Source organism: Rhinatrema bivittatum, chromosome 1 (genome assembly GCF_901001135.1).
Source record: "Rhinatrema bivittatum chromosome 1, aRhiBiv1.1, whole genome shotgun sequence".
Classification (NCBI taxonomy): domain Eukaryota; kingdom Metazoa; phylum Chordata; class Amphibia; order Gymnophiona; family Rhinatrematidae; genus Rhinatrema; species Rhinatrema bivittatum.
In genome coordinates, this window is record NC_042615.1 from 643,982,645 (window position 1) to 644,054,733 (window position 72,089).

Below are 72,089 nucleotides of genomic sequence, written 5' to 3' on the forward strand. Positions count from 1 at the left end.
ACCTGAATAAAATCCCCCAGTTTATGTAGATGCACCGCTTCCCATGTTGACTTTAATGGGAAACAAATGAACCAATGACACAAAAAACATTATTTTGTTTGAAATAAAGAAAATTGATTATGGAGGCATAATAAATGAATTAACAAACCAAAACAATTTTTTCTATGCATGTTCCAAGTGCAAAGCACTCACATACAAGTGAACACATGTTGATACATAATTCAGCTACTGTGAGGCTTGCCTAGTTAGTTAGATAAACTTATCCAGCTAGCTTAGTTTATGTATTCAGTAGGGATGTGCAGAGCAAAATTTTATGTTCATATTTTTTATGTCCGAAAGGGGGTCCCACTTGCGGCCAATATGGACATAAAAAAAATCCAATGAGTTGGGTATATGTACATATGTGCAAAAAAAAAATTTAAACCCCCTCACCCTCCTTAATCCCCCCCCCAGACTTACCACAACTCCCTGGTGATCGAGCAAGGAGTGAGGACGTCATTTCTGCAATCCTTGGCGAGAAGCATGTGACGTCGGTGGCACGTCGAGTGACGCGGCGTCACGTGATTCCCGGCTCGTTCGCGCCGGACGGCTCGTTCGGCCCAAAAAGAACTTTTGGCCAGCTTGGGGGGGCCTCCTGACCCCCCCAAGCTGGCCAAAAGTTCTTTTTGGGCCGAATGAGCCGTCCGGCGCGAACGAGCCGGGAATCACGTGACGCCGACGTCACGTGATTCCCGGCAAGTTCGCGCCGGACGGCTCGTTCGGCCCAAAAAGAACTTTTGGCCAGCTTGGGGGGGCCTCCTGACCCCCTCAAGCTGGCCAAAAGTTCTTTTTGGGCCGAACGAGCCGTCCGGCGCGAACTTGCCGGGAATCACGTGACGTCGCGTCTGAGTGACGCGGCGCCACGTGATTTTGGCCAGCTTGGGGGGGTCAGGAGGCCCCCCCAAGCTGGCCAAAAGTTCTTTTTGGGCCGAACGAGCCGTCCGGCGCTAACGAGCCGGGAATCACGTGACGCCGGCGTCACTCGACGTGCCGCCGACGTCACATGCTTCTCGCCAAGGATTGCAGAAATGGCGTCCTCACTCCTCGCTCCATCACCAGGGAGTTGTGGTAAGTCGGGGGGGGGATTAAGGAGGGTGAGGGGGTTTATATTTTTATTTTGGCTCAACAATCGCGATTTCCCACATATCGAACATATCTATGTTCGATATGTGGGAAATCCGATCGTTTATGTCGAATCAATTTTTTAAGTAAAAAAAAAATATGAGTTGCGTTTTACTAATGCGGTCAATCCGAATGCACACCCCTAGTATTCAGTGGCACAGCCATGCCGCTGAATATGTTTGGCTATCTTAAATTTTGCCAGATAAGTTTATCTGGCTAACTTCAGGACAACCCTATGGGCCTCCCAGTGTTATCTAGATAAGTTATCTGATTAACTCAACTCCTCCCAGTTACACCGCTGGAACACTCCTAACTTATCTGGCTATATTTTAGCCAGATAAGTGGCTGAATATGCCACATTTGCCATTTAGATGAATAAATTTTGTATAATCCATCTAAATGACTTGCGAATATAGACCTCATGGATTCCTAAATGAAATCCTTGTCTATAATTTCCCTAACTTTATTCAGATAACTTGTTTGCTTGCCTGCTTTCTGAATATGAACTAGGGGTGTGCATTCGGATTGACCGCATTAGTAAAACGCAACTCATATTTTTTTTTTACTTAAAAAATTGATTCGACATAAACGATCGGATTTCCCACATATCGAACATAGATATGTTCGATATGTGGGAAATCGCGATTGTTGAGCCAAAATAAAAATATAAACCCCCTCACCCTCCTTAATCCCCCCCCGACTTACCACAACTCCCTGGTGATGGAGCGAGGAGTGAGGACGCCATTTCTGCAATCCTTGGCGAGAAGCATGTGACGTCGGCGGCCCCCCCAAGCTGGCCAAAAGTTCTTTTTGGGCCGAACGAGCCGTCCGGCGCGAACGAGCCGGGAATCACGTGACGCCGCGTCACTCGACGTGCCACCGACGTCACATGCTTCTCGCCAAGGATTGCAGAAATGACGTCCTCACTCCTCGCTCGATCACCAGGGAGTTGTGGTAAGTCTGGGGGGGGGATTAAGGAGGGTGAGGGGGTTTAAATTTTTTTTTTGCACATATGTACATATACCCAACTCATTGGATTTTTTTTATGTCCATATTGGCCGCAAGTGGGACCCCCTTTCGGACATAAAAAATATGAACATAAAATTTTGCTCTGCACATCCCTAATATGAACCTCTTTCTAACTTAGGCCTAGATTCATCAAAATGCTATAAATAAAGTAGAAAGGGTGTGGTTAGCATAATTTTCTGTGTACCACACCACATAGGCAATTTACATGTGGTGTGTTGCTTCGGCGTGTTGTGCATTGCGTCAGTGCATCACACATCAATTTACACGGTGCACATTGATTTGTGCGTGGTCTATTATTTTGCTAGTTTATATATACTGGCTTCCTGCAGTTGCCTCTTCTTTGCTGTAATGATTATTGTACAATAGGATAAGATGCTATTACTGTATATTTAATGTTGTCATTTGTAACAATTTATATACAGGTCTACACTCAATGTGCCATTCATTTCATTTACAATGTCATGTGCAATTAAATATCCTGCCCTTGCAGAATGTGATTTCCAAAGATGTTGACTTACTTTCAGTCTGTTGACATTTGTTGTGTGATAAAGTGATCACAGGTTTGAAAGAACACGTTCTATTTGTCTGTTTTTATTGTGTGCTTTTTTTCTTGAGTTGACTAGTTCAAGGGTTTGAGATCCACATGACCTTGCATGCTAGAGTACCATTGGCCATTCCGAGTACATACATTTCTGGCAGGCAAGACCATATGGACTATAGCCTATATGCAAAAGATGACTATATGCTTTCAAGGAAGACAGGGAGAGCTAATCAGGACACTCCTTACTGTGGAGCTTCAATATTGGCTCCAGTTGCCTTCTCCAAAGAGCATACTCTAAGCCAGGGGTGGGCAAGTCCGGTCCTCGAGGGCTGCAAACCAGTCGGGTTTTCAGGATACCCCTAATGAATATGCATGAAATAGATTTGCATACAACTGAGGCAGTGTGTATGCAGGTCTCTCTCATGCATATTCATTAAGGATATCCTGAAAACCCAACTGGTTTGCAGCCCTCAAGGACCGGAATTGCCCACCCCTGCTATAAGCTAACTGTTAGGTACATGGGCATGTATGTGAGATGGGCACTAGCAAGCTAGTGTTTCCCTCCATAGGTAGTCCAGTGGAAAAGGTGTAGAATTGTTTGCCTAGAGGTACAGTAGCTATGTCTTCAGTCTTTAGGGGGCCAATAAGTTGTCTAGTTATGTGAAGGTTATAGTGCACCTATTTCAAACCATTGGCCTGTAACACTGTGATGATATATCACCTCTGACCAAACAATGACCCTTCTCTATGGCTCTGGCACCGAATGATAACATGACATAAGTCTTCAGTCAGAGAGCTACTTGAAAGCCCTAGGTGCATTTTATCTCTAGGGAGCATAACTATGCAGCTGCAGGTATCTGGGGCATAGAATACATATGTGGATATGTATAATATCTGTTCACTAAGACTGATAGTGAACAGAAATTATACAGATCCAAACTCCAGGCCAGTCTGTGAAGGTTTGCCTGCTCCCAAGCAACTACTGGCTTTCTAGCTGTCTGCTTTTGGGCTGTTGGATTTCTTTAACCTACACAACTGACTCACTCCTCCTCAGTTGTAAAACAGCTGTTGACATGGTGTTAGAACAGCCTGCAGGAAGACAGAGGTGCATAATACACAGGTTGTGTAGAGGACAAGTGATGAATGGAAAATTGGCTACTAAGCCTGTCCCCTAAAATCCATTGCAGAAATAAGAACATTCCATACTGGGTCAGATCAAGGGTCCATGAAGCCCAGCAACCTGTTTCCAATTGTGACCTCCTGCAATGCTCATGATGTAAGGGTTGAATTTCTAATGCTGGTGGTTCTATGATATATTCGAGTCTGATGTTGTTGTATGTGACATTATTGTTGTTTTGGTTTTTGATAAAATTTTATGGATGTTCCATTGTAAATCACTTTGGCCTCAACTTTGTTGTGTTTAGCGATTAATAAATTTTAATAAATGAAATGAAATGGCCAATCCAGGCTATAAGGCCACCACTTCTATGCATGCACACTAAACATATCGAGATACATATGGCAGTATCTTTGTAGGTGTAACCTGCCAGTGTCTACATCTGGCAGAGTAAGTCTCAAATGATATCAACTGGTGTGGCAGCCTCTACGTAGAGGCCCAGGATCTTTTCTATAGAAAGGAGTGTAAGTAGGCCACAGTCTTGAAAAAGGGAACATCTATTAGGAGTGGTAGCAGGCCTCAAGCAAACACCGCCCCCCCCAAAAAAAAAAAAAAAAAAAAAAAAAGAAAACAGCAACTCTCTATGGCAGCTGAAGCTCTTGGAACCCTTCACACCCCCAAATAAAAAGACAATTAGGCACACTCCAAGTATTAGGTGGAAAAGCATTAGGGTCTGCATTCTGGAAGCTATATATTATAGTCAGATATCTACTCATCCAGAAATGTGACACACTATATCTGAGGTCTGACTCTGTCAAGTTTCACATCTACCACTATCAACACAAGGAATAATAATGTGAGCCATAGCTGGAATTCTCTTTGAGTAAGCATGAGGCCACTTTTTTCCCATAAAATGCAATAGTATCTCTGAGGCACCTGTTGTAAACAGTGGAAGCACAAGATCACTTGTGTTGAAAGACAGTCTGTGCAAAATGGATGCACATACACTGCCTGCTCTAGGGTATGCATAGGATATGGAGGGAACAATGAGGCCAATGTTACTCTCAGACACAGATGTAGACCAAGGCTAACACATCACTTACCCAGAGGTACACAGTCAAACATATGTGTTGGCCCTTTTTTATGGACAGACTACCTCCAGCAGTTTGTGCACCTACACATGGGCAATGAATATGTTCCTGGCATGTCTGTAATCCTCCATTATTGATGTCTATGGCTGACTGGTCCTTAAGTGATAATGAGGGAGTCAGAGTCTGAACAACGCATAGAAGATTTGGTACACCTGCCAACATGACAGACATCTGTGAGAAGCATATATGATAACCACTTTCTCAAAGGTAATGACATGGGTCTGTCAAGCCTTAAGATGGCAGGAAATGCTTGTCTTGCAAGAGATCAACACAGAAAGTGCATAAGCCATCATGCCAACCACATGACACCTCTGGGAGCAGTTGCCCCATTCATTTGGCACAGGGACAGGTTTGCAAAAGAGGCAGGTTGTCGGCTCTTGAGGTCATCAGCTGACAACACCTTCTGTAGCCTTTATGCTATACACAGAGATGATGATTGAGAGTGTCTCAGCACATCTGCCCTGCTGTAAAAGTGGCAAGCAGTACATGAGACACAGCCTATAGGACGGCAACTCTTCCAGCTTGGCCACAAGTCATGGCAGCCATGTGGACCCTCAAGGGTCTTCAACCATAAAACACTGGCAAGGCAGTGACTCACCTTCAAAACTGACCAGTCTGAAAGCTGTTCACACCAGGAGTCCTCAGCCTATGTGCTTTAAGGGTGACCACAGATAGCATAAGGATTGTAACTTATACTATCTATTGTAATCATCAAATTACTCTGCATATATTTTAGGTACATACATACATACAGCAGCAGCACCATATGACTAGCCCTAAGCTAGACCAGCCAAGGGCCTTGTAGCACTGTGAAATCTCCACATTTGATAAAGGCTACCTGTGATAAGTCAGGCAAGACAAATAGCTTATAACATACCTTTGCATTGGGTTCAATGATGTGAACCTTTTCTTAGGAAACGTGGGTTCTCTTAGAGTCATTAGAAACTATACTGTGATGTTGACATTTCTGAGGTGACTTGCAATTACAAGTGAAGGCATGAAAACATCTGATTCCCAATCCTGCCTTCACACAATCTGACCAGCATCCTTGTGTAACCTCCCTGAGAATCTAAGCTAACCAACATGTCATCCCAAAGGCCAAGGCCCTCATCATCTGTACATGCCAGTTGACATTTTGCCTAAGTAGCTGTAGCAGAGTGCAACTGTGGATGGCTGCATGCAACCAGAAAGAGGTATGCTAGCTTGGAATGATCTGTGAGCATTGTGGGAATGCCACAATTTTGCATAGCCACTTTCTAAAGACTGGAACTGAAGGCCTGCTAGGTAAGCACTATGATGTCAGTACTGGTTCTGAAACTGTTGAGGCAATGCTGTCAGCAGTGTCTTTGCAGGTCCATATGACACAAAGCATTTCAAGTACAGGTGCATTTCTTCACATGCACATGGTTGTCAGCTATGGTATGAGGCTGTAAAATGGCAACACTGTGGTTGATACCTTAAACTATTTACCTTAGCTTTAGGCTATGCCTTTAAGCTTCAGAGCTACTTGTAATTTATATGATTTTTCTAGAGCTGTTGCTCTCCATGTTCAAGGCCCAACTGTAGTTCCATCACACCTATGTCACTATCTTACCCACATGTGAGACTTAGGACTGGGTCCTAGAGGTAGGTATGCCAAGCAAAAGAGCCGCAAGCTAGGCAAAACTATGTACACTGTGCTGGCAGTTCTACACCAACTCTCTTGCGACACATGCCTCTTTTAGACTCACTATCAGTCAGAAAATATTAGGCCAGTCACATGTATTTGGTGTTATCTTTACATTGACTATAATATTTCAAGTACAGTCTACTGCTCCATTGTCAAGATGAAGCCTAAGTAGGCTTAAGTGGTTTCTGTTAAACACTGACCCAAACAGAGGAGCAGTGAGTAAAAGAAAGATGATAGAGAAGAGAGCAGCTGCAAATACCTACTGGCCTCCCTTCCATGGAAGGGGAAGGGGTAGTTGAGACCTAACAGGCAAAGTAGTGTTCTATGAGACTTTGATGAAGCTGCCTGCCACTCAGTGTGGTCTCCTCAGCTTGTGCTGGTGCACATAGAGGATCTGGGGGTAGATCCAGAAGTATCGCCATTGGTATGCCATGATGTAGAGCAAGATTATGGAATACACAGCATAGCAGCATTATATTTTCTACTTTGGGTGAGGCATACAATAAAGCTCCACCCGTTTTTCCAAACAGTGAAATCTACTTCTGAGAACTCTGAAGGCGCATTCTATGACAAAGCAGGAGGAACATAAGGCCTCATTGTACCTCATTGTACCTGCGTGTTGGAAATAGCAGCGGGAGTGAGAAGCCACATCTTGCAACCATATCCCAAATCTCTTGTGACAAAGACAAAATGGGGGCATCATTCTCACCACAGTTACTTTGAGATCTGGCTGCCAAAACACAGCTAACTTCTAGTTTAGGTTACCTTAAAAGCCTATTTTCTAAACTTAAAAGCCTATTTCCCTACTTTAGGTGCATGCCACCTTTTTATTTGACACTATATGACCAGTATAGCAATGGCTGAATCTAAGTCAGAGATTCCCGATTAGTAAACTGCTGTCGGGAATTCCACCAAATGTGTGACAGCCCCTCACAACCAAACTAAGGCTACTCGTTCGTAGCAGTCATCAAACGCTGAAGTAGTAGATCAGAGCTGCCACACCTGTCCCAGTAGAAAAACCTCAACCTCGTGGTCTGAATGTGCAAGTCCCTGGCACAGGAATATGTTTGGCCCCAAAATACACAGGCTGCTGCTTCTTGTTTATCTGTGTGATGGGCAAGACAAACTGGGCCTGACATTCTGATTGACCCATCACTAATAGAGCACACCTGATCAGTGAGTACCAGTAGTGTGGACACTTAAAGGTTGTGATTAACCAGTGAGATTTCAACTGCTCCAAATGAGAGGAATGCAAAAGGCCATTGTTTAAAGTGAACCTGTAGAAAGTGTGTAGTTCCTGCACACACCAAACTTTATGGCAAGTGTATTGTTTGACCTCACAAGTTAGCAGGCCTCTGAAGCATGGAGAGAGAAATCCAGGCCCTGATGCAATAGTGTGCAGTCCTAACTCTACAAGCCACTTGTCATGTCAGCGATGTTGTTACATCTTCCAAAGCCCCCCCCCCCCCCCATGTTCATGCCATTTGCTGCAAACACATAGCAAGAGATGGAATAGAGAAAGAAGCATCTCACTTACCTATGAGCCAACCGTCACTGAAGAAGCCATCCTCAACATTTCCATACAGGCCTGATTTCCTAAGTATAAAGGATCATGCGCGGCTCCCATATATGTGGCTACTAGGGATGTGAATCGTGTCCTCGATCGTCTTAACGATCGATTTCGGCTGGGAGGGGGAGGGAATCGTATTGTTGCCGTTTGGGGGGGTAAAATATCGTGAAAAATCGTGAAAATCGTTAAAAAATCGAAAAATCGAAAAATCGAAAAACCGGCACATTAAAACCCCCTAAAACCCACCCCCGACCCTTTAAATTAAATCCCCCACCCCCAAATAACTTAAATAACCTGCGGGTCCAGCGGCGGTCCGGAACGGCAGCGGTCCGGAACGGGCTCCTGCTCCTGCATCTTGTCGTCTTCGGCCGGCGCCATTTTCCAAAATGGCGCCGAAAAATGGCGGCGGCCATAGACGAAAAAGATTGGACGGCAGGAGGTCCTTCCGGACCCCCGCTGGACTTTTGGCAAGTCTCGTGGGGGTCAGGAGGCCCCCCACAAGCTGGCCAAAAGTTCCTGGAGGTCCAGCGGGGGTCAGGGAGCGATTTCCCGCCGCGAATCGTTTCGTACGGAAAATGGCGCCGGCCATACGCGTATGGCCGGCGCCATTTTCCGTACGGAAAATGGCGCCGGCAGGAGATCGACTGCAGGAGGTCGTTCAGCGAGGGTTCCGGCGCCTCGCTGAACGACCTCCTGCAGTCGATCTCCTGCCGGCGCCATTTTCCGTACGAAAACGATTCGCGGCGGGAAATCGCTCCCTGACCCCCGCTGGACCTCCAGGAACTTTTGGCCAGCTTGTGGGGGGCCTCCTGACCCCCACGAGACTTGCCAAAAGTCCAGCAGGGGTCCGGAAGGACCTCCTGCCGTCCAATCTTTTTCGTCTATGGCCGCCGCCATTTTTCGGCGCCATTTTGGAAAATGGCGCCGGCCGAAGACGACAAGATGCAGGAGCAGGAGCCCGTTCCGGACCGCTGCCGTTCCGGACCGCCGCTGGACCCGCAGGTTATTTAAGTTATTTGGGGGGGGTTCGGGAGGGTGGGGGATTTAATTTAAAGGGTCGGGGGTGGGTTTTAGGGGGTTTTAGTGTGCCGGCTCACGATTCTAACGATTTATAACGATAAATCGTTAGAATCTGTATTGTATTGTGTTCCATAACGGTTTAAGACGATATTAAAATTATCGGACGATAATTTTAATCGTCCTAAAACGATTCACATCCCTAGTGGCTACCATGTCAAGGATGTACATTCAAGAGTAACAGACCACTTGCATGTTGAGGGAGTAAAAGAGCTTTCAATCTCTTCCCTGTCACAGTGTGGGATGATGGCTATGTGAGTGCAGTCGATAGTTCCCAGAACATTGGGAAAGTTAGCTATGGCATAAAAGCCTCTCTTCAATTCCATCAAATCCTGCCAGCGTGACTACTTACAGGTACCAATAGAAAAGATCATATCACATCAATACTAAAGGAACTCCATTGGTTACCGATTAAACAACGAATACAGTTCAAAACCCTCTGTATTCTTCATAAAGCAGTACACGAGGAGAAGGTGGAATAGCTGAATGCCGCAATACGGGTACATATACTCCAAAGAAACTTAAGATCTGCCAATAAAGGCCTATTATCTATTCCTTCGATGATTTCGGTGAAATTAACGTCAGTGAGAGAAAGAGCTTTGTCACTTGCCGCCCCAAAACTCTGGAATAAATTACCAGTTTAAATACAATTAGAAACAAACATAATAACGTTCATACAAAAAGTCAAGGCATGGCTCTTTCAACAAATATTTAATGAAGGCAACAGTAACCTGTGAAACAAGCACTATATGGTGATAAGTGATAAGAGAGGATGAGAAAAAACAGAGTGCTGAATGTTTTAGTATTATATGTTTTCTGTTTAGGCCTTTTATAAAAAAATATTTTAACAAAGCAGATAATTTTAGAATGTGTTTTTATATTGTCTGTACTGGTCTTTTTGTTTTATTTTATATTATAAAACAATGTAAACTGGTATGACGGTTTTTCCAATACCGATATAGAAATTTTTACTAAATAAATAAATAAAATGTATTGATTCATGCAATCAGATACAGCTATTATGATCTGGTCCAGACAGTAGGAAAATGTGGTTTGGGACATTGCCCCATGACCCCTACTGTCGTTTGGAAGGAGCTGGTTGCCATGAAATGCAGAGTGGCCAATAGTTTGGTGAGGCCTGGGACAGCATGGGACCTTTCCGTGACAGGATCCAGATCCCCTTGGATTTCTACATATAATTCCAGGATAGACTGATAGCTGAGGCAATACCTGCCAACCACATAATCCTCTGGCATGCTCAGCAATGAGGCTCATGGAGGAAAGATGTGTTTCTTGTATCTCCTCCACTGTGCCCGCACTGCCCTGGGCCATGACCCTCTCCCTATGGGGGCAGTGGCTCAGGCTCCAGTGCAGGGACTTCCCTAGGAGGGGCTGGCACTTCCCTTGTCTGTTCTTGTGGTTGTTGTTCTTCTTGTTGTTTCCTGCGGTGATCTCTTGAAGCTTCCAGTATCCTCCAACAAGTAAACTTGCCAGAAACACTATGGATTTAGTTAGAGAGGCCAGGTAAGCAAAAGTAGTTTTATTGGCCAGGAGGGCCTGGTAGGTGTGTCTGATAGAAGATCTCTTTTTATCGAGCTTAATAATAGCCGTGATAATAGCCATGATCCGCAATAATGGTCGTGGGTGTGCGATACAAACTTTTTCCCCCTTGTACCGCAAAAAAAAAGGTGTAGTTATTTCTGACATTAAATCCCATGTTAGTGTGTGTTACTCTATCACAGAATGTGGAAGGACTCCTTAATGTGCATTAACTCCTTCCACATGCATACTAAATTTAAAATTTGCATGCTAGCTTGCATTGTGCTATTTATCGTGTGCGCAATGCGCGTTTGACCCCATTTAACACGTATTTGGGCCATAACACACTTTGTTGAATAACCCAGTTAGCTGAATAATGCTGCTCTGCCCCAGAATGCCCCTGGGCTGTCGCTGACATGGCCGGATAAGTTTTCAGCTGGCTAAAACCATAGCCAGTTATATCAGGGGTTCAGATCCCAACATTTGTCCAGATATGTGCCAATCATAATAAAGTTATGAGCTTAATTTTATATGGATATTCAGTGGTATTTATGCACATAAGTCTGCCGGTGAATATCACTGGTTTCCCTACCAGTTTTCAGGGATCCCTGTTCAGCCTGCTTTATAGAATATCTGCAATGAATATGCATGGTATGTATTTGCATACACTGCCTCAGTTGTGTGCAAATATATTTCATGTAATTCCATTGTTAATATCAAGAATTCTACAATGACTGGGGTTTCCTGAGGATAATTTGAAGCCACAGCTATAGAAATAATTATGCTCAAAAATGTATCTGGTAGACCTGTGAGCTATACTGTAGTGAACTTATTTCAGTCCCAAGTAGCAGTAAATATATTTGGGTTTGAGGGCTGCTGGTGGTTAATAAGATAAATATACAAAAAGGGTAAATAACTACAACTCTCTATCCACTTGTCGTATAATTACATATAATATAGAGAGCCCAACAATAATACGTGGAATACACAAATTTTATTTAAAGATATCACACAAATATACCTATATAGACAATAAAACTAAACTAGCACACTCACACATTCATACCCACAAATTAAAAAATATGTTGTATTGAGATACAATATATAACTTTGTTTATGTTACCAATTAAGTTTACAAATAAGATTTCAATTAAAACTCAATAAATTATTATAAACTTTAAATTGGAATTGTGTACTGTTTGTGTCCGACAAAAGCAGATGCAAGATCTCTTCGTTTCACCCCCGTCTATTGGACGGGGGTGAAACGAAGTGGATCTCTTCGTTTCACCCCCGTCTATTGGACGGGGGTGAAACGAAGTGGATCTCTTCGTTTCACCCCCGTCTATTGGACGGGGGTGAAACGAAGAGATCTTGCATCTGCTTTTGTCGGACACAAACAGTACACAATTCCAATTTAAAGTTTATAATAATTTATTGAGTTTTAATTGAAATCTTATTTGTAAACTTAATTGGTAACATAAACAAAGTTATATATTGTATCTCAATACAACATATTTTTTAATTTGTGGGTATGAATGTGTGAGTGTGCTAGTTTAGTTTTATTGTCTATATAGGTATATTTGTGTGATATCTTTAAATAAAATTTGTGTATTCCACGTATTATTGTTGGGCTCTCTATATTATATGTAATTATACGACAGGTGGTTAATAAGAGGCATGTATCTGTGTGGATGAATATGTATTTGTACTTCTTTTTTGGAGGACAACATGGATAGTGTTTGTTCTTACAACAGCCATTCCCTTCTCTTGTGTGCTTCAAATATTTTTTTTCAAGCTGTAATGAATATTTTAATTTTCAAACAAAAATAATTCAAATATCTGTTCTTATGACATTGCTATTTAGATTTTTTTTCTCCCAATATTCATCCATCAACAAACAAATTGGAAAACTCGAACCCTGAACATTATATATTCTGGTCATGATCCTGACCAGAATCTGAGTCAGATCTCAATCAAGTAGTCTACCTCAATTTTAGACCAAGTTATTGCGTTTAATAAAATGAAACTATAACAATTCCTATGTGTTACCTAGTTTATTTTAAACACTAGTTTTGAAATATTGTCCATGTTTTGGACTAGGGAAAAGGAAACTGGTGAGTGATATAATTCTAGGAAGCTGTGATAGCACAAACAAGTGTATTTAGAAGAGAGAGAGACACACGTTCATCAAGGTAACAAAAATGGTTCCAAAGCACTTTCTCACCAGAATCTCATCTAGTCAGAATAGCTGCTAAGTGGATTTTTATGTTTCAACAAATAAACTAGAACTAAAATTATATAGCCAAGGAAAATTTCACCCATTTTCCATGATCTTTATTTATTTCTTGCCTCTTGAGCAAAAGCAGCTAAAGGATGTGTGATAAGATTTTTCCAATTTAGTTGAAAAGGTTATGATTTGCAGTATACAGAAAATAAACATTTTCTTTTCCATCTTGTCTGAAAAAAATTGTTACCAAAGTTATGTCAGCAGCAATTCTGAGCCTTGTATAGTTTATAGGGCAGCCAAAAACATTTCTCTATAAAATTACTTGAGATTGGGATGCAAAAAATGGCAAACAAATTGTAATAAGAAGGAAACAAAAATAGTTTATTTATCATATTATGTCATGGAACATGCGGTAGATAGTGAAAGGTATACAAAGGGTACTATTGCACAGTAGCAGGAATTATCTCTGTTTTACTAGGATGAAACAGGGACAATAAATTTTCTTCAATCTCAATGGACCCCTAAAATAGCCCTCCAAAATGTTATACTTCCAAAAGGATTTTAAAATATAATGAACTGTCCATTTCCATGTTTATTTAATTGATACAATGCCTCATATATGTCCAAGAATGGAAACATTAAACATAAATTAATTTGGCATTCTTACTGTAGCTGATGTAATGTTTGTTCTTCAAGCAGTAGAACGAGTCACTCAGGGTTTCCTTTTCACATGGAGATGTGGCGATTAACTTTATAGAAAGCATTTTATTCCATGGACTGTCCAACTATATTTTGCTTTGCAATGGAATATTTCTTTCATTACAGACAGTTTGTTACTGAAAAAATGTCAAATTCTACTTGGTAAAGTTTAAGCCACATTTATTGCGGTACCTTCCAAAGACTTGTGTGTGCTTTTTTGCACGTAAAACTAGCATATTTGCATGTATGTAGCCTTTGTGCCAGGTACATGAATTTCACAAGGACGGGAGTATGCGCATACTTGCGATGCCTCAGGTACAAGTGTACTTGTAATAACAAAGTGTTTCGAGAGCATTCTGGGGCAGGGTAAGGCATTTTATAAGCAGAGTACGCATATATGTAATCAAAATTGCATACAATCTTTTACACCTGCTATTTAATTGGTGGAATTCAAACCTCACTTTTATTTTGGGACCTGGTACCTGGAGTGTGTTTAGTGCTGGAGAATGGAGATCGGTGGGAGATGTTGGGGAATATTTGCAGTTAGTTTTGTTTAAATAATTTTTCCTGTTTGTTATTATACTTTAGTGCACAGTTTGTTACTCTCTCTGTTTGTCAGTCAGCATGCCTGAGCGTAAATCTGCCTTCTCAGTTTGGGTGTCTGTGTGCCTCAGAGTGCATTTTCCAGCATTTGGAGAGTGTGTATGGCTGGTGTTTGTATTGGTTTGTGTCTACTGTTAGTGTGTTGGGCAAGGGTATACTGGTGGTGGATATGAGCGAATTGGTGTTGGGTTAAAGTGCTGCAATGTGTGCTATAAAAGTGTGGATTTTGTGGAATCTGCATCAGTGGAGGGAGAAAACCAGAGGAAAAGAAGGTACTCCATGGAGAGAATATATAAGCCCAGGACATAGTTTTTGGGCCAGTCTGAAAAGCAAGTGATTTACAAGTTCAAGTTTAACAAGAAAACAAGATGTTGAAGGAGCCTCTGCAGCCTTTCCAGGCCACCTCAAAGTGACTATTGACCTGCCTTATTTTTTATACTGGTGCCTTCCAGACCCCCTCTTATGGTCACAGCAGGATTATCCCAGTGATCATTTTACTGTATATTGCAGTTTATGAGTGCTTTTCTCAAAACAAAAAAATGTTTTGGTTCCTGCTGATAGATACCACCACCAAAAACCTTGCATGATTTTATGACATTACTCATTTCCCCATCAGTTTTGGGGACAATTGATTGCACACACATAGCAATCAGATAATCTGCTGCAATTGAAGCCAGCTATAGAAATTGCAATGACTTTCTCTCCTTCAACATGCAAGTGGTCTGCAATGCCACAGGTCTCATCACTGATGTCTTATCTAGATTTTCTGCTCCTGCCACAATGCCTACATTCTGTCACAGTCAGGCATTCATGACTGCTTCAGGCATGGTGACATCACTGAGGGATGGCTTCGAGGTATGCATGCAGTTTACATGACCACCAGTCTCTACTTAACCATTATTCTAGTATTTTCATTCAGCTTCAACCAGGTCTTGTAGCTCTGCACAAGAGGCCCACTCATGTCTCACCAAGGGTCATTAATGGTGCACTCCACATTGCCTCTCTAATACTCTTTTTCCCTGCCTTATCTCTCACAGATGATAGAGGATGTCCCCTCAAAACCTGGCTTATGATCTCCCTATTATGATCCTATTGTGTGACAGATGAGTGCTCCAGTGAGGTACAGAGGCAGACCATGGTTCTAATTATGAGGACATTTGCCCTCTCAAAACTTGCTTTAGATGCCTAGACAAATAAGAGGGATGATGTTTTATTAGCCTGCTGTATGCTCCAAAATCTAGGCAAATCTAGGCAAAATCTAGGCAAAAACTGTGGCATATCTCCTCTTGAGAGAGAAAGCCCACAGATTGTGACACTGAAAAGGATAATCAGGAGGAAGCAGAACTAGAAGGGACACTTAAAGATATACAACTCCATGTTTGCATGCACTGCCTTCATTATATGCAAATCTATCCCATGCATATTAATTGTGGATATCTTGAAAACCTGACCTGTTTGTGACTCTCAAGGACCAGTGCTAGCCACCCCTAGCCATCCTATTAGGTCCATCCAGTCTGCCCAAATCCATTCTCAGTGTAACACTACAGATCCCAGTTGATCTCTGGCTCATTTTGATTGATGCTTTATATTTCTTGATGTTATTGCTTGATGTTTAGTGAGGAATGATATTTGTTTTTCCATTCCATGCAGTCTGGCTTGTATTGATTTCAAGTTCAGTCTTTTTCTGCATGTAAAATTACATTTTCATAATGCATATAAAAACTGCAAAACTGCAAAATAAATATTTTAAATTGTAATCTTTATTATCTCTTCATTTTATATTTGGTGAGGGTCTGTCTATGTTCTACATGTATGACTAAGGTGAGGTATTCTACTAAGCAGACTTCTGTGGTGGCCCCCAACTGATTTGCATGGATGGAATGGGTGTCTACAGCTTTGTTTATTCACGCTTGGACTAGAGTATGCTCTATTTCTTAGTTATTTAGGAAAAATGTGAAATGTATTTTGTAGATATTTGGGCTTAATTCTGCCGGGTTTCAGAGTTGACTTGGTATGTTGATGCATGTGCTGCAGAGAAAGTGCACAAGGGAATACGATATCTCTTGGGCTGGTTTTGAAAAAATCCCCTGGGCTGATATTTTCCTGCAATCCACCTCTGGTGAAGGGCAACTTGAATCTGAATAGAAATCAATGGAAATTCTACTAATCTAAGCAAAAGCTTTGTTAATAATCTTTGGAGAAACTAGATAAGTGGATATCTGACCCTTAATGAGGTCACCGATACTGTTTAACTCTTTAAGCAAGTCATTAGTGAGAGCCTGAATAGATGAAACAAAACCATCTTCCTCATTGACCTCCATAGGCGCACATGTGTGCCTCCAGCAAGCTATTTAAAGGGCCCAGAGAACCCTGGGCCGGCCCCATTGATGACATCACTGCAGGGAGGGATATTTAAACCCTTTCCTGCTCCCCACTCATCAAGTTAGCAAGGACTTCCTTCCTGCTGAATTCCATTCTACTTGGAGACGCTTGTTATCGTTTTGAGGTGTTGAAGTGGATTCTTGGGTACTGTGGTGATGGACACTCCCACAGGGAGGAGCCACATGAGGAACCACAGTACTAGGCTAGACTCTATACATGCAGACACAGAGAATTTGTATTTATTATACAGCTTGATGATACTGCCGGGTTGGACAGCAGTAAAGGCAACCCAGTAGAAACAGTCCAGGGGTCCTCGGCAGAGGAGACCAGTCCCACACTTGAGTAGAAGAAAGGCAGCGCAGGGTAGCAGAGGCAGGACCCAGATGTTTACTCCAAGCGCTGAAGCTGAAGGTGGAACAGACTGAGAGAGTTAGTACTCACTGCGTAGTTAGCTGTATTGAAGAAGATCCTGGCAGGCAGAAGCAGATCAGGGGTAAGCACCAGAGTAGGGAGCACAGGCCCTTGAGGAGTGAGTACCCGGTTTCCCAGATAGGTACCTGGAAGAGAGAAGAAGGGCCCCCAAGGAGTGGGTACCCAGGTTAGCAATGAATTACCCCGAAGGACAGAGAGAGAGCTTCCAGCGGCTTCTGGAAAGCGGCAAAGAGGCTTAGACTAGAGCAATTCCAATCCTTGCTAACTCAGTTTGTTAGCAATTGAGTACACCTCACCTCCACTTGGGACCTTGTAGGGATGCCACCCAGGCCTTGCCTCAATGCTTGGCAAAGAAGAAGACACCTTTGCGTCAGCAGACGGTAGAGACCATAACCCTTAGCCATACTTCAGTTTTGCCCTTGTTCCTGTTGACCGCCACCCTGGATCTACCCTCCACTTCTGTTTCCACTCAAGCCCTAGTGAACTCTGGCACCGGGGGGGCTTTATTCATCAAGACCTCATCAATAAGTATCAACATCCCACATCTCCGGTGACTCCTCCTGTGCTTCTCTCTTCGATACATGGGAACTCCCTTCCCGGGGAGGTTTCACGAGCCACACGACCTCTGTTTTTGAGGGTGGGACCTGATCATTCCGAGACCATTTCATTTTACATCCTTCCTAAGGCCTTGAGCCCGGTAATTCTGGGGTTATCTTGGCTGCAGAAACACCAGCCACATTTCAACTGGTCTTCGTCGGACCGAATCCAGTGGGGGCCACGGTGTTCAGAGACCTGTATAGAACCCATAAGGCCGTCTCGACCCCTAACCATGGCTACCGCCCTACCCACATCCCTTCTGCCTGGCAAAGAATCGCAAGGAACTCAGACTAGGTTTGGTTCACTCCGTAAAGACATCTTGAGGTCTGTTTTCGACCAGATGAAAGAGCAGCTGGTGCATAAGACGTCTGAACATGAAGTCCTTGTGAAGACGCACAAGCAAGTTACAGAAGGTTTTATACCTGTACTGTCTTACAAGGAACAGGAGATTCAGAGCTTACATGCTCTTTTGCAGAAGGAAGACACAGGAGAATACCCTTCTATGTTTCACTCAACTTCCTTCGGCCCCTAAGTCTCCTCTCAGGATATTCTTGAGACGGTCATGCCATGGTACTCCACTGAAGGTTGGATCTCAAATTCATGACACTTGCAGGAGGACTGGAGCCTGGGCAGCTCTAAAACCCCTGGAAGGGGCCTTGAGGAGGGGGTACTGTTACATCGGTCAGTCGCAGACATGGCAACTGACCATGCTCACCTGTCCTCTGGACCATCTTCCAGCTTTACCGCGGGCTACTGGGGCTATCCGCAGCATGCTGTTCCTCTTTGGGGCCTACCCCGCGGGCGAGAGGCCTCAATCCGCGGCGGAGATGCTGCCACCATGCTAAGCCATGTCCCTTGGACCTCCAGCAAGCTAAAGGACACAGGGTGGGAACCCTGGGCCAGCCCCGTTGATGATGTCACTGCAGGAAGGGATATTTAAACCCCCTTCCTGCTCCCCACTTGTCCAGTTAGCAAGGTCTTCCTTCCTGCTGAATTCCACTCAATTTGGAGATGCTTCGCTACTCTGAACCTGTTCCTGAACTCCAGGACTTGGACACTAGAGGTACCCACTCCTCGGGGGCTTTGTCGTGTTCTGGCTATCTGCTCCTTGGAGGGCCTTCCTGCCTGGAGAATCCATCTATCTTCTTTTGGAACTCAGCCTTGTTCAGCCTTGTGAGTACGCTTCTCGCTTTTGTCCGTCTTCCTGACGGAACCTCCAGTGTACCCCGTGCCTCGGCCCACTACCGTGCTCATCTCAGCAAACCATCTTCTACACTACGGAGTGAGTACCTTCATCTACCCAGCTCTGCTGACCTTCTTCACCTCTCCTACCAACAACTGTGCTTATTCTTGGCATACCCCGCACTGCGGGCCACTACTGGATCTACCTTGCAAGGAGTACCATCTGGAGGAGGAGTTCCCTGGTGTACCCTGCTCCGCGGGCCACTACCAGGGATATCATCACTGGGCAACCTTACTGCTCTGAACTTTGTATTACTTCCCATTCGGTGGGCACTTCACCTAAGTTCTAGTATAATAAAGTCTCATTATTTTGGTGTCCTTCTCTGCTGAGATCAAGCCTATCGTGGTGAGTCCCCACAGGGCTCCTCCCTGTGGGTGGAGTCAGCTCTCACTGCAATCCTGGGTTCACAACCGTACCAGAACATAACACAGTCCTCAGGTCCAGCACCTCTTCTTTGAAAAGTTCCAGTGCAGCTTTCCTGACATTCTAAAATTGTCATTAACTTTTTTTCTCTGAGTAACTCCTTGTTCTGCTGACTTCATAGATCAAAATAAGTTCAGAGCTGAACAAAATCTTCATGAACTTTGCCTATTCAACATTTTTACCTCCTTTGTTTCAATGTTATTACTTAAAATATATTTTTGACAGTGTTATGGATTCTTAGAGCTCATTTTATTAACCTAACAGAAAGTTTGCTTTAACTAACATTAGTTTTACTCTGCCAGCCTGATCACTGGTTGCCAGCCAAGCCATTCCAGTGTTTCCCAGGTAACAGCTTCTGAATCACACTTGTGATGAGGTACTGGCACTAGTTTCCTGGGGGAATATCTGGATTGGATTGCTTAGAATCCAGCAGAATAAAGTCAATTAACAAAAAAACCCAAAAACTTTCAAAAATGTTTGCAATGTATATCTTAATTGATCACCTCATGTAAATTGACATCTGACACTATTTTCAGTCAATTTACTCCACTTATTAACACCAAGATCACACACTGACACAGAAGCTTGTTTTTTTTTTTTAATCTGTGCTATCCTCAAGTAAAATAAGCATGCAATAATTTATACAGCCCCTGCACTGGTGCCCCATACCATAACTAATTTATTAAGTGTGTATTTTTTTTTTTAACTTTTAAAATGCTCCATGGAAAATGAGGGTTTTACCACTTTAAAAGTGGATTTGTTAACCACATCAGGAGAAATCTTTAAATCTCCAAGGGCCACCCACCTGCACCCTATACTTATTTATTTTAATTTTGAGTGATTTTAAGAGTTTTGAGATTTAATTACATTGGGGTCACCGGGATGCACCTGGAGCTTTGACACTTTTGTGCAGTTCTCCCCTGCTCCTTCCCCACCTGACATCGGGTCTTTTTATGTTTTATTTTTCTTTTGTTTATTTTTTTTTAACTTTTATTCTCTCATGAGCAGTGCTGCAGTCCCGGAAGTAACATCACATTGACATCACCACCAGATAAGGCCTGCACTTCCCTTCATCTCCAGGAGTTTGTCTAAGGCTCCAGATGCTGGTGTCAGCTAGTTTTAATTACAGCCATGGCAGCACACATGATCTCAGGCTGCTGTTTGTCATTAGGAACGGCATCGGCAGCAGCAGGGATATCCCGCTTGTTCCTTCTTCCTCCCACCTGTAGTGCCTGCCCTGCCAGGAGCTGTAGAAGAAATAGAAAATGAAAGTGCTCTCACAGCCCAGTCCCAGAAGATCACAGCTTTTTCCTCCTTCCTGTCAGTGCAACAAGAAGAAATTAGGCAGTTTTCCCAAGGGTACTCTCTCACAACAAGCTATTTTATTTTAAATAAAGAAATGATGGCCTAGCAGCAGACAGCCAGCCCAGGACAGATACCTGCCACCCGAACCTGCCCTGCCTTCAGCAGCCAGGCAGCCTAAGCCATTTCCAGCCAGGTAATCTTGTTTTGTTTTAGCTTTAATACTTTTATTATTTTTCTTCCCTTCCATCTGTCTTATTGTCAATCCATCACTTTCCACTGCTTCTTTTTCTTGATTAGATTGCAAGCTTTATTGATCAAGGGCTGGCTCTTATATGCCTTTTGTACATTGCTGTATACCTTGAGTAGTACTATAGAAGTGTTAAATAGTAGTAGTAATAGTTACAGTAATAGCAATGATGAGTTAGAACTGAATAGTGTTGCTGGATTTTGGGAAGAAGCTAAAACTTTAATCATTTGAACAAGTATACGGTATGATTGTAACGTGAATATATAAAGGATTAGATGCTAATCAGTTATATAATGTGATTTCTTGTTTGAGGGTTTTTGTTATGGTGATATTAATCATCTGGGTCAAGCAAATTCTGTATTGTGGGATTCTGTGTTTTATGTAATATGTATTGCTTTTAGGTCATACAAAGAATTATCTATTTTACTATGAATGTCGCATTTTTATCTACAGGGCCAGTAACCTTTAAACAGACATGTGGACTCACATGTGCATGCGTTTACCAGCTCATGCCCATGCCCATGCCCATGGATATGGCTATTTTATAACATGAACACATGTATATGTGCTCATGTTATAAAATAGGCTTCAGTGCACGCATGCATGTGTGTGCACAGGTTTAAATGGGTTCAAGCATGTGCAATTTAATAGACTCCCTTTTCCCCTATTAGCCACGACCCTTACAACTCTGCTGACATGTCTATATTTTTTGATTTATGACTTACATGCCATCCATAGCAGAAGTAAAGTTACGTGGCAGGGGACGCTGGAGCATGCTTGTGCGCATAAGTATTTCATTGAGAAAGCCAGGAACGCTCAAGCCCAGGCCTGACCACAGCCCGCCCCATCCCTTTTTTTGAAAAATATTTTTGTGCTTGCAGCAGGAGATACATACGTATCTAGGCAGCTTTTAAAATGTACTTGCTGTGCGCCGGCCTGACATATTTGCGTATCTCTTGGTTTTGGCGCACACTGGGCTTTTAAAATTCAGCTTTAAGAATTTTAGATAGTATTTTATTTATTTAACAAATGTGTATGGGATCAGAAGGCTACTGCTCCACCTTCTCAACCATAAGAACATAAGAAAATGCCATACTGGGTCAGACCAAGGGTCCATCAAGCCCAGCATCCTGTTTCCAACAGTGGCCAATCCAGGCCATAAGAACCTGGCAAGTACCCAAAAACTAAGTCTACTTCTCTTTTTTCACCTTGTTTAAAAAAATCCCTTTTGTGCTTTGTATGAAGGTTCTTAGTCCTTATCCTATGTTTCTCATTATCACCATTGAAACTTGTTCTGGCCCCAGGTCTCTCTGGAGAAAGAATAGCCTTCTCTCCTCCTCTCCCATTGCCACGTCTGCCTCTTGATACTAGTGACATGATGTAAGTTATAAAAACAATAAATCATTAGTGGGTAGGGGCTTTAGTGTTACGGCGTTTTCTACACCCTAGTGTGGACACACACATACAGCAGACCAGTCACTTTTATCACAAAAATTAAACTGATGATAGTTGACTATGTACAACTAAGAAAATAAGTCAAGCTAAGTGCAAGAACACACACACGATACTCGATACACTCTCACACTGATTCTTTAACACAGAGAAAGCAAGAAATTGCTTCTAAATCACAGCAGTGCACATGCTGCAAGAAACAGATGATCTCCCTGTATCTTCCTGCAGCCAGGAGCGTAGTGTCTGCTGAAATGGAAGTCTTAACCTGATGAGACACACTTTAAGCCTCTCACAGAGATTAGTGACTATCTCCTACTGTTAGGTAGCACCCCAAATTATAGCTAGACATAGTCAGTGGGTGATTCTTACAGCACCCTTTACTTTCTACTTTAAACTATCTTTTTTTCTATTCTTTACTTTTACTCTAAGTTTTGGAGCAAGGGTCTTTAGAATCCAACAGAGGGATGAATGAGAATAAAATGGCGACTACTGCTCAAAGTGCTCCTAGTTTAATTTTCACTTAAAAAGATGATGAAGTCATGTCTTGTAGCTGTCAGCTTGGATAGGATGGGTTAAAATGCTGAAACATGATTGGTCCTTCTAATTCCTCATTCCATCCCCAACTGGCTTTGCTTTTTGGCTTAGTATTTGCTTCACTTATAGACTTTAAAGGGGCCAAACCAAACGTGCCCCAAAGGGGACTGCAGCGAATCATTTCAGTTGACCTCAACCAAATCGAAAATTGACTCATTCTTTGCATTTTTCTATTTGGATTGAAACAAATGCACATCTCTAGTGAGGATTAAACTGTGGGAAGACAGTTTTGTCTTTTTATTGCTCTAACATTCTGGCCTATAAATGACTTTTTAAATCAGAAAAAGGGATAATCAGGATCATGAATAGGGTAAGTTAATGCATTCCATGGCTTGGAATGCAATGGGCCTGTAATTCTTCATTTTTATCCTCTAATTCACTTCTTTATAATTTAATTTATGTATCACTAATTTAAATTTTGATCTCTCAAAGAACCCTTGCTCTGGATTTGAATAGCAAATATTTGTATTCACCAGCAATCCCATTTAGCTATTCAGTTGTTGCTTTATAGCAGTGAAATGTGCATGGCCAGCTCTATGACAAATGTCACCCTGAGCAAAAACTGTCAATGGTGACCCTCTTCTCCTTCCATCCATTCTTCCCCCTCTCTCTTCCTCTGGCAAGGCACTCTCTTCATCTTCTCTACTGTTATCCATTGATCCAGGTTTGCACTTTTCCTCCCCCCCCCCCCCCCCCCCCATATTCCCTCCCCTTCTCATACTCATCCTCTTGTATCTCCATGCTATCATGGTCACTTTTATGACTATTTTATAGGCTTTATATAACAAAAATAGACCAATTTATATGAATATGGAATTCAGATATACCTCCCAAATATGATTTTTTAAACTTTCTTTTAATTGAGATATAAAACATATACAACAGCAGAAATACATACTTATACCTTCACAGGTAAAGTTCAAGATACATAATATACTCATTCTGGATTCAATTCAGCAACAAAAACTTTCCAGTTCTAAGTACTTTGAAAGTAACACACAACCCATCAAAAATCACATTCCAAACTTAGGCCTGGATTTATCAAAATGCACTAAATATCACATGTAATAGGAAAAGGGGTGTGTTTTATGGTACTAGGCAGTTTATTGCAATTTGTGCAAATACCTACTTGAAGCGCTATCTTAGCACAAATTGCAATAACTTTTTCACACTTTGCAATAAGTGCCAGAATTGTTTCCTACATACAAACACCGGGGGGACCATGTTTAGTAGTTTTAAGCTCCTGGAGAGCCAGCCTAGCTGTCAGGGCCCTTCTATGAGAGAGAGAGAGAGAGAGAGAGAGAGAGAGAGAGAGATTTGATGACCTTCGGAGTGAGGAAACTCACCCAAAAATGAGATTTGTGCACTGGTCTCTCAACCTAGCTTGATGTTACCCAGGTAGAGAGTCCAACAAGCTAGGTTGAGAGACCATTGCACAAATCTCATCTTTGAGTGACCCTCACTCAGAGGGTCATCACATCTTCACAAGAGAGCACTGTTCTGTTCGTACGTCTCACTTTGAATGTCAAAGTGGCCCCTAACCCCTCCACTAATACCTAAACCTCACCTCGAGTTACTAGGTGGGCCTCCCATAGAGATATAAATACCTATCTAGGGTGAGGGCATCATGGCTAGGTTCTCTCTCTCTCTCTCTCTGGATAGTAAGCATGGTCCCCCAGTGGTTGTATGTAGGAAATACCACATTCACAGCACTTATCTCAAAGTGCAAAAAAGTTATCACAATTTGCAGTAACTTAGCTCTTCGCATAGGTATTAGCACAAACTGCCTATTACCATAAAAGATGCCCCTTTTTCTATCACAGGCGATATTTACTAGAGATGTGAATCGGAACCGGCAATCTTTAAAAATGGCGCCGGTCATCCAGTGCTCCTACCATGTGACAGGGGCCGGCCAATGGCACGAATACCCTGTCACATGGTAAGGGCAAAGGGCCATCGGCGCCATTTTGATTAGTGGCAGCCAACAGCCCAAGAGCGGGAGATGGCTCCTGGGACCCCCACTGGACCACCAAGTACTTGTAAAAAGTTTTCGGGGGGTTCAGGAGGGTGGGGAAAGCTAAGGGAACAATTTTAAAGGGTCGGGTGGGTTTAGGGATTGTTTTGGTGGGCCGTTTTTCCCGCCCTCCCCAAAAACGATAAGAGAACCCCAGGAACAAAATAGTGGGGTTCTCTTATCGGGAGCCCCCGATTTCTGACGATTTTGAAAATATCGTCTGATATTTTCAATCGTCTGAAGCCCAATTCACATCCCTAATATTTACTGGATTTTGATAAATCCAGGCCAATGTTTGGTACATCTAGACCAAGGTAGGGAAAAATATTCTCTCTTTTGGATTGTTCTAGTTTTTAAACCAAACTTATCTGCACCAAGGGATAGCAGAATCACCATTAAAGTTCTGTCAATTTAGTAGCTAATTTTATAGAAGGGATGTACTGTCCTTTGAAAATGACATGAAATCATCAAAAACATAGGCTGTTTCATTTCATATCAGCTCCCATGCCTGCTGATGTCAGGTGTCTATGAGTGAAGAGCTGAAATGTGAGGTTGATTGAGGGGAGTGCTGCTGTCAGAGATGTGGGTGTGAAGTTTGACTGTACAATTTTGGTCTGGAGAATGGCATAAGAACTGCAGATTCAAGATAGATGCAAGGATATGAGCATCTGGGCTGCCTGTGCCTAGAAAGCCTGGGACATGTTTTGCATAGCCTGAGATAACAGGAAAGTGAAACTGGCTTATAACTGGATCTAAACCAGTGATGGACAACCTAGATTGGTGAATAGGCCACGTAAGTGACCATATTTTATGTCAGTGGACCACAAGATTGAAATTGGGCATGTGCACTATGCATGACCCCATGAATCAGATTTAATGAATTTATTGCAAACCATATATTTCATGAGGTTATATAAATTGCTTATCCATGAATGTATTAATAGAATTTCATCAACGTCAAATAGCAAGAAAAAACAAAAGAAAGATTTATTTAAACTCTCCTTAAAATGCAAATTAAAAATATTCATATATGCTTTCTTTTCAGTAAAGTATATAATACTACATCATATTGATTATAATATCCATAGCTAGAGTTCTCCTTGAAACAATTCTAGATCCCCAAATATATTTGATTATACTCAATTAAGTTTCTCTGCTTCAATTTATTCCCACATTCTGTCTTAACTCAACACTTTGAATTTGTTTTTCATTTTGTGTCTTGTCTATCTAGTCTAGATTGTGAGCCTGAAAAAGTAGGGCCTGTCTGTTTTATGTCTCAGTAGAGCACTCTAGTGCATACATCTCAAAAGTACTATATAAATCATGATAAACTATATATGTAATGCACTTAGGGAGAATTTTTGTATGTCTGCCTGCAGCAGAGGACCTGAAAGCTCATTTACATGCTTCCCAATAGCCCCAGCAAAGGACTCCAAAGAACACTGCCAGCTGTCTAGGTTTCATTTTCACAGTTCCCACACTGTTTCCATCTGTAGAAAAGTGAAGGCCTATTTGCATGCTTTTTCTAGCATCTAAGTTTCAGTTTTCACTGCTACTTTATTCTTTCTAGCACCAGAGAACCTAAAGGCTCATTTGCATACTTTTGCAAGTACCCTTAACTAGACAACTCTCTAGGACATTCTGAAATGTCTAAGCTTCATCTTTCACAGCCTCCATGCAATCATGAGAGGTCTTGAATGAGTAGATGTGAATTGGTTATTTACACTTTCAGATAATAGAAGGACTAGGGGGCATTCCATGAAGTTAGCAAGTAGCACATTTAAGACTAATCGGAGAAAATTATTTTTCACTCAATGCATAATTAAGCTCTGGAATTTGTTGTCAGAGGATGTGGTTAGTGCAGTTAGTGTAGCTGGGTTCAAAAAAGGTTTGGATAAGTTCTTGGAGGAGAAGTCCATTAACTGCTATTAATCAAGTTGACTTAGGGAATTGCCTCTTCTATTACTGGCATCAGTAGCATGGGATTTTCTTGGTGTTTGGGTACTTCCCAGGTTCATGTGGCCTGGTTTGGCCTCTGTTGGAAACAGGATGCTGGGCTTGATGGACCCTTGGTCTGACCCAGCATGGCAATTTCTTATGTTCTTATTTATAGCAACAGAGAACTAGATGGCTCATTTGTATGCTTTTTCCAGCAGCCACAGAAAAACATTCCAGGGGACACTGCAAGTCATCTATGTTTTAACTTTCAGATCCTCTACATTCTTTTTAGCACTACAGGTCCTGAAGTCTTGTTGGCATATTTTCCCCAGCAGTCCCAATACAGAGCACTGGAGCTCTCTAGGATTCAGCTTTTATAACCTCCATACTTTTTATAGAACCAGAGGAGCTGATGGTTAATTTCCATACTTCTCCCAGAAGCCTTGTAGAGGATTCCAAAGAAGACTCCAAACCATCTAGGTTTTATATTTCATAGCCCCTATACTCTCTCTAGACCAGAGGACCTGAAGGTTCATTTATATACTTTTTCCAGTAATCCCAGCAGAGGATTCTATAGGATACCATGAGTTGTCTAGGCTCAGGTTCCATGACCTCTACACTATTTACAACTGCAAAAAACTGGAAGGTTCATTTGTGTGTTTCTCCCAGAAGCCTGAGCAGATGAAACTTCAAGCTACCTAAGTTTCAGCTTTAACAGCCCCCACACTCTTTCCAGCAGCAGAAGATAAGAAAGATAATCTGCATACATCTACCAGCAGCCATAGTAGAGGATTCTAGAAAACACTAGAATCCATCCAGACTTTAGCTCAGGAATGGATTAGGTTGACATCAACCAGCTGAATCATGAATTTTCTGACATTAGCAATTAGTGTGGGCAAGAGAGGATTTCCTCCTGCAATGACTCATTCTAATGGTGGTTACTGACTGTATATTATTTTTCTTTCCAGCTTGCTCCTGTCAGTTAATGATGGCTGGAATAATTTTTCACTGTTAAAGGGAATATTATCTAAACATGTGGAAAACTGAATGCCATTAAGAAGTAATAACCAAATATAAGTTGAAGAATGGGAGGAGAATTCCACTGGAACTGAAATAAAGTTCAGTTTCTATCAGCAAATTAACCCAGATGATTTAATATGCAACTTATGTTATATTTATATGCCACTTTATGAAACCAAAGATATTGCCCAAATGGCTTAGAACACATTCATAAAATACAATTCCTAAAGAATACAAAATTCAGTAAATAATTACAAATACATAATTCAATACAAAAGTATCAACCAAACAATTGTGCCTTATCACCAGCTAGACTCATGCTCTACTTTCAATAGGAAAAAGATCATCTGTATTATCATAGAACCAAAACACAATATATATATTAACCTTTTCCATAACTACCCTAATTTCTCAATAAAAGCAATCAAAATCAAACACATAAGCCATCCTCCTAATTGGCATATAACCTAAACCTAAAAGAATCTCTCCTCTTTGTGCTATCTCCATAACATTGCACAACCAAATCCTTCCCACCTTCTCTCTAAGGAGCTCCCAAAGGAGTGACTCTCTTTGGGTTGCTACTTTGGAGGAACCCCCACACCTGACTGCCTTTTCAAGTTGGTTTATGATGGTCTCAGTAGGAGGGCAAAGAGTCAAGATGGCTCAGCAGCTGCAGGCTTTGGTGACTGTAACACCCTTAAATGTGAGTGACACAATATAAGTCATATGAGATGGCAATATACATTAATAGAATGTCCTGCTAATCTCAAAAAGGTGTTCAAAGAAAGTGAATAATTATTTAAAATCCCTCTCTTTCTCCTCTGAGACCTACTGCTTCTCAAAGATTTAGTAGCAGATAATATCGCTTCTTTAACAAGTGTTGTTGTAGCTTCAGATGTATAAGTTAGTATGGTGTCTACTTACTAGGCTGTAATAAGACAATAGCATAAAATAAGCAAATAATATGCAGAATTTACTAACAAAGGGCTACATTCATCATTCCATGTGGAATGATGATCTGCCACGATAAAGGGGGTTGGGGGGGGGGGGGGGGGGACGAAAACAGATGCCAGAGGGAGCTAGTGTGTAGCTGGTCGCATCACAATGGTACAGTTTTGCCTGCGGCGATGCAACTGTGCTGCACACTATCGCTCCCATAACACCACACTAAAAAGTGGTGCTATTTCCCATGCTATTGCCAGTGATAATGTCCAAAACAGTGCCGTCACCCCATTTCCCTAAAACACTCCCTAACTCCTCCCAAACTCCACCCCTTTCCCTAATTTTAAATTTTACCACTGCGATAAGCCCATTATCGTGTGCAATAATGGCCTAACACACGCAATAATGGGCTATCACAGCTTGAAAAATAACCCCCAAAGTGTGCTATTCATTTTGCACATTATCCATGGTTATCCTTAAAACTTATGATAATGAGATATAGGGATGCAAATGATCTCATTATATATTACCACAAATAAAAATAATGTGAATTATTTACTGCAACTCTCTGCACTGAAAATTTAATCTTAAAAATGTTACTACACTTCTGGAGGTGTAGTTAATTGGTTTTTTGCTTAAAAATTTGCACATTGCATTAAGTTATCTGCATCATAAGAACATAAGAAATTGCCATGCTGGGTCAGACCAAGGGTCCATCAAGCCTAGCATTCTGTTTCCAACAGAGGCCAAACCATGCCACAAGACCCTGGCAATTACCCAAACACAAAGAAGATCCCATGCTACTGATGCAATTAATAGCAGTGGCTATTCCCTAAGTAAACTTGATTAATAGCCATTAATGGACTTCTCCTCCAAGAACTTATCCAAACCTTTTTTGAACCCAGCTACACTAACTTCACTATCCACATCCTCTGGCAACAAATTCCAGAGCTTTATTGTGCATTGAGTGAAAAATAATTTTCTCCGGTTAGTCTGAAATGTGCTACTTGCTAACTTCATGGAATGCCCCCTAGTCCTTCTATTATTCGAAAGTGTAAATAACCGAGTCACATATACTCGTTCAAGACCTCTCATGATCTTAAAGACCTCTATCATATCCCCCCTCAGCCGTCTCTTCTCCAAGCTGAACAGCCCTAACCTCTTCAGCCTTTCCTCATAGGGGAGCTGTTCCATCCCCTTTATCATTTTGGTTACCCTTCTCTGTACCTTCTCCATCACAATTATATCTTTTTTGAGATGCGGCAACCAGAACTGAACACAGTATTCAAGGTGCGGTCTCACCATGGAGCGATATAGAGGCATTATAACATTTTCCGTTTAATTAACCATTCCCTTCCTAATAATTCCTAAAATTCTGTTTGCTTTTTTGACTGCTGCAGCACACTGAGCTGATGGTTTTAAAGTATTATCCACTATGATGCCTAGATCTTTTTCCTGGGTGGTAGCTCTTAATATGGAACCTAACATCGTGTAACTACAGCAAGGGTTATTTTTCCCTATATGCAACACCTTGCACTTGTCCACATTAAATTTCATCTGCCATCTGGATGCCCAATCTTCCAGTCTTGCAAGGTACTCCTGTAATGTATCACAGTCTGCTTGTGATTTAACTACTCTGAATAATATTGTATCAATTATTTATGTATGTATTTATTTAAGAACTTTTAATATACCGACATTCGTAGAACACATCATGCCGGTTTACAAAAAACTAAAAAAAGGCAGAAATTACAATGAACGCGGGGCGGGGGGGGGGGGCAGGGGCAAGAGCAGCTGGAAGGATAGATGGCAGAAGAGCAAGACGAGAAAGGAACCATAATGAACGGTAAATTTGATAACCTCACTCATCGTATTCCTTTCCAGATCATTTATATATATTTTGAAAAACACCGGTCCAAGTACAGATCCCTGAGGCACTCCATTGTTTACCCTTTTCCACTGAGAAAATTGACCATTTAATCCTACTCTCTGTTTCCTGTCTTTTAACCAGTTTGTAATCCACGAAAGGACATCGCCTCCTATCCCATGACTTTTTAGTTTTCGTAAAAGCCTCTCATGAGGGACTTTGTCAAATGCCTTCTGAAAATCCAAATACACTACATCTACCGATTCACCTTTATCCACATGTTTATTTACCCCGTTAAAACAATGAAGCAGATTTGTTAGACAAGACTTCCCTTGGGTAAATCCATGTTGACTGTGTTCCATTAAACCATGTCTTTCTATATGCTCTACAATTTTGATCTTGAGAATAGTTTCCACTATTTTCTTGGCACTGAAGTCAGGCTCACTGGTCTATAGTTACCCGGATTGCACCTGGAGCCTTTTTTAAATATTGTGGTTACTTTGGCCACCCTCCAGTCTTAAGGTACAATGGATGATTTTAATGATAGGTTACAAATTTTAACTAGTAGATCAGAAAATTCATTTTTGAGTTCCTTCAGTACCCTAGGATGCATACCATCTGGTCCAGGTGATTTGCTACTTTTTAGTTTGTCAATCTGGCCTACTACATCTTCCAGGTTCACAGAGATTTCATTCAGTTCATCTGACTCATCACCCCTGAAAACCTTCTCCAGAACTAGTATCTCTCCAACATCCTCATTAGTAACATGGAAGCAAAGAATTAACAGGTCGATCCAGTAAGGCCGCGGTAGAAACAGTGCGGTAGTGTCAGGTAGTGTCAGGTGCACCCTTCCTCCCCGCACGCACAGTTCTCTTCACTAACTCCCCGATACTCTCCTCTAATCGCATGCAAATGCATGCCGCGGCTTTAAAGCGGTAGGGAAGGGTTATGCCCGCGTAACCCATTTTACTGTATAGGCGCTTAATACAGCGCCTATACATTAACCTGGGTGCGCTGGTACCTGTCATTTCAAATGACATTTGAAATGACAGGCACCAGGAAGTGTAAAAATCAAAAATTTTAAATACCTGTCAGAGGGCTGCGTGGGTCCAGGCGGCCGGCGGGATCCGGGGGGCCGGTGGTCGAGTGTTAAATCTAGGCCGCGGGCGGGTGGACGCGCGTTAGTTTCAGACGGCCGCGTGGGTACAGGCGGCCGGCGGCGGCGGGAGCCGGGTGGTCGCGTGTTAAATCTAGGCCGCGGGCGGGTGGGCGCCTGTTCCAGGCAGCGGCGGCGGGGGGACACTCGTTAGTTCGAGATGGCCGGCGGGTGGTCGCGTGTTAAATCTAGGCCGGGTCCGCACAGGCGCGCATTCATTCATCCAGGCGGAGGAGCCGGTGGCGAAAGCAGCCGGCTCCTCCGCCTGGATGAATGAATTCATTCACTGCCGGTGGGGGCTGCCTCTCCGGCAGCCCCCACCGGCAGTGAATGAATGAATGTTCGCCTGTGCGACCCCTGCGATTCGGCGCTCAAGGTAGTCACATGCCGTGACGTCACGCCGTGAGCGCCGAATCGCAGGGGTCGCACAGGCGCGCATTCATTCACTGCCGGTGGGGGCTGCCGGAGGCAGCCCCCACCGGCAGTGAATGAATGCGCGCCTGTGCGGACCTGGCCTAGATTTAACACGCGACCACCCGCCGCCCGCCGGCCGTCTCAAACTAACGCGTGTCCGCCCGCCGCCGCTGCCTGGAACAGGCGCCCACCCGCCCGCGGCCTAGATTTAACACGCGACCACCCGCCGCCCGCCGGCCGTCTCGAACTAACGCGTGTCCCCCCGCCGCCGCTGCCTGGAACAGGCGCCCACCCGCCCGCGGCCTAGATTTAACACACGACCACCCGGCTCCCGCCGCCGCCGGCCACCTGGAACCACGCGGCCCTCCGACAGGTATTTAAAATTTTTTATTTTTTCTTCTGACAGGTTTTATGTGTTCCACATCATTACATTTTCTCGATCATCTCTGTATCGCTTTTTTTTTAAATTGTGTTTTATTGTTTTTGAGTATCTTAAGCGGTGTTGATGGATTTGTTACTAGACTCACAGTCCTAACTCCTACTAGGGGGAGGCGGTAAACTAACACGTTACGGCCGCGGTAAACTAACACGTTACGGCCGCGGCAAAACAGTGCGTTACTAATGAGAGAACCTGAGTGCCCGTTACGGTATCGGAGGGGAATAGCTAATTCCTTCATTATACAGCTAATTCGTTCATTTACATGCCGGGTGCGGGAAGGGTTACGCGTCTGTTTTAAGAAGCGCTACGGACGCACAAAACTGGAGACTGTATCGCTGGTTTGCCTTACGCGTCCGAATTGTGCGCAGCGAGCTCGTTACAGACGAGAAATCTTCAACTGAACTTTACTGGATCGACCTGTCATTTAGTCTTTCTACAATGGTCTTATCTTCCCTAAGAGCCCCTTTAACCCCTCGGTCATCTAATGGTCCAACCGACTCCCTCACAGGTTTCTTGCTTTGGATATATTTTTAAAAGTTTTTGTTATGAGTTTTTGCCTCTATGGCCAACTTCATTTCAAATTCTGTCTTCACCTGTCTTATCAATGTTTTACACTTAACTTGACCATGCTTATGTTTTATCCTATTTTCTTCAGATGGATCCTTCTTCCAATTTTTGAAGGATGTTTTTTTGGCTAAAATAGCCTCTTTTACCTCACCTTTTAACCATGACGGTAATCGTTTTGCCTTCTTTGTTCCGTTAAACCATGTCTTTCTATATGTTCTGTGATTTTGATATTTAGAACACTTTCCACTATTTTTCCTGGCACTGAAGTCAGGTTTGTTATGGTTAAACAGTGATTGGGTGGATTCTTGGGTACTGTGGCAGATGACCACACCCATGGGGAGGAGCCCCGTGGGGAGCCACAGTACTGGGCTAGACTCAGGATGCACAAACACAGAATTAGATCTTTTATTATACAGCTTGATGTATTCCACCAGAGGTGGCAGTAGTGAGGTAGTCTGGATTAAATCCAGAACCTCCAGGGTAGCATTCTCTGAAATGCTCCCTGTTCCACGCGCAGGTCACCAGAGGCAGGCAGAGCTCCGGAGTCTCAATGCGTGGATGAGACGATGGTGCAAGGAAGAGGGATTCAGTTTTTTTAGGAACTGGGGAACCTTTTGGGGAAGGGGGAGTCTCTTCGGAAGGGATGGGCTCCACCTTAACCAGGGTGGAACCAGACTGCTGGTGCTAACCTTTAAAAAGGAGATAGAGCAGCTTTTAAACTAGAACAAAGGGGAAAGCCGACAGTCGCTCAGCAGCGCATGGTTCGGAGAGATGTATCTTTAAAGGATACTAATGATGCATTAGAATTAGGGCATCCCGACAGTGAGGTTCCAATAATTAGAAAAGTATTCCAAGTGCCTGTAACTAAAAACTCATCTGAGCTAAAAAATTCTAACTTATCCCTATCAATTAAAAAGCAGAATAAAAATACAAACAAAAAACAAACTTTGAAATGTTTGTATGCTAATGCCAGAAGTCTAAGAAGTAAGATGGGAGAATTAGAATGTATAGCAGTAAATGATGACATAGACTTAATTGGCATCTCAGAGACATGGTGGAAAGAGGATAACCAATGGGACAGTGCTATACCGGGATACAAATTATATCGCAATGACAGAGAGGAGCAATCGGGAGGAGGTGTGGCGCTTTATGTCCGGGATGGCATAGAGTCCAACAGGATAAACATCCTGCATGAGACTAAATACAAAATTGAATCTTTATGGGTAGAAAATAATCCCTTGTGTATCAGGGAAGACTACAGTGATAGGGGTATACTACCGTCCACCTGGTCAAGATGGTGAGATGGACAGTGAAATGCTAAGAGAAATTAGGGAAGCTAACCAAATTGGTAGTGCAGTAATAATGGGAGACTTCAATTACCCCAATATAGACTGGGTAAATGTATCATCGGGTCACGCTAGAGAGATAACGTTCCTGGATGGAATAAATGATAGCTTTATGGAGCAATTGGTTCAGGAACCGACGAGAGAGGGAGCAATTTTAGATCTAATTCTCAGTGGAGCACAGGACTTGGTGAGAGAGGTAACGGTGGTGGGGCCGCTTGGCAATAGTGATCATAATATGATCAAATTTGATTTAATGACTGGAAAAGGAACAGTGTGCAAATCCAAGGCTCTCGTGCTAAACTTTCAAAAGGGAAACTTTGATAAAATGAGAAAAATTGTTAGAAAAAAACTGAAAGGAGCAGCTACAAAAGTAAAAAATGTCCAAGAGGCGTGGTCATTGTTAAAAAATACCATTCTAGAAGCACAGTCCAGATGTATTCCACACATTAAGAAAGGTGGAAAGAAGGCAAAACGATTACGGGCATGGTTAAAAGGGGAGGTTAAAGAAGCTATTTTAGCCAAAAGATCTTCATTCAAAAATTGGAAGAAGGATCCAACAGAAGAAAATAGGATAAAGCATAAACATTGGCAAGTTAAATGTAAGACATTGATAAGACAGGCTAAGAGAGAATTTGAAAAGAAGTTGGCTGTAGAGGCAAAAACTCACAGTAAAATCTTTTTTAAATATATCTGAAGCAGAAAGCCTGTGAGGGAGTCAGTTGGACCGTTAGATGATCGAGGGGTTAAAGGGGCACTTAGAGAAGATAAGGCCATCGTGGAAAGATTAAATGATTTCTTTGCTTCGGTGTTTACTGAAGAGGATGTTGGGGAGGTACCCGTAATGGAGAAGGTTTTCATGGGTAATGATTCAGATGGACTGAATCAAATCACGGTGAACCTAGAAGATGTGGTAGGCCTGATTGACAAACTGAAGAGTAGTAAATCACCTGGACCGGATGGTATACACCCCAGAGTTCTGAAGGAACTAAAAAATGAAATTTCAGACCTATTACTAAAAATTTGTAACTTATCATTAAAATCATCCATTGTACCTGAAGACTGGAGGATAGCAAATGTAACCCCAATATTTAAAAAGGGCTCCAGGGGCAATCCGGGAAACTACAGACCGGTTAGCCTGACTTCAGTGCCAGGAAAAATAGTGGAAAGTGTTCTAAACATCAAAATCACAGAACATATAGAAAGACATGGTTTAATGGAACAAAGTCAGCATGGCTTTACCCAGGGCAAGTCTTGCCTCACAAATCTGCTTCACTTTTTTGAAGGAGTTAATAAACATGTGGATAAAGGTGAACCGGTAGATATAGTATACTTGGATTTTCAGAAGGCGTTTGACAAAGTTCCTCATGAGAGGCTTCTAGGAAAAGTAAAAAGTCATGGGATAGGTGGCGATGTCCTTTCGTGGATTGCAAACTGGCTAAAAGACAGGAAACAGAGAGTAGGATTAATTGGGCAATTTTCTCAGTGGAAGGGAGTGGACAGTGGAGTGCCTCAGGGATCTGTATTGGGACCCTTACTGTTCAATATATTTATAAATGATCTGGAAAGAAATACGACGAGTGAGATAATCAAATTTGCAGATGACACAAAATTGTTCAGAGTAGTTAAATCACAAGCAGATTGTGATAAATTCCAGGAAGACCTTGTGAGACTGGAAAATTGGGCATCCAAATGGCAGATGAAATTTAATGTGGATAAGTGCAAGGTGATGCATATAGGGAAAAATAACCCATGCTATAATTACACGATGTTGGGTTCCATATTAGGTGCTACAACCCAAGAAGGAGATCTAGGTGTCATAGTGGATAACACATTGAAATCGTCGGTTCAGTGTGCTGCGGCAGTCAAAAAAGCAAACAGAATGTTGGGAATTATTAGAAAAGGAAAGATGAATAAAACGGAAAATGTCATAATGCCTCTGTATCGCTCCATGGTGAGACCGCACCTTGAATACTGTGTACAATTCTGGTCGCCGCATCTCAAAAAAGATATAATTGCGATGGAGAAGGTACAGAGAAGGGCTACCAAAATGATAAGGGGAATGGAACAACTCCCCTATGAGGAAAGACTAAAGAGGTTAGGACTTTTCAGCTTGGAGAAGAGATGACTGAGGGGGGATATGATAGAGGTGTTTAAAATCATGAGAAGTCTAGAACGGGTAGATGTGAATCGGTTATTTACTCTTTCAGATAGTAGAAAGACTAGGGGACACTCCATGAAGTTAGAATGGGGCACATTTAAAACTAATCGGAGAAAGTTCTTTTTTTACTCAATGCACAATTAAACTCTGGAATTTGTTGCCAGAGAATGTGGTTCGTGCAGTTAGTATAGCTGTGTTTAAAAAAGGATTGGATAAGTTCTTGGAGGAGAAGTCCATTACCTGCTATTAAGTTCACTTAGAGAATAGCCACTGCCATTAGCAATGGTTACATGGAATAGACTTAGTTTTTGGGTACTTGCCAGGTTCTTATGGCCTGGATTGGCCACTGTTGGAAACAGGATGCTGGGCTTGATGGACCCTTGGTCTGACCCAGTATGGCATTTTCTTATGTTCTTATGTTCTTATTTTGCAGTCTTGGGACCCTTGGCAGAGGGGACTGTGCTCACCCAGTTGGTATAGGGGAATTCCAGTGTAGGTTTCCCAGCAAGGCAATGCTGTGGATGAGACAGACTGAGAGTTAGATTACTCACTAGATGGTAGCTGTAGATATGCAATTCCACCAGGCTGAAGTCAATGGTACTGGCACCGAGGCAAGGAGAGCAGACCCTCAAGGAGCGAGTACCTGATCCGTGTAAGGCACCTGAAATAAAGCAGAGGGCCCCCAAGGAGCGGGTACCCAAGTTAGTCAATACCCCAAAGGGCAGAGGGAGAGCTTCCAGTGGCAGCAGGAAGCAGCAGAGTAGCTTAGAATGGCTGAGACCAATCTTTGCTAACTCGATTTGCTAGCACGTAAGGGCAGGCTAAATACCCGGATGGTATGACATCACTTGAGGGGGATGCCCCCGAGTTTCACACCATAGCTGGAATAAAGGTGAGGGTGACGCGCACCTTAGTAGGGCCTTAGGATGAGCATGGCAGGAGGCAGCACCATAACCATTCCGGGGACGCCAGAGAGGACGGCTTGCAGACGTGGCGGTAGCCATTTTCCCAAAGTAAGCGGGAGGAGCTGTGAATAAGGTGAGGCAAATGGGGCGAAGCCGTCTAGAACCGATGGACACAACAGTACCCCCCTTCAAAGGGCACCCTCCAGGCGTCCTACCTGGTCTTGGTTTCTGAGGATGCATTCTGTGGAATTGTTGAAGCATCTCTTTATCCATGATATTATCCAAAGTTTCCCAAGAGTTTTCTTCAGGTCCAGAAACCTCCCATGACAGGAGGTATTCCCATACTCTGCCTCTCTTTCTTATATCAATGATAGCATCTGCCTTGTATTCGATGTGTTCTTCTGCATCTATTGGTGTAGGTTCAGGTGTCTTGGTAGAGAACTCACTAAGGATCAATGGCTTCAATAATGAGACGTGGAACGCATTATGAATCTTCATTGCTGGTGGTAGCTTCAGACTATAAGTGAGATTGCCTAATCATCGGAGAATGAGAAAGGGTCCAACGAAGCATGGAACAAAGCAAGCTGAAGGTAACTTAAGTCTCAAGTGCTTTGTGGAAAGCCAGACTTTTTCACCAGGCTGGAAATCTGGAGCCTTGCAGGGATGAGCATCATATCCTTTCTTTGCTTGTTGTCTTGCTTTAAGAAGCATCTCTTTGGTCTGAGTCCATAGTTGTTGAATATCTTTGGCAGTAGATTGAGCTGCCGGGGACGACACTGACAGTGGAAGTAATAGTGGTGGTAATGGTAGTCGTCCGTAGACCACTTTGAATGGTGTTGATCCAGTGGATGTTGCTGGATGAGAGTTGATGACGAATTCAGCCCAGGGCAACAGTTCAGCCCAATCATTCTGGCGGGTGCCCACATAGGCATGAATGAACTGCTTGAGTGTCCTATTCATTCTCTCTGTTTGCCTGTTAGACTGTGGATGGTATGCTGAGTTGAAGTCGAGAGAAATATCAAACTTCTTGCACAATGCCTTCCAGAGCTTAGCTGTGAATTGGGCTCCTTGATTGGAGACTATGTGCTTAGGCATGCCATGTAGGTGGAAGATGTGCATGATGAAGAGCTTAGCAAGCTCCATGGCTGTGAGTAAGCCAGGGAGAGCCACGAAGTGAGCCATCTTTGAGAACCGATCTACAGTTACCCAAATCGTGTTGTTTCCTCCTGAGAGTGGTAAGTCTACCACAAAGTCTGTAGCAATGTGTGTCCATGGCTCGTCTGGTACTGGCAAGGGTTGGAGTAAGCCCCAAGGATGACCAGATGGCGTCTTCTGTCTGGCACAATTAGCGCAGGAAGCAACGTAGGAGAATGTGTCTTCCTTCATGGTAGGCCACCAGTAAAACTTTTGCAGTTTAGACAGAGTTCTGCATTGACCAGGTTGTCCAGCCAATTTGGAGTCATGAGCCCATACTAGCAGCTTTTTCCTTAGATTCTTGGGTACAATGGTTTTACCCGCAGGTACTGAGAGAGTAGCTGCCAAGATAACCCTTCAGGTCGATGATGTGTTGCGGTTCAACTGTGATGTCCTCAGTGAGGAATGAGCGAGATAAGAGCATCAGAGCAGAGCCCTATCTCCAGGGCGGTATTTCAGCACAAAGTCAAATCTGTTGAAAAATAGAGACCATCTCACTTGCCTATGGTTTAGGCACTGTGTGTGGCTGAGGTACTCCAGATTTTTATGGTCTGTAAAGACTGTGATCTGATGTTGTGCTCCTTCGAGCCAAGGGTGCCACTCCTCAAATGCCATCTTTATTGCCAGGAGCTCTTTATCTCCTATTCCGTAGTTCTTCTCTGCTGGTGAGAAGCGACGGGAGAAAAATGAGCATGTGTGTAATGCCTTGGAATCACTGGCCTGGCTTAGCATGGCCCCTATGCCAACGTCTGAGGCATCAACCTCAACGATGAAGGGCTTAGTTGGATCGGGGTGTCGGAGGCACGGCTTGCTCGAGAAGGTGTCTTTTAGTTTCTGGAATGCTGTTACTGCCTCCATAGACCAATTGGCAACATTGGCACCTTTCTTCGTCATGGCTGTAAGCGGAACAGTGAGTGAGGAGTAGTTCTTGATGAAAGTTCTGTAATAGTTGGTGAAACCTAGGAAACGTCTGAGAGCCTTTAGACTAGTGGCTTGTGTCCATTTCTTAATGCTCTCCAGCTTCTGTGGGTCCATCTGGAAATCTTGGTTGGAAACAATGTTCCCCAGGAAAGGCACCAATTCCTTGTGAAACTTGCACTTAGACAACTTAGCATATAGATGATTCTCGTGGAGAATTTGCAGTACTCTTCTGACATCCTCCAGATGAGTGGTCATGTCTTGGGAGAATATCAAGATGTCATCTAAGTATACAACGACACTTTTGTAGAGGAGGTCCGGTAAGATGTTGTTCATTAAATTATGGAAGACAGCCGGGGCGTTGCACAGGCCAAAGGGCATCACTAGGTATTCAAAGTGACCGTCCCGGGTGTTAAAGGCTGTCTTCCATTCATCACCAGCGCGGATACAAACTAAGTTGTAGGCTCCCTTAAGATCAAGCTTGGAGAATATCTTGGCTCCCTGTAGTCTTTCAAATAGCTCTGAGATGAGTGGTAAGGGGTAATGATCCTTCACAGTTATCTCGTTGAGACCCCTGTAATCTATACATGGATACAACGTTCCGTCCTTCTTCCCCACAAAGAAGAAGCCTGCACCTGCAGGAGACTTGGAGGGTCTTATGAAGCCTTTTTGGACATTCTCCTGAATATATTCGGACATGGCTTTATTCTCTACCACAGAGAGAGGGTAAACCCGCCCCTTGGGTGGTTCAGTGTTAGGCTTCAGATTGATGGTGCAGTCATAGGGTCTGTGTGGCGGTAGTACGCCTGCAGCTTCTTTAGAAAAGACATCTTGAAATGCTGTATATTGAGGTGGCAACCCCGGCATCAATGGGGTAGTTGGCATGCAGGGTATAGGAGCAACCTCCATCAGGCATTTACCATGGCAATCTGGACCCAATGTAAAAGTTCTAGAGTGGCCCAGTTGAACTGAGGCATATGCTGCTGCAGCCACGGTAGCCCCAGTAGTATAGGGTGCATGGCCTTCTCTAAAACAAAGAAGGAGATAGTTTCAGAATGGAGAGCACCGGTCCGTAGACATACTGGTTTGGTGAGCTGGGTTACTACGCCCGGTAAGGGCTCTCCATGAATTGAAGATAGGAGTAGTGGAGACGTCATATTGGTAATGGGAATCCGCAAGTGCTCCACTAATCATTGTAAAATGAAATTACCTCCTGCCCCTGAGTCCACTAGGTCAAGAGTCTGATACTCTAAGGGTCCACAGAGCATGGATACAGGAAGAAAGAGTGGAGGAGAGGGTGCAGTAAGACCTAAGAAGAGTCCTCCCGCAGGACTTAGGTCTGCCAGTTTCCTGGACATATAGGGCATGTTTGAACAGCATGGCCAGCTTGTCCACAGGACATACACAGCTTTAATTTCTTCCATGTTCTTCTCTCCTTAGACATCAGATGGCTATGGCCTAATTGTGTTGGTTCTTCTTCGTCTTGAACCTTGTCATGAAGTTGGCGATCAATCCTTGTTGTCAACTTCACCAGTTCAGCCAAGGTCTCAGACATTTCACGAGCAGAGAGCTCATCCTTCAAAGAAGAGGGTCCTCAGGCATTTTGGATCCCAATGTAATTCAGACGCCAGTGTCTTGAATTCAATAGAGAAGTCAGCTAAAGGTTTATTACCTTGCTTCAGGTGAACCAAGGAAGATCCTGCAGTGGTATACCTGGCAGGGTCATCAAAAACTGATTCGAACAACTCAAGGAATCCATCGAGATCATGTAGAATAGGATCCTCACGCTCCCACAGTAAAGAGGCCAAAGCCAGCGCTCTTCCGTCCAGATAAGATAAGATATAGGTGGGCTTGGCATAAGCTGTGGGAAAGTGGTTAGGTTGCAGGGCAAAGTGCATGCAACACTGGTTAATAAAACCTCTGCATCTCCAAACCTCCCCCGAGAAGCGATTTAGAGCAGATAGCGGAACAATAGTCTTGACCGTCACTTCTAGCAGTGTAACTTCTTTACCTGAGGTGGTGGGTAAGTTCATCTGTGCATGCAGCAGTCAAATTCTCCAATGCATTCTGCTGTTCGGAGATTTGCTGGGCCAGGCCTAGAATGGCTTGCAATGCGGTGAGCTGAGCCAAATCCATGGAGTTAGCAATCTTTTATGGTTAAGCGGTGTGTGGGTGGATTCTTGGCTACTGTGGCAGATGACCACGCCCATGGGTAGGAACCCCTTGGGGAGCCACAGTACTGGGCTAGACTCAGGACGCACAAACACAGAATTAGATCTTTTATTATACAGCTTGATGTATACCACCAAAGGTGGCAGAAGTGAGGTAGTCTGGATGTTGCAGTCTCGGGACCCTCGGCAGAGGGGACTCTTCTCACCCCGTTGGTATAGGGGAACTCCGGTGTAGGTTTCCCAGCAAGGCAATGCTGTGGATGAGACAGACTGAGAGTTAGATTACTCACTAGATGGTAGCTGTATATATGCGATTCCACCAGGCTGAAGTCGATGGTACTGGCACCACGGCAGGGAGAGCAGGTCCTCAAGGAGCGTGTACCTGATCCCTGTAAGGCACCTGAAATAAAGCAGAGGGCCCCCGAGGAGCGGGTACCCAAGTTAGTCAATACCCCAAAGGGCAGAGATAGAGCTACCAGTGGCAGAGTAGCTTAGACCGGCCGAGACCAATCTTTGCTAACTCGATTAGCTAGCACTGAAGGGCAGGCTAAATACCCGGATGCCGTGATGTCCCTTTAAGGGGACACCCCTGAGGTTCGTGCCATAGCTGGAATAAAGATGAGGGTCGCGCCTTGGGAGGAGCATGGCGGGAGGCAGCACCATAGCCATTTCGGGGACGCTGGAGGGGACGGCTTGCAGACGCGGCGGTAGCCATTTTCCCAAGGTAAGCGGGAGGAGCTGTGAATAAGGTGAGGCAAACGGGACGAAGCCGTCTAGGACCGACGGACACAACAAGGATAACCTGTCTGTAGGTTCCCGGTTCGCCCCTGGAGCCCTTTTTAAATATTTGACATTCAAAGTGAGACGTACGAACAGAACAGTGCTCTCTTGTGAAGATTTGATGACCTTCAGAGTGAGAAAACTCAGCCAAAGATGAGATTTGTGCAATGTTCTCTCAACCTAGCTTGATGTTACTCAGGTAGAGAGTTCAGCCATGCAATAGGGCTTCACAAAATGGTGAACCCACTCCTCCTCTTTTTCTGATTTGCATCACACCATACGTTATGGTGCTATCACATGCGAAAACGCCTTATAGCATTTTGATAAATGATCCTATAAGTTATCCTGCCTTGTATAGCCAGATAACTCTCTATCTGGATACCTTCAAAAGATATCCAGGTAAGAAGCACAGTAAAAAATGTTTAAAAATGTTGTTTTGGTGTCAGCAGCCCAATGCCCACTCATCCCATTAGTTCAAACTGGCCTCAATGGACCAAGTCCTGAAAACCCCTTATATAGTAAAATTTGTTGGAGGTGTTCTCAGATTCTCCTGACATTCTGCTTCCATGTTTGGCTATTTTTGTAATCCAGGGTTCCCTGCCATCCCCCCTCCCCACCCATCCAATACTTGTTAGCCCCCACTCCCCAATCCCTCCTACCAGAAATTCTGCTGAGAGTGAAGTAACCCCTTTCCTGCTTCCAGTGCTTCCAGGACTGTTTTCTATGATAAGCTCTGGAAGCATAAGCTATTCTCAGCTACTTCCAGCTGCTACTGCCTTGCCTATCTTCTGTGCCACTTATGGTTGTCTTGCTACCACTCTGTCGACTTGCCATGCCCTAGAAAGACTACCTTAGACATCTTCTTTATTCTATGCCTACCTTCCATGCCCCTTATATATCTCCTTAGAGATGTTGCTGTTACCAGTCTGCCTATCTCCCATGTGCCTAATATATCACTTTAGAGGTCATGCTGCTAGTATGCCTACCTGCCTTGCCGTAGATGTATTACCTTAGAAGTCATGCTGCTACCACTCTTCAGGTGCAATGGATGATTTTAATGATAGGTGACAAATTTTTACTAATAGGTCTGAAATTTCATTTTTTTGTTCCTTCAGAACCCTGGAGTGTATAGCATCTGGTCAAAGTGGCCCCTAACCCCCTACACTAATACCTAAACCTCACCTCAAGTTACTAGGTGGGCCTCCCATAGATATATAAATACCTATCTAGTGTGTTACGAGCGCGTCCTCCACACTGCTGACGAACCGAGGGCTTGGAGGCCTTTCGGATTCTGTTACGAGCGCAAGGAGCACGGTAACCTCTAGTGCAGGTGTAGTGAGCCCTTGGGCCACAGCGAGACTCAGGGAGGAGCCCCAAGTCACACCGTGGGAGGTGAGCTGGTGCAAGCATGGAGAGCTAGGTGAGGCATAGCTGTGGCAAGGAATAGAGAACAAGGTCTGACCCTCAACCGGACCTGCATGCCCATGGCAACCAACAGCGCAATGTTGATTGATGAACGGTCCTCCGACTGTTCCAAGCCCTTTCGGACCTGCTGCTGGGTAATGGCATTAGGCAGCAGGCTGGACAGAGGACGAGGGCAGACAGAGTCCTTGGAACACAGAAGACATCACAAATGAAGACTGCAGCGAAGACATCAAAGACGAGGGCTGAAGCGGAGACATCATCGATGAGGGCTGAAGCGGAGACATCATAGACGAGAGCTAGGAAGGAAGATATTGGCACTGTCCCTCAGGGCACCCTACTCAGCCTACCGACACGGGCGGACCCAATGGGCTGGTCGCAGACCACCCTGTCCCACTGCGCACCCTACACAGCCCAGGAAGGCTGGTCGCGGACCACGCTGAGAATGGGACAAGCGCAGGGAAGAAGCGGGATGCTGCACTCCTGGCAGTCTGAAGCAGGTTACTGCACTCCTTGCAGTCTGAAGCAAGTAGAAACATCAGGAACTGGATAAGGAACAAACATCTAGAAACATCTGGAACCAACATCAAGGAAACAGGCAGAGACACAGGACAGGGAGCCATCAAGACAAGCAAAGACCACGGAGGACCTGGATCGGTCAGAAAGCACAGGCAACTGTGGAACCCAATCCAAAGGCAAACAGGAACTGAAGTGAAGGTCCTTTTATACTGCTGTATGCAGGCAACTCCTTGGGAGGAGTTCACCTGGACCGCCCCTCACCAGCCCTATAATTGCGGTGGAGTGCTGCGGGCCGGCCCCTAGGGAGAAGGGCGTGGCTGAACCAGGAAGTCCAAGCAGAGCCAAGCGAGCCACAGGCAGGCCTCAAGAACAGCAAGGCCTCCCAGGCCCTGGAGCAAATCCTGGATAGTTCGCAGGTGAGGCCCTGGCTTCGGAGAGGCCTCCAGAAGAGAAAGTAAGATGCCTCCTGTAGTGCAGCACAGGAGGGATCGCAACATACTGTGAGGGCATAATGGCTAGTCTCTCTCTCATTCATTCATTCATAGTAAACATGATCCCCCCAGTGGTTGTATGTAGGAAATACCACAATTATGGCATTTATCTTCAAGTGAAAAAAGATCACAATTTACAGTAACTTAGCTCTTCACATAGGTATTAGTGCAAATTGCAATAAACTGCCTATTACCATAAAATACACCCCTTTTCTATCACATGCAATATTTAGTGCATTTTGATAAATCCAAGCCTTAGCTGGATATAGTTCAATATCAGCTAAATTAACTGGATAATGAAACCCCTTCCAGAAATGCCCCCAGACTATCTCTTTTTTTATCCTGCTAAATTATAGCCAGATAATGACTTATCTGGCTATAATTTAGATGGAAAAGTGACTAAATGTTAAATATTAGGGATGTGCAGAGCAAAATTTTATGTTCATATTTTTTATGTCCGAAAGGGGGTCCCACTTGCGGCCAATATGGACATAAAAAAAATCCAATGAGTTGGGTATATGTACATATGTGCAAAAAAAAAATTTAAACCCCCTCACCCTCCTTAATCCCCCCCCCAGACTTACCACAACTCCCTGGTGATCGAGCGAGGAGTGAGGACGTCATTTCTGCAATCCTTGGCGAGAAGCATGTGACGTCGGTGGCACGTCGAGTGACGCGGCGTCACGTGATTCCCGGCTCGTTCGCGCCGGACGGCTCGTTCGGCCCAAAAAGAACTTTTGGCCAGCTTGGGGGGGCCTCCTGACCCCCCCAAGCTGGCCAAAAGTTCTTTTTGGGCCGAACGAGCCGTCCGGCGCGAACGAGCCGGGAATCACGTGACGCCGGCGTCACTCGACGTGCCGCCGACGTCACATGCTTCTCGCCAAGGATTGCAGAAATGGCGTCCTCACTCCTCGCTCCATCACCAGGGAGTTGTGGTAAGTCGGGGGGGGATTAAGGAGGGTGAGGGGGTTTATATTTTTATTTTGGCTCAACAATCGCGATTTCCCACATATCGAACATATCTATGTTCGATATGTGGGAAATCCGATCGTTTATGTCGAATCAATTTTTTAAGTAAAAAAAAAATATGAGTTGCGTTTTACTAATGCGGTCAATCCGAATGCACACCCCTATTAAATATTGACCTCTTTCTAATTTGGGAATGACATATGCAGCAGATGTTTAAAGCTCTCATTCTCCACTTCTTGCAGGGGATGGTCATCAAGGACAATCATTTCCCTGATGCTCCTTGTTACTATTTTCGATGCTGCTTGCCTCTTGCCCCAGGACAGTGCAATGGAACACCACCCAATTTTCTCTATGATAAGTTTCTGCTTCGCTCTCATGGCTGAGTTCTGCTGACCTGCCATCTGACTGTAGGACAGTGCCATGGGATCAGCTTGGGGAAAAAAGCCTTGCATTTTTTAAGCCATTTACTCTAGCTTTTATCTGGAGTAGCATAAAGATTCCCCAGACTAGTGCCACCATCCTCCCCTGATGCCAGTGCCAGAGGGTGCTGCTTCTGCAGATGATGCTGCATATCAGTGTTTGTCAGATGCCCTACTTGCTTTCCTCAATTGAAATCTATCCTGCAGTGAATAAGCTGAGAAGAAAGCATATAACTCCCTCTCTTTAAATTCTCTCCAGGTCAGGGATGTCTTACGCAATCCCTTCTCTTCATCCTTAGAGGCTGATTCTGGCTCTGGAGTTGAGGTAGAAAGTACACCCTGAGGAAAAATGCCAAGGGCATCACTAACACTTTCTACCATTCTGCCTGCTCTTCCTTGGGGTTTATCTCAACATCATCAGTATCATCTCTCTCCCCCATCATCTCACTGGAGACCAAGTGCTACTAACTCACTTTCCCAAAAGCTCTTCAGCTACTAGTTCTTCAATATCCTCTCAATAAGAGAATCCAAGACTTGATTCTTCTCAGAATTAGTTGTTGAAAATATTGCCTTCACTGTATCAGAAGCAATTTTTGGGCTTTGCACCTCTGTTACCTCTGCCTTACCAATGCCGGTTTTGGATGGTTCTCCAACATTTTCTCTCTGCTCCAAGAGTAGAGGGAGAGGAACAAGTGGTGGTGGTGGTACATGCTCTTCAAATTTCAATTTCTTCTATACTGGCTGCCTTCCTCTCCTGCTGTTCTGGACCTAAAATAGTCCAACTTCAATTTAAGTGCAGGATTGCCTTTTTTATTGCTGCCCTTGCCAAAGCTGCCAACCATTCCAACATAATCTCCTATCCTTTTTCCTGACATGATGAAATTTGTTGAGGTGTACTGCCTACTATGGTTTTGGATATTGCAAATTATACTCTTACTATACCCCTACTTACACGACTACTCACTGTATTATCTGTCACACACACACACAGATACATATACTATGTACATGTGCTGTCCTGTGTACTCTAGTGCTGGCTGACTCAATACATAAAAAACCTAACACTAGTAGACAAAAAAGATTGGAAGCCTGATAAGGCTCTTATTTTCAGTCTCTGAGTTTGCTCCTCATCTCACTGGAGTCCAGACAGACAAAGACAAAATTATTACCAGCACTGGTGAAATTACAACCACCACACTGTCTCCCAATTTGACCCTCCTCCAATGAAGAGAAAAATCTAAATCAACAGCAGTGTACTATTTCTCTTTCTGACACAGTGAGTGTGTAAGAGTACTGTAGCACAGAGAAGAGCAAAAGCAGAATTTTACCAGTGCCAAATTCCAAAGTCTGTAAGCTTTTTAAAAACTCCGTGAGAAATTCTAGTAGCACATCCTTCTCTGCCAAGAGCTAGAGAGGAAATGCAAAGTTTCTTGGACATGCTCAGACTTTACATTGGGATGATTTCAGTATTACTTGTTCCGAATAGCAGCTATAGGCTACTTAATATGATGTTGCATTGCGATTTGGCTAGTTTCCTTGTCAACTTGTCCTGCCTTGGCTCTAACAAGGCTCTGAGGTCACACAGGCATGACTTACAGGGTCATTTATTATTTCACGTTAGGGCCTTAATGCATGCAGTAAATAGAGCAACACATATTAGTATGCAAATGATACATTTGATATGCAAGTGTGAAGAATTTGGGCACAGTTAATAGAAAAGAGAAGCTCCTAACATCAAATGTGATAGAATAATGTGGGTTTTAATGCCAGAAATAACTACACCTTTTTTCTTAGTGCTGTACCCATGATAGCTGTGCATTACTGGCAAAAGTTTGAGAGTGAGAGAGAGAGGGAAAGGGTGCAAAAATGACACAAATATGGACACTTTAGTTATTTTTTACTCATTTGTTTCAAATGAATGCACATCTCTAATAAAAATGCAGTTATGGCATGCCATTGTAGACTACAATTTTGTTGTTGGGTCAACACTATCTGCTTTTGGATGCCAAATGGTTCATGCTGTGAACCTGCAGCACCTGTAGGGAATGCAATCATAGCTAACGGTAATGCAGAGGGAAGTTCAGGTAGTATCACAGGAGGCACTGCAGAAATAGTTGCCCTGCCAAGTGAGGCAACACAGACATGAACAGATGCCACAATATGTATGCATATTTCATATCTATTCTGGTGGGCCATTATTCTTAGCTAAAAATATATATGCTATGATGACTATTTGAATAACAGTATAAAAATATATTAAATAAATAAGCTATGGAATCTGTATATACCTTTAGTCAGAATAAGCAGGGGAATTTCAGAGAGGGCAATTTAGGCACATTAATCCATTTTAATGTGACTAGTTTGCTTTAAGCTTTGAACTCCCCATGATCAAGATAGGTAACCTCTTACCTAAATCTTTATTTCTTCTGCTATCTTCTCTTCTCTGTTTAATCAGCCGTCACACTTATTAAAATCTGTTTTTATATAAGTTTGCTGACTTTATAGGTCAACAGTAATAGACTGGAACTAACTGTTTCTGTCCCCTACTCTGTGAGATATGTCTACCTGACATGACAACTTTTTGATACTGTGTGTTGTACTATAAAACTTAATGACCCACTGATTAACACTGGGGAGCACATTTGCTGTCAAATGATCTGTAGTAATTTTTGTAATGAAGCATATGTAGAACATTTTGATTATTGGTTTAGAAATGCTAAGCGCTACATCTTCTTAACACTTTCCCTCCTGAGACACACAGTTCAGGTTAGTTACCCACTATGAAAAATGGAAGTGGTTGCACCAAATACAATGTCTTAAGAATAATTTGATATGAAATGTAAAGGGGTTTGCTTCTGAATATACATTAGACCAAAGCACATTTCAGACAGATTATTTCCATGACATTCACCTGCATTTTCTAGGGTTTGCCAGAAATATAACCAAAAATTTGACATTGCCTTGGACTTAAACTGAGCATGGTAGGCAGAGGTTAACGGTCAGACAGAGGATGAATAGAACGCTGAAACAACTTCTGCGATCATATGTCAACTCTAGACAGAACGACTGGGCTGAATTACTGCCTTGGGCAGAATTTGCCATCAATTCACATCCTGCTTCTTCAACGGGGTCTTCCCCTTTCCAGCTTGTCTATGGAAGACAACCATTACCTCCTCTGCCAATTCCATTGTCAGTAGCCTCTCCTGCTGCCAAGGCTACCGCAGCAGAATTATCCCAACTTTGGAGACAGATGAAGGAGCTTCTCCTCAAAGCAGGACAAAAGGCAAAGAGAACCTATGATGCACATCATCAAAAGGCACCCCAGTTTCAGCCTGGAGAAAAAGGTTTGGTTAAGCACCAAGGACCTTAGACTTAAGCTTCCTTCAGAAAGATTTGTGGGACCCTTTGCCATCCTTCGGCGATTATAAAATCTGACGTACAGTCTAAAACTGCCTCCATCAATGAAGATACACAATGCATTTCATTATCTCTACTATGCATTTCATTATCTCTCTACTATGCATTTCATTATCTCTACTAAAGCCAGTCATACTCTCCGAGTTCTCCAGCAAAGACCCAGAGTGTACCAGCCTGGATACAGAAGATGACATTGAATATTCTGTGGACGACATCCTTGATGTACGTAAAAGAGGCAAGACATGGGAGTATCTCATCTCATGGGAGAACTATGGCCCAGAGGAAAACTCCTGGGAACCACTGGCCAATATTACAGATAAAGAGATGGTACATCAATTGCACCTGGCACACCCATGCAAGCCCAGACCATCTGGAAAAGGTCTTGGAGGGGGCCCTTTTAAGGGGGTACTAGGGATGTGCAGTCAGAAAGTATTCATTGGATTTGGGATACGTATTTGTCGGGGCCCAGATACGTTACATTTTTTTAATGGTGCCCCGATACGTTGATACGTGCATTTGTTTTCTGGTTCCCATTAAAGTCAATGGGGGAATTATTTGCAGCCTATTTTTGGCTGCAGAATTGCAGTTTTATTATCAATTTTGATGAAAATTCTGGGGAGCAATCATCAGAACAACAAAAGAGCTCCAAGTTACTTAGACTGTGGCAAAGTAGCACCAAAGCAGCATGAATAGCCTAAGGTACTTTAAAGGGGCAAAGGGGTACCAGGAGTGCTTTAATAGAGGCACAAAGCAGCAGTGAGAGAGTGTCAAAAACACACCACAGCTTCAAAAGAGAGCACCGATTACAGATGCATGAACCCTCTTAGGCAGCACGACAAGTGGCATCGACATCCTACAGCACAATGAAGGAGGAACATAGCAAGCAGAAAGACTAGCACCAACACACTGAGCAACCATGATAGTGGCTAGAAAACCACAAGGAGTTGAGTGAGTCATCTGGTGTATGGCAGCAAGGCAGAGGGTAGATACAGGCTGGCTACACCTGGGGAGAGTTCCCTTTCCTTTGTACAGGAAAGGGCTCCCTAGAATGGGTTCGCTTCTAGATTGGGGTGTTTCTGTTGGCGTCTAGTGAGCTCTCGCTGGTCTTTTAAAATCTGGTAGAATTAGCAGATATACAAAAGAGAATTTTCAAGGCCGAGGCGGAGGAGGTTACCATGTAAACAGCGGTTCAACATGGGTCAGAGGGTAGATACAGGCTGGTTATACCCGGGGAGAGTTCCCTTTCCTTTGAGCCGGGAACAGCTCCCAAGAATGGGTTGGCTCCTAGAGTGAAGCACGAGCCTTCAAAGCGTGGCAACCTGGAGCAGAGTCTCACTGTGAGCATGGTCTCACTGTGATGTGTTTGCCACAGTCTAAGTACCTTGGAGATCTTTTCTTGTTCTGAACATGGGTCAACAGGTGGTAAGTGATAGGCAGCAATAACGGGGAGAGTTCCTGTTCCTTTGAGCAGGAAAGGGCTCTCTGGAATGGGTTGGCCCATAGAGTGTATTATGGTACAAATTGTTAGGATTTAAGCATTTGCAAACAGATCATGACTTCATAAGCAAGTCGGAGGAAGTTCTCTTCTCTGCCCTGAAACTAAAGAAAACTGTTTGTTTTATTTAAGGATCCATGCAAAAGATTACTAGTTTGAATTGCCAGAGACTGAGATTTCCCTTTGCAATGAGGGTTCAGCCGTTAGGACTGGACATAAGGCCTGGACGGACAGGCATAGCAATACAGGACAGAGTAAATTCCACCTAGGGACATATGGCCTGGATGGACAGGCACAGCATTCGAGGACAGAAATCAATCCCACCTAGGGATGTACGGCCTGGACAGTGGACGGTCAGGCACAGCATTTCAGATCAGGCCCTTGTAGGGATGTACAGCCTGGACAGTGGACGGTCAGGCACAGCATTTCAGGTCAGGCCCTTGTAGGGATGTACGGCCTGGACAGTGGACGGTCAGGCACAGCGTTTCAGGTCAGGCCCTTGTAGGGACGTACGGTCAGGCACAGCGTTTCAGGTCAGGTACATGTGCTGCAGTGCTTATATATTCTGGAGCATAGGAGGCAGTTGGAGCTGCTGCAAGGCTTTCAATCACTTTTATTCATCTTGCCATTCACAGGGAAAATTTGGAAACCCAAGCAAAGGCAGGTTTACTTTCAAAAACACTAGCATTTCCATCAACTCTGGTGCCAGCCTTGAGCGGTGAGAGCTCATGATATCCCCTGTCATTGAAAAGACACGTTCACTGGGCATATTGGTTGGTGGACATGCCAGATATCGCTGAGCCACTTTGGCTAGGTGTGGCCAGACAGTGGACTTGTGTGCCCAATATGCCAGTGGATCTGTCTGCATGTTCTCTGTCAGCTCTTAGAGATACCATGTCACTGACATCTGTGCTGGTGTCTCCTTTGCTTGGGTGGGCTGAGAGTCCCTTATGCCAGCTGCTTTCTCTCTCGCCCATCGCACAACAGATGAATCTTTATGGGCAACATGCCTTTGGCATTCTTAAGTGGAGGAAGAGGTACTATCTGTCACTGACAGAGTGCTGCTTCTGCTTGGGCTAGCACAACAAGTCTTTGAAGTGCCCGCTGTTTCCACCTCTGCATCACAACTAATCTGTCTCTGCCTATGGCGTTCCTGTTCACGGACTTTTGCTAACAGCAGTTCCTTCACCAATAAGAGACAATCGTACTGTAGGGCGAGTTTCCCTTTCACACAGGGATCACAGAGTGTGGTGAGCATGTATGTGTTCAGTTCTGTTAAAGGCCTTAACCTCTCTTCCACCTGCTGCTACAAAACGTCCAGACAATGCAGCACCTCAACTGTCATTCACTCTTCCTGTTTAAAGGCCTCCAAATGTTCATCTAGGAAATTAACTATAGGGATGATGTCAGCCAAGGTGGCACTTCTGGAACTCAGCTCCTTCATGACATCCTTTAAGGGCTGCAGGATTTTTACCAGCTGACTCATGACTAACCAATCATGATGCCCTAAGGGATTCTGCACACCTATGTCCATTGTACCAGAAAGTTCATGAAGGGGTGTCTGCAGCTCCACTAACATCTCGAGCATCATAATGGTGGAATTCCACCAGGTGGCAATGTCTTGAATGAGATACTTGTGAGGCATCTCCAAATCAGTCTGCTTTTGTCGAAGAACCTGCCCCGCCTTGACACTTCTGTGGAAGTGTGCTGCTATGTTCCTGAAATTCTGTATTAACCTATGCAGGTATTCATTCTCTTTGTCATTGGAATCCAACCCCAGAGCTGACTTCACTACCAGGTGCAGAGTGTGTGCAAAACATCGGATGTTCTTAAAGCGCCCATCGGTTATTGCCTTATTATTATTATTATTATTATTATTATTGTTTGCACCATTGTCTGTGACAAAGAACCCTGTCTGAGGATTCCTGTGCGTTGTAGAAATGGCGTCGGCGCTACCTTTGACCTGTCATATGACAGGGCAAAGGTAGCGCCGGCGCCATTTTGTTTTTTTGTCCCCCGACGGCAGGAGCGTAGGAGATCGCTCCCGGACCCCCGCTGGACCCCCAGGGACTTTTGGCCAGCTTGGGGGGGCCTCCTGACCCCCACAAGACTTGCCAAAATGTTTTTCCGTACGGAAAAACGATTCGTGGCAGGAGATCGCTCCCGAACCCCCGCTGGACCCCCAGGGACTTTTGGCCAGCTTGGGGGGGCCTCCTGACCCCCACAAGACTTGCCAAAAGTCCAGCGGGGGTCCGGAACGACCTCCTGCAGTCGAATCGTGTTGCCGTACGGCCGGCGCCATTTTGCGCAAAATGGCGCAAAATGGCGCCGGCCGTACGGCAACACGATTCGGCGTATGGCCGGCGCTATTTTCCGTACGGAAAAATGATTTGCGTGCAGGAAGTCATTCCCGGACCCCCGCTGGACTTTTGGCAAGTCTTGTGGGGTCATGAGGCCCCCCCCAAGCTGGCCAAAAGTCCCTGGGGGTCCAGCGGGGGTCCAGGAGCGATCTCCTATGCTCCTGACGTCGGGGGACAAAAAACAAAATGGCACCGGTGCTACCTTTGACCTGTCATATGACAAGGCAAAGGTAGCGCCGGCGCCATTTCTACAACGCACAGGAGGTCCGAGAGTAAAAGATCACACCGGGACCCTTCCTCTGGACCCCAGGTAATTTAAGGCATTTGGGGGGGGGGTTCGGGAGGGTGGGGGATTTATTTTAAAGGGTCGGGGTGGGTTTTAGGGTTGTTTTAGTGTGCCGGTTTTCCCGCCCTCTCCCTTCCCCTCCCCCTTCCCCCGGTTTACGATTTTTTGATGATAAATCGGGGGAATTGTTATTGTATCGCGGCTCTAACGATTTTTGATGATTTAAAATATATCGGACGATATTTTAAATCGTCAAAAAACGATTCACATCCCTATTAGCAAGGGTTATCCTACGGAAATCCTACGGATGGGATTCGCTCTCCGTACCCAGCTACTCTGCCTCTCCAATCTCTATTGGACTCTCTAACGCTAATGGGGTACCCACTCCTCGGGGGCCTCACTTGCTTTTCAGGTCGCTATCAGGAAACTGGTACTCGCTCCTCGAGGGCCCACATTCCCTGACTCACTGCCTACTCCTACCTTCTCTTCTGCCTGGAAGGATTCGCTAATCTTCAACATCAGTGAGTACTGCCATCTTCACCTCAGAGCTGTTCCCTGGAACCAGGCACTCGCTCCTTGAGGGCCTGCCTCCGTTCCAGCCCCAGTGCCATCTCCGTGGAACCGCTGCGTAAGTACATCATCTGCAAGCCTCCCAGCTGTCAGGGTTCAGATACTTGCTCCTCGAGGGTCTGCTCTCCCTACCCTGGGGATCTCCATTCTGGGGTCTTGTATATTCTCCACTGTACTCATTCTCTCAGTTCTTTCCACTACAGCACTGCTACTGGAGGAGTCTCTGTTCCGGCACCTGAGGGATACCAGCCCTGCCGGGCAATTCCAGCTGCTCACTACTGCCACCTCTGGTGGCTTCCTTACACATTCTAATAAAAGATCAAACTGTTTGTGTGTCCTGAGCTAAGCGTGACCTGTGGCCCCTCACGAGACTTCCCCCCGTGGGTGTGGTCAGCTGCCACAGTGTCCAAGGGTCCAGCCAAACCTCACAGTACGTCTTTGTAAGTTGAAATATTGGCCTGATGGCAGATCTTGACATAATGAAAGTGCAGTAGTAGTGTGACACATAGGGGTAGATTTTAAAAGGTTGCGCACGGGCATACATATGTGCGCGCTATCTGGCGCACACACATGTAAACCTGATTTTATAACATGCGCGCGCACATGAGAGCATGTTATAAAATCCAGGGTTGGCGCGCGCAAGGGTTTGCACAATTGTGTACGCCGAGCTGCACTGCCTTCCTCCGTTCCCTTCCCCCTAACCTAACTTTCCCACCCCTTCCCCTAACCTTTTCTCCCCCCTAGCCCTACTCTAACCCCCTCAAAATGTTTAACTTACCTTTTGCGCCCGCTGGCAGCCTGCCGGCATGCAATCCTCCGACACATTGGCAATGGTCGCTCTGTCGGAGGCTTCTGGCCCCACCCCGCTCCACCCTGTCCCAGACCACCCCTTTAGTAAAGCCCCGGGACTTACATGTGACTCGGGGCTTTACGAGCGTCACCAGGCCTTTTTAAAATAGGCCCGGCACCTAACCCTTTGAAAATCTGGCCCATAGAGCACTCCCCACATGGTTTATATCCTCTTGGATCTTTGATTACTACATTTTTAAGTACAGTTAGCATCGAGTTTAGCAGCATTTCTGTCAGGCTTCTATCTCTTCTAGAAGCCACCATTGGATGTTCCTGAAACATTGAATGAAGATCCAGCACATGCCATTGTTTATGTAGTATTGCTATTACTCCTTGAGATTTGTCTGAATAGCACATTGTGCAAACTATATGCCCATCAGAAATTGTTTCTTTATCAAGCAATAGCCATTGCCTTTTGGCATTTAGCATTCTCTTGAATGCTGGCTTGATCATGTGCATTGGGGACCCATTTTGCAAAAGTCTATGGCACACTTCTTGTGCCTGTATAGAGTAGTCTTCTTTACTTGAACATATTATGGAAGCTCGACCGGAGCCCGTATCCGGTCGAGCAAGGTAATGTGGGCCCAGGCCCATCGCGAGCTAGGGAAGCGAGGGGGGGGTGGGTGTGTGGCAGGGGCGCAGTATAAGGGCAGGGGTCGGCACGCGGTCAGAGAGCGGTGGGGGGGGGAGGAAGAGACGCCGGAGGGAGAATGGTGATTGGCCACCAGGGCACGTTGCTATGGCAACGATTAGGCCCTGGTTGGCTCGGGAGGATCACGTGCGGAGTAGGGACTGGGGATCCTCGTGAGCGCGGCCACAGGGGGGATTCGCGCAGCGACGCGGCAGAGAGAGGCAGGGTTTTGCGTTCCCTCCCTCCCTCCCTATATGTTCACACGGTTGAGTAAAGTCTCGGTTGTCGCAGCGGGTGAGGGCGGTTGGCCCGAGCCATAATGTTTGTTATTGTTGACCAAGGGGGGTTTCAGTTGGAGTTGACGGAGGTTGACAACTGGGGGGCTGTTGTCAGCGATGGGGGCTCCTTGCTGGCAAGGTGGCGGGAGACTCTGGGCCAGGCTCCTTGCAGGTTGGTGGCGGGAGTCCACACGGGGTCGGCTCCTTGCAGGCAGGTGGCGGGAGTCCAAACCCGGTGTGTGAGGCCGGATCATCGAGCCGGACGGCTGGTAGTGGGTTATCCTGCCGGAGAGCGGCGGATGGTCGGGGGTTGGATGCTGAAACCATGTTACATTGTATACTGTTAATGATTGGCTCGGGCCTGTATGTCAATAAAGCTGCAGCCTTATATTCATCCAATTAATGTCTGTTGGTGTTCATTAAGAGGTGAAAGGATGGAGCGAGCGAGTGTGGTCACGAGTGCCCATATTATGCATAAGCGTAAGTATTATCCCACATGCAAATTAGAATATACTGAATGTGGGTGGAAACTGACAAATTATAAAAGATTATTGTGGTCCATTGTTTTCTAAGGACTGTAGTGACCAACTTATTTCCCTGTTTACAAATCAAAATATCCAGAAAAAGCTAGGAAGTTTGTGTGAAAGGATAAGGTGAATTATAAATGGTGATCTGTTGAATTGAGTCAATTTAGAAAACAAATTAATTCCTTGACTGTGGCAGCTGATAAGAAAAATACATCTATGTATCTTGACTAGCCACAGATTTTGCTGAAAAAAGGAGATAGATACAAATGACATTCTTCAAAATTAGATACATAAAGATTTGCTATGCTGGGGGCCATAGTGGCCCCCAACCATGTTTTTGTTTCCTCTTTAGACTCCTTACTGGAGCCTTTGTCCATTTTTGTAGATTCCTTTTTATGTGAGGCAGTGCAATCAGCAAAATCTTACATTCAAAACACAAAGCATATGCTGACAAAATTGATTTTGTTACAAAAAGTCATTATCTGATGTTATCTGGTGTCTGAACATACAATCTTTATACACCAATGTGCCAGAAACTGAATCATTAACCATAGTAGAGTCTATCCTAGAAAAAAGACCAAGACCACACCAAATACTGACAACTTTCATTTAACAGCTAACTAGAATCACTTTGACAAAAAACACTTTTTATTTAAGGAGGTACTCTATTTACTGTTAGGATTATAATATAAAAAGCAGCAGCCTTTCAAAGATAAGTTGGTTATTACATTTATTTGCACAAAAACTAAAAAAAAACCCCAAAACTTTAGGTCTGATGATTATTTAAAAAGCAATGAAGGTCTGAGACCAGTAATGCTTAATATGGTGGTCCACAAGTTACTGGTTATTTTCTAATTGCAATACGTCTATGATTATTGGATATTGGTTGTGTCAGAGCAGATATTTCATTGACCATTGAGAATGTAATCAGAGTGTCCACTAAAGGACAATAAGAGTCTGTAGATGGATCTAAAGGCAGGGGAGGGAGAGGAGAAAACTGGAGCAGTAGGAATGGATTCAACAGAATCTTTCTTTACAGAGAGAATTTTCAATTCATTCTACAATGACTTCAATAGACTTTGATATTTACTTTCATCGAAAAGAATAATTAATAGTATTTTAGTTGTTGTCATTTTAATTTCAGAGCCCTTCCCCTCTTGGTCAAAAAGGGATACATTTTGCTAAACTTTTGTAATCTTATCAGCATCAAAAGTCCCCTTAGCTGGCCACACTCAGTGAGAGCCTAGCTTCTTATTAATCCATTTTGTAATCTTTTCTATATCAAAAGTTTTCACATTTTAAGTTTTGTATTATATCATTAGGGGTTCTTTACTGTGCCATCCTTTCACACACACACACACACACACACACACACACCCTATAGCAACAATCCCACAGAGCTAGAATGCACAGAGATTTTCACATCAACGGGGAAAAAACAATTCTGTACAATGAATCCGTTAAACAAATTGCTTGGCATAGCACAAGCTTTCTCAAGTGTCAACACAAGTGAGGTTACTGCTTCTTAGCTCTTATATCTTTCTTCTGCTAACACGTGAAGGTCATTAGAGAAATATAACATTCCAAACTGAAAGTTAACCCTTCGAGTGAGAGCTCCTGTACTCACACTTTGAAGCATTAAGGGACGTTTAATGATGGAAAATTGGGTACTTAGAGTACATATTATATATCCTTGTAGATTTTAGCTCAGTTGGTGAATAGATTAGGTGATGTATATCAACAACAGTGCTACATACAGCTACTCTGACACTCTCTATGGCACCAATCTAAAGACTCAGAGGATATAGATATAGATATATTTATTGAAAGTAAATTTGTATATGTTTCTTGTTGATTAATGTAGTTAAAAATATGCTATATGATTTATGTTATTGTTATTCCGCTGCTTGTAAGTTTTATGATTTTTACATTTTTATGTCATTTAATTATGTTACTTCACCTGTAAACCGTTTTAACCGGGATATGTTGTAAAAGTGGTACATAAACATTTTTAAACAAATAAAAAATTAAATAGAATATCCTCACGTTTAGTTTCACATAACATAAGATATATGCCAAGCTTATACTTATCTGCCCAGGTTCTCCCCATTACCCCTTATGAAATGAGGTATTGTGGCCAGTGATCAAAGGCTTCTCAAATGCCTCTCTGAAGATGGGGCTACCTCATCTCCTCTGCATAGTCTGTTCTTCTGGTCTTGAGAATTGGGGCTGAATGCTGCCAAAACTCTAGGCTCAGCCCTAATCCTTTTCATAATCCTTTCTATGCAATGAACAGTGAAGATTATGTGTCTCGTGATTCATTAGTTGGCCTGAACACAAACCTACACCCCCTTAAATGTCAAGGCACCCAGTTTGTTCCAGGTTAGTTAGGTCAAAAGAGACCAAAATGATTCATTGCAACTTTGCATGCTTATTGATGTCTTCTCCCATATCATGGGGGTGTAGCAAGGCATTTCAATATAGGGCCATTTTTGATTGGTCCCATATGATAATGTCTCTTATTAGAACACAGTTCTGCAATATCATCAGCCGATCAATATCTGGCAATCACTTCATCCATGACTTCAACCATGGCTATTTGCCTGGCTCCAACATGCCTGTATGTTTGCTTTTAACATTTACAGGAAACAAATAGCAGGCAAAAATAAAATAACTGGCATCATTGTGAAATTGTTTCTCAGCATGGAAAGTCCCCCACCCCACCCTCACAAAAAAAAATAGGGGTAGATTTTAAAAGGTGCGCATGGGAGTAGATTTGTTCGCGCAACCCGGCGCAAACAAATCTACTCCCAATTTTATAACATAATAAAATCCTCCTAATAAAATCCTCCTAATGTATAAAAATGTTATAACATAATAAAATAAACATAATATAAACATAATGTAATAAAATTTTATAATATAATAAAATCCTCCTAATAAAGCCACCTTCCACAGCACCTTAAGAGATAGAGCCTTCTCCACAGCAGGCCCATCTTTATGGAACTCCATCCCCCCTGATCTCAGAAATGATCCATGCCTCCTAACCTTCAGGAAAAGACTAAAGACATGGCTGTTTAAGCAAGCCTTCCCGAACTCCACTTAACACGCCTCGCCAGCAAATATCCTACACAGCAGCTATTTATATTGTTTAATGTATATATTGTATACTTGTATATAATTAACTTCTTCTATCTCTCTTTAATTCCTCCACCCCAGTTCAATAATCCTTGTTAATTGTAACTGCTTCTCTTCATCACGTTTAATCTATGTTCGTTGTTATATCCATTGCACCCCTGTTCTATGTAAACCGACATGATGTGAGCTCTTCATGAATGCCGGTATAAAAAACCCTTAAATAAATAAATAAATAAAATAAACATGCGTGCGCGGCCACACACATGTTATAAAATACAGGGTCGGCGCGCGCAAGGCTGCGCAAAATTGGCAGCCTTCACCCACCGAGCCACACAGCCATCCTCTGTTCCCTCCGGCCCCCACCCCCACCTTCCCCTCCCTAACCAATTCCCCTCCCCCACCTTTATTTTACAAATTACGCCTGCCTGCCAGCTGCCGGTGCGCCATGTTCCGGTCTGGGGGCTGGTCCGGAGGCTGCGGCCACGTCCCTGGAACACTTCTGGTTTTTAGCGTTAGAGAGAAAGAGGCCATAAAATATTTCCAGAATTTTAGGGGCCTTTGGTACATAAATAAGAACCTCAGGGTTTCCCTATCTTCCTGTCTCTTTCATATCAATTACCGGTAATTGATCTCCCCCCAAAACTTACTGTAACAGAAGAGCAGCATTATCAAATGAAAGCAGATATATAATTTATCACAGAAGTTCAGACATTCTTTGTAACCCACACTCACGTACTGAAAAACATGTAAACAGACACTCATGCCCGGTGTCTTTTCAATTAAGCAATTTCACTCTGCCTAAGCAGCTTTTAAATTTAACCAAATTTAAGAAATGAATTTTATTCATAGCACATTAGAATATTTTTGCATTATCCAAAATCTTGCTAGTTCTGTTTTTATCTAGCTATTTCATACAGAGATAGTGATTTTTCTCCTACTGTATGTAAATTACAGTGAAGCACCTTATATATATTAGAGATGTGAATCGGAATCGGTTCGGATTCCGGTTCCGATTCACATAGTGTTTTTTTTTTTGTCCGGCCCGATCGCGGTTTTGTTTATCGGCTGCGCCCGAGCCAATAAACAAAAAACCCACCCCGACCCTTTAAAATGAATCCCTTAGCTTCCCCCACCCTCCCGACCCCCCCAAAAACATTTTACAAGTACCTGGTGGTCCAGTGGGGGTCCCGGGAGCGATCTCCCGCTCTCGGGCCATCGGCTGCCACTAATAAAAATGGCGTCGATGGCCTTTGCCCTTACCATGTGACAGGGTATCCGCTGCCCTGAGCATCCAGACGTCCTCTTGTTCGGAGGCCACCCCGAACCTTCCACGTCCGGGCGCCCGGCCGGACCTCCAAGGTCCCGGCTTCTGTTCATGGACCTTCCCGCCTCTATCTGGGCGTCCATGATCGGAAGCCCCGCTGCCTTCCAACGTCCATGGCTGCTGCCTTGAGCGCCTGGCCGGACGTCCAAGGTCGGGGCTTCCGTACATGGACCTTCCCGACTCTATCCGGGCATCTATGATCGGAGGCCCCGCTGCCTTCCAACGTCCATGGCTGCTGCCTTGAGCACCCAGCTGGACGTCCAAGGTCACGGCTTCCGTTCATGGACATTCCTGCCTCTTTCCAGATGTCCATGACTGAAATGCCCCGCTGCCTGTACGGACATCTGTGCTTCTGTCTGGTTGATTTTCCCTTTGTATTTCGTGTGCTGTCCATTCTGAAGCTGACTGAACACCACACTAACGCCAGGTCAGGGTAGGCAGTAAATATTGAGGTTAAAGACGCGGTAAAAAAGCTGGTTAAAAAGGCAATAATTTGGGTGCACGTTACTGTATTGTGTGGAATAGCTAATCCGATCATTAACATAACATATATACATGCGGGGGTGGAAATGGATACGCGTCTTTTTTGGCAAGCGCTAAGGACGCGTAAAAACAGATACTGAATTTCGGGTCCATCTTACGTGCTCAAAACGTGCGTTCAAAGCGGGTTAAAAAACGGGCAACTGCGGCCACGCTTTATTGTATCGGCCCATGTGTTTGTAAGCCCCGGCTCTCAGAGAAGTCCTGGCTAGGCTGGGATGCTGGATGTTTCCTTGGAGGAAGGGCACTTTTGGGACAAGCAGCTAGAAAGTGGAAAGAAAAGAGCTCAGAGAACCAGGACAGCAAGGACCAGCACTAGTGAGGAGCGGAGGAGCAGCCCAATGGAGGCGGGGATCTTCGACAATATTCTCAGTAAGAAAGTTCTTCTAATTCTAGCTATTATTTTTCTCTTATCATTTCAAAGTTGCAAGCGCCTTTGCCAAACAACATAGAAACAGACAAGACAAAAACACATAGGACATAAAAACATCTTCAGATATTGATTTCTTATCTTTTGTGAGACAAACATGAAAACACATTAAAAGTATTATTACCTTAAATGTATAAAAGCTATTAAAACTGTTACTTCAGAAATAATTCATTATTCTCACATTACCTAGAAAAGCCACCATTTTAAATGTGTTCAGACTGACAAACACACTGTCGGGCAGATTTTAAATGCCCTGCTCGCGTAAATCTGGCCGGATTTACGCGAGAAGGGCCCTCACGCGCCGGCGCGCCTATTTTGCATAGGCCGCACAGAGCCCCAGAACGCGCGTAAGTCCCAGGGCTTTTTTAAGGGGTATGTCGGGGGCTTCGCCAAATGACGCGGCGTTTCGGGGGCATGACGCGGCGTTTGGGGGGTGGGCCTGGGGGCGTGACCGTGCCCTCCGGAACAGCCCCCGGGTCGGGTCTTGGAGCGCCAGCAGCCCGCTGGCACGCGCGGATTTACGTCTGCCTCCAGCAGGCGTAAATCCATGGATAAAGGTAGAGGGGGGGTTAGAAAGGGCCGGGGGGGTGGGTTAGGTAGGGGAAGGGAGGGGAAGGTGAGGGGAGGGCGAAAGAAAGTTCCCTCCGAGGCCGCTCCGATTTCGGAGCGGCCTCGGAGGGAACGGAGGCAGGCTGCGTGGCTCGGCGCGCGCAGGCTGCCCAAAATCGGCAGGCTTGTGCGCGCTGATCCCGGATTTTATAAGATACGCATGGCTACGCGCGTATCTTATAAAATCCAGCGTACTTTTGTTTGCGCCTGATGCGCGAACAAAAGTACGCGATCGCGCTATTTTTTAAAATCTACCCCTGTAACTTTTATTTTCAATCAAACTAGACATCTCATTATGCCTTATCCTAAAGTTGAGTGCTGCACCCTTACAACTTTAAATCTGTTAGTACTGTGATTTTATTATCTTATCTTAAAATCTTATCTTATTTTAATACTACCCTAGCTAATAATCACAGAATAACTTTTCACAGGCAGCCTGAGTTCTGTTGTCCCTCTCCACCTGTGGTTACTTCAACATGAGTGGGATAACCATGCATGCCCATTCCTGGTCTTCAGGTTAACATCCCTGCCTAACTCTATCAATCTAAAACTATAAACTGAAATCTTAAGCTCATAATGTTTTCTCCAGCTCTACAAGACAAAATCTCAAATCAAGGATAGAAAGCCAGTCATCAGGGGAGAGATAGGACAACTCCCTTAAACAGAGTAAGCCAAGCAAGCAGTTCTACTCATTGTCACCAGGGGTCTCCATGTCTCAATGGGGCGTCAATTGATGCGGTTCACTGAAATACAATGCTTAAAGCTAACAGTTGTGGAAAACACAAACTTCTTTTATTAAAATGCTACAAAATTATATAAGATAAACCTTGGAGAGAGAGGTAGCATGCTATGCAAAGCACTGATATAACACTCTTTCTCAAGTGATTTTAATGATAGCAAGATTATATATAGCATTTCTATATTTGTTTTGCTCACCTCTAAAATAGGTTTCCTAGCGTGTAGCAGATGGACTCAGGACAAATGGGTATAGTGTACTCCTGCTAGCAGTTGGAGACGGATCAGATTTCAATCTGACGTCAGCCCCTAGTACATATACCCCTGCAGGAAGTGCAGCTCTTCAGTATTTTCCGTCTCCATAGCAGTTAGGGACCATCTGCACGCTCTCACAGTGTTCGAACAAATTCAAAGAAGAAAATCCAAATTTTAAAGAACAAACCCACCTGAAGACGAGCCCCGCTCTCCTGCGGTGATACCCTAGGGTCCCTCCCCCAGTTGAGATTCCCGAGGTGATTTCCGTGGTCTCTCGGAGGTAAGCCTTGGTCCGGCGGCCGAATCGCGGCGAGGACCTAGCCCCCGACCCTCGGGCATGGCTGAGAGGCAGTGGATGCATCCTCGAGCGCGGCGGTGAAGGTATTTGCCCTCTCCCCCCACAGCCGGAGACCGCCCGGGACGCAACCAGGAAGTGCCGAAGACAAGGTAAGGTTGAAATCTTCTGCTTGAATCCGGTCTCCGAGGATCGAGGAGGAGCACAGGTCGCCGGCCGGGACCAGTGCCACCGGGTTGATCCGCCCTAGCAGGGCCAGGCCCCGGTTATTTCCAAGGGTCTACCCACGTGGAGACTCTCCGAGGGGGTTGCCATATTGCCCGCGTGCTCGCCGTTGTCATTTTGGCCCTATTTGCCGTACCGTTCGCCGTTTGGTCTGAGCGCACAACTCCGACCTAGGCGCACAAAGCACGTGTGCGCATAGCCTTACATGCACATCAGGTCTTGCGTGCATAAGTTACACGTGCAGAGCCGGGCGCATATCTACGGCTGGGCGCACAACTACACACTTACCCTAAGCGCACCGGTGTGCATAAGAGTTTAGGCGCCAACAGCCATGGCACCTCCAGAAACAGAGATAAAAGCTCAAGGCCTCTGCCCAGCATGCCACATTAGAGCCGCACAAAGCGAGGAGGCCGACGCCCTGTGCACCCAGTGCGAGGAGGCCCTGGGAGATCCAGTCCCACCCAGGGCCAAGTTCTAGCTCCTCAGGGGGTACCCTGGACCTAGCCAGGGGGACATCCCCACAGACGGGGAACCCCAAGGATCCAGCGCCCTTCAGCTTTGACCCAGCTTCGATCTCATGGGTGGAGTTCTTCAAGGGGATTCACACCTTTGTTCAAATGCAAACTGAACCTCTGACTGTCCAGCCACATGCTCCACTGGAGGACCCTCGTGCCCCAGGCCCTTCAAGACCTAGGCACAGGCTTCCACTACCCAGAAACCCCACCTATGGGGACTTGGACATCTCTGAAGAGGAAGCCGAACCCCTAGAAGAGGGGGAGCTCCCCCCGGGGACAGAGCCTCACCGAACCATGAGACGCTTCTTCACAAAGGACGAGCTCCCAGACCTGGTCAACCAATGCCTGACGGAGCTCACTATCCCGGGCCCAGGGGCTTCTGGGGGATCCTAAACCGAACCCCCTGCTGGAGGGTCTCTGACAGACTTCTCGACCTAGTGCACACAGCGGCCAGAGGAGTGTCATCTGCGGTGGCGGCCAGAAGGCAACTCTGGCTCCGAAGCTGGTCGGCCGACGCATCTTCCAAAATGCGCCTCACAAGGATGCCCTTCAAAGGATCCCTCCTGTTCGGCAGCGAACTAGAGAAACTGGCTGACAAATGGGACGAATCCGCATTGCCGCGCCTCCCGGAGGATAAGATGAAGAGAAACCAGCGAACCTTCCCCAGGTCCTCCAGGGGCAGAGGTTCACAGCGCTTCAATCCTTACAGGAGGAGGTATCAAACCCCCCACCCTACGGGCAGGAACCAGTCCTTTCGGACCAAGCACAACAAGAGGGGAACCAGCTCGGGTGCAGGCCCCAGCCACACCCCACAATCAGATTCAGCCAACCCATCCAAGGGAAGAAGCCATAGGGGTCTGACTAGCCCTATTCTACCGCAGATGGGTCGAGATAACATCGGACAAGAGGGTCCTAGCCATCATTCGGGAGGGGTACTACCTGGATTTCCTACGAACCCCTCCAGAAAAGTTTGTGGAGTCCCCCTGCCATGACCCCTTCAAGAGGGCGGCAGTGGAAGCTACACTGTCCAGACTACTGGCCCTCGAGGCCATAACCCCAGTGCCTCCACAAGAAATAAATACTGGACATTATTCCATTTATTTTATCGTCCCCAAGAAAGAGGGAACATTCAGACCCATCCTGGACCTCAAGTCGGTCAACTGCCACCTCAGGATTCCCTGCTTCCGCATTGAAACCTTGCGATCCGTTATAAGGGTGATACAACCAGGAGAGTTTCTCGCATCCCTAGATCTCTCGGAGGCCTACCTGCACATCCCAATTCATCAGGAACACCAGCGCTACCTACACTTCAAAGTCCTGAACCATCAATACCAGTTCCGAGCACTACCCTTCGGGCTAGCCACAGCACCCGGATGTTCACCAAGGTAATAGTGATGGTGGCGGCAACACTGAGGAAGGAAGGAATCCTCGTTCACCCTTACCTAGACGATTGGCTAATCAGGGCAAAATCACCGGAGGAAAGCCACCAAGCAGCCAGCAGAGTCATAACTCTACTGGAGAGCCTAGGATGGGTGGTCAACACACACAAAAGCTCCCTACAGCCCTCACAGTCGCTGGAATACCTAGGAGTCTGATTCGACACCAAAGAGGACAAGGTCAGCCTGACCCCCACAAGGAGATCAAAATTGTGGAACTGGCTGCAAACCTTGCTGAACGATCCTCGTCCCACAGCATGGGACTACCTGCAAGTCCTCGGGCTGATGGCATCCACACTGGAAGTAGTGCCATGGGCAAGAGCCCACATGAGGCCCCTACAACGTTCACTCCTATCATGGTGGAGCCCACGGTCCCAGAACTACACTGTACGTCTTATCACTCCCGGGCAGGGTTCGGACCCAGCTACGGTGGTGGCTGCAGACCAGCCACATGAGCCGGGGATCAAGACTATCCTCCCTAACCTGGACCATACTCACCACAGATGCCAGTCTACGAGGATGGGGAGCACACTGCGAGGAGTTAACCGCCCAAGGGCAGTGGAATGCAGAAGAGGCGGGATGGAACATCAACCGTCTAGAAGCGTGGGCAGTCAGACTAGCCTGCCTGCGGTTCGCTCACAGACTTTGAAACAAAGCGGTCAGAGTAATGTCGGACAACACCACGACAGTGGCCTACATCAACCGGCAGGGGAACCAGGAGCCAACAGGTGTCCCTAGAAATAGATCCTCTGATGGCGTGGGCGGAAGCAAACCTCCAGGAGATATCTGCCATCCACATCGCCGGGAAAGACAACATCATGGCAGACTTCCTCAGCAGGGAAAGTCTAGACCCAGGAGAATGGAGGCTGTCGTCCGCAGCCTCCAAGATGATAGTGAATCAGTGGGGGACACCGGACATGGACCTTCTGGGAAACAGATCCAACGCCCAAGTACCCAGGTACTTCAGCCGCAGGCAGGAACCGCAGTCCCAAGGGATCGATGCCCTGGTACAGCCCTGGCCCCCTGGCCACCCAGACCTCCCACCCAACCAATAGTAAACAATAGACAAATCTGATATTAATTGCACAAGATAATTAGCAGGTGTAATATTATATGACTAAGTTGCCAAATGTGCATGTGTAAATCTCTTATAAAATAGCAACTTATGTGCATTCCCTTTGCCCCCACCCTGAAACGTCCATAGATCACACTTTTTTATGTATAAATGTGTGCATGAGACTGAAAATCCATGCATACATTTGATCCATGCATACAAGAGTACAAGCTACTTACATGTGTGTATATGGTAATTTTACACACACAAATGTTTTAAAAATTCACCCCATAAACATGTCCTTGACATTATATGCACGTATGTAATGCTATTCACTGGTGTTACCATGCTGCTCGCAGAGCGCATCTTGCAGCCTAGGCCAACCCGGACCGCTGCTGCTGCTCCCGTGCGGCCCGAAGCCACTGTAAATGGCAGGAGGGGCCACTGCTGTGGTCTTCTCCTTCTTCGCAGCAGGAGCCACTGCCAGGACATCTCTTCATGTGGCATGGAAGCAGCCACCACTGTCTTTCCACTTCCGTGGCAGGAACCGCTGCTGGGATTAACTCTCCATGGCCCTGGTGCTGCCGCCAACTCCACCTTCATTGCAGCTAGGAAGCTGACGCCAATTTCCATCTCTTCGCAGCATGGTACCACCACCGTTGCCTCAATCACATGGCAGGGACACCGCCAATGCAGACTTCCTCCACCTCCTGAGCCCTGCATAGGCACCTGCGCACGACCCTGTACTTCTCTTAGAAGGTCAGTTGCGGGAAAAACCCTGCGGCTCAACGCATGATGTCATCTTCCTGTGCCTTGTCCAGCCCTATAAAAGGGCTCAGCTTCCTTTCCTTGGGGCCTTCTCATTGGGTCTCACAGTTGCCTGTGGTCTCCCTCCGGTCAAGGTCCTCCATGGTGGTCTTGTGTCTAGATGGCTCTTCGGTAGATGTTCCTGGATCTCCTTTGTCTGATGTTCCTGGTCTTGTTCCTTGTCGAAGCTCCTTTGTCACTTGTTCCATGTCCTCATGTTCCTGCTGCTCCAGATGTTCTGAGTTCCTGATGTTCCTGTCTCCGGCTTTTCGTCCTGCTTCCAGGTTTCCTGCTTGCCCACCTTTTTTGGTGTGCCACCATCATGGTTCATGACCAGCCCATAGGGGGCTGTGTAGGGCATTTTGTGGCACATGGCCTGTCTTCACGTCTGCAGCACAAGTCTCTGGAAGGCCCTTGCTTTTATGCTGAGGTCTATTCCTGAATCTGAGTTCCAAAGTCTTGAATCCTGTTCCTGGTCTTCAGAGTACCTTGTTCCTGCTTCCGTCCATGCCCTAGACTCAAGCCAGAACCTGCTCCACTTCAGCGTGGTCCGCGACCGGCCATGGACAGCTGTGTAGAGCGTGCATTGGTGCAGGCATCTCCTGAATCTTTGACATGTCTTCACTTTCTCACCTGGAGTCTACTTCACTTCCAGGGAGGTCCCCAATCAGCCATAGGCGTCTGTGTAGGGCATGCTGTGATGCAGTACTCACCCAGTACTAGTACCTGAATCCTTGCCTGTGTCTTCCAAGTGTCCTGAAACCTCGTCTGAGTCTTCCAAGTTCCTGAGTTCCATGTCTCATCTTGTTCCTGCCCTCAGCCTCCGTCTAGCCTCACGCACTCGTCGTTCCCAAGCGGTGGGTCTAGAAGGGCTACCGAGTGGCTGGAGGGCTACTCTTGAGACCAGCATAGCGTTGCTGGGTCTCACCGGTGCGTGCAGGTCCAGTGGAGGTCTGACTTTGCTTTGCTCCAGTTCCTCGATGTTCCATGTCTTGATCCTGGTCCAGCCTTGTACCAGCTCCAGCCCATGCCGGAACACTCTCACCTCCCACGGTGTTTGCCTTGGGGCTCCTCCCTGAGCCGTGCCATTGCCCAAGGGCTCACAACTCCCCTTGAGCAAGTGACCGCACCTCCGCATTCGCAATAACTGGCAGTGTTGTCAGGAATGATCCTCTAATTTTTTTGAACTGTTTCTATAGCTTTTTTGTTGTGCCACATTTGTTTATCTGTGTCCTCAATTTCACTGATTCTCTTTTCTGCTTTTTCCAATTAGTCCTGAAACCTTAGGAGGTCATTTTAAAAAGAGTTATACTTGTAAATGTAACATACTATTGTAGAAATTTTCAAAAACTATTTTCGTTCATGAAGTGCATTTACATGTGAATATTCTATGGATAATTTTCACAAGCCCACCTCCATGGGTAAAGTGCATTTACACATGTAAAACCAAATTTTAAGCATGTAAATTCTTTTAAAATCAGATCCTAAGGATCTATTCTTTTAGACATTCCAAATCAGTTTATTTTCCTGATCTGATGTGTAGTGAGCTTTAGTATATTCTAACACTGATTCCAGTGATTAAACTTTTTCTTCTTTGGCACCATTTTCTTAGATGCTGGGAGATTGTGCCTCATTCTTTTCATCTCTGAAGGTAATACAAAGACTGCTTCTATTTTCCTTGTTATATTGTCCAATATGTTGAACCACTCTAGTGCTCTACTGGGGGATAGGTTTTGAAAGCAAATTAGTTGCTATTTTACATTTGGCTTTTCTGGAGCTATTGTCTATACAACCAAAACAGCCTGGGCTCACGAGCGGTGAGCACCCTCTTCTCTGTACCTTTCTTTAGGTGGCTGACATCAGAGAAGTAACTTAGCATATCAAAAACATGACTAGCTAGTTGCCCAAATCTCTCTGTAAATGGGTGAATTTGCTTCACAAAGTTTTATGTATTTTAGAATGAACCTAAACCACAGGCTGTAATCTGGTTCATATACCTGTATTTTTTTTTCTCTGTAATATACTTCCTGCTGAATTCCATTTGCTAAAAGATCAAATAATTCTGCTTTGAAGTCTTTGTTTCTATAGGATTGCCTTGTAACTTCAAATAAACAATTTGATTAAATAACTTTCACTGTCAGCAATGTAATCCCTTCTATTCATAATAATGAATGTTCCACCTTTTACAAGCAGGTTTTATCATGATACCATAATTGTTCCTTGTATCCTGCTATACAAAACTAAGCAGCAGAGGCATATTTAACACAAGACTATGCTAAAATTTATCTAAATTTTGCACCAGCTGATGGAAGAAAAATACCTGCACATGCATGTTATAAAATTGGGCATCCATGTGTGCTTGCCGGATAGCACATGCACATGTACCCCCGCGTGTACATTTGAAAATCTACCCCTATATTTTCAATGAGTTATCAGTGTTTACTTTTAAGAAAGGAAATAATTTGTGTAGCCAGTTAGTATGCTAAGGAAGGATAGCTTTCAAAGAAATGCACACGAGACCATATTCATGCATATATGGATTTACATGTACGCTAGCATTTTATAATCTGCACATGTACATACATACATGTTTTATAATCTGCATCTTTTATTGAAACATACAAGTTTATATTAGTTACTTGCACAAATATGAACACATGAATTAAAATCATAACAAAAGATAATCTTGCTGGAAGAGAAGGTTTTCATATTTAACCACCAGGGAGTCTAGTTTGTAGATGTCACTGGTGTTAAAATTTGGTTGCCGCGTGGGGGAAGACATTTTGGAATGAGCCTACCATGGAAGAACTAGCAGTTTACGCCTATGGAAAAAACATGAGTAGATATTAGTAATAGGTTAGTGAAAAAGCTCATGTGCCTTATTCCATGTAACATATGCTCATATTTGCACAAATGCTAACATTTGCAAGTATGTTTTTAATAAGATATGCAAATTTTCAAAATCTGTGCATGCTCTTAAAATCCGGTGTATCTTCCAACCCAGGAAGCCGTCCATGCAAAACAAAGGCCTTTGTTAGGGGCTGATTATGGATAGTTCTTGGTTATCAAATGATAATTTGATTATTTTTCACATGTAAGGATTGTTCACATGTAAGGATTGTTCACATGTAAGGATTGTTTTCCAAGAACCTTTTGCACACAGTAACCCCTTTTTAAGGGGTATTTAGCATGCATTTTCTATGTGTGATTTTTATTCCTGCAATGATTGCAATTGGCTAACTAAGTCATGTGATACGGTGACCAGGGCAGAGTCTGCCTTGGAAGAGGAAGAGTCGGGGCGGCACCAGGGCCAACGCAGCAGTGACATTGCTGGCAGCGAAAGGTAAGAACCTTTATCGTCGCCAGTTTCTCGCCAAATAACTACACCTTTTATGGTGTAGTTATTCAGGGCGAAAGTCAGCAGCCAACGCACTGCAATGGTGTGCTGGCTGCCGGCTTTCGCAGGCCCGCCCCCAGTTAGAAAATCCAGGCCGTGGTTACAAATACTGATGTTCTGCTTCTGCACCTATGACAGTTTTACACATCACAGTAGGTGGTTCCTTTTCAGCTGGATATAAATGACATTTGGTTGAAAGAACACATGCG